Raw genomic sequence first — 71,903 nt, 5'->3', positions numbered from 1 at the left:
TGCACTATTTGTATTCAGTGAATGCGAAGTATTGGCAAACCGATGGCCGATCGGACTTAATCAATTTAGTACTTGCGAACGCTCGTTATTTGGCGTCCTTAGTTCCATCCGAGAAGTTCACGCGGGTTTTGGCTCTCGAGCTCCGCTCGAATATTTATAGCCGATCGGCGCGGCTCTCGATCTTTAACGACGGTGCTCGTCGGCGCGGATATTTATAGCCGATCGGCGCGGCTCTCGATCTTTAACGACGGTGCTCGTCGGCGCGGATATTTATAGCCGATCGGCGCGGCTCTCGATCTTTAACGACGGGGCTCGTCGGCGCGGATATTTATAGCCGATCGGCGCGGCTCTCGATCTTTAACGACGGAGCTCGTCGGTGCGGATATTTATAGCCGATCGGCGCGGCTCTCGATCTTTAACGACGGAGCTCGTCGGCGCGGATATTTATAGCCGATCGGCGCGGCTCTCGATCTTTAACGACGGAGCTCGTCGGCGCGGATATTTATAGCCGATCGGCGCGGCTCTCGATCTTTAACGACGGAGCTCGTCGGCGCGGATATTTATAGCCGATCGGCGCGCGCTCGATCTTTAACGACGGAGCTCGTCGGTAGCGGATATTTATAGCCGATCTCGATCTTTAACGACGGAGCTCGTCGGCGCGAATATTTATAGCCGATCGGTGCGCTCTCGATCTTTAACGATGGAGCTCGTCGGCGCGGATATTTATAGCCAGATCGGCGCGGCTCTCTCTTTAACGACGGAGCTCGTCGGCGTGGATATTTATAGCCGATCGGCGCCGCTCGATCTTTAACGACGGAGCTCGTCGGGCGGATATTTATAGCCGATCGGCGCGACTCTCGATCTTTAACGATGGAGCTCGTCGGGCGGATATTTATAGCCGATCGGTGCGGCTCTCGATCTTTAACGACGGAGCTTGTCGGCGCGGATATTTATAGCCGACCAGCGATGTTCTCGATCTTTAACGACGGAGCTCGTCGGCGCGGATATTTATAGCCGATCGGCGCGGCTCTCGATCTTTAACGACGGAGCTCGTCGGCGCGGATATTTATAGCCGATCGGCGCGGCTCTCGATCTTTAACGACGGAGCTCGTCGGCGCGGATATTTATAGCCGGTCGGCGCGGCTCTCGATCTTTAACGACGGAGCTCGACGGCGCGGATATTTATAGCCGATCGGCGCGGCTCTCGATCTTTAACGTCGGAGCTCGTCGTGCTTTTAAGCCTAATTTGGACAATGTTTACCTGCCGAACGGCACGGTCTTCGGATATTTAGCCATGGCTCTCTCGATCTTTAACGACGGAGCTCGTCGACGCGGATATTTATAGCCGATCGACGCGGCTCCCGATCTTTAACGACGGAGCTCGTCGGCGCGGATATTTATAGCCGATCGGCGTAGCTCTCGATCTTTAACGACGGAGCTCGTCAGCGCGGATATTTATAGCCGGTCGGCGTGGCTCTCGATCTTTAACGACGGGGCTCGTCGGCGAGGATATTTATAGCCGGTCGGCGCTTCTCTCGATCTTTAACGACGGAGCTCGTCGACGCGGATATTTATAGCCGATCGGCGCGGCTCTCGATCTTTAACGACGGAGCTCGTCGGCGCAGATATTTATAGCCGGTCGGCGCGGCTCTCGATCTTTAACGACGGAGCTCGTCGGCGCGGATATTTATAGTCGGTCGGCGCGACTCTCGATTTTTAACGACGGGGCTCTTCGGCCTTTCGCTCGGACGTTTATAGACGCCGGCTCGTCTCTCGATCTTTAACGTCGGAGCTCGACGGCGCGGATATTTATAGCCGGTCGGCGCGACTCTCGATCTTTAACGTCGGAGCTCGACGGCGCGGATATTTATAGCCGGTCGGCGCGACTCTCGATCTTTAACAACGGGGCTCGTCGGCGCGGATATTTATAGTCGGTCGGCGCGGCTCTCGATCTTTAACGACGGAGCTCGTCGGCGCGGATATTTATAGCCGGTCGGCGCGGCTCTCGATCTTTAACGACGGGGCTCGTCGGCCTTTCGAGGCTAACTCCTTACCAGGCCGAGCGGCCTTGGCCTTCGTGTCATATCCCGTGCTCGAACGATATTTATGCCCGGCCGAACAGCACGGGCTATTTGCTTACAAAGTCTTTAAATATATAAACCTCCCGGCCGATCGGCTCGGGGGCCTTCACATAGTAAGCCATTCGGCGGATAATGCTCAATGTGTTTTCATCTGTTTGCTTCCTGCATTACAAGTACATAGACGACTAGCATATACACAAAAACGGATTACATTCGTGCACCTTTCATCCAACTCGATAAGGCTGGAGATGATTTGCATTCCACGGTCGATCCAGCTGCCGCCCGGCCTGCTGAAGCCGAGGTTGTTTGCTGTTGCGCTCGCTCAGCTTGTGCTTTCTCCTTTTGCTGCGCCACTATCTGGGCCGCCTTCGCCTCAACTATAGCGTCAAACTCTTCTTGTGAGAGTGCCACGGTACGTAGTCTTCCAACCTTGTCCATTGCCTCTGCTCGGATGCAGGTGCGTTCCCACAGACGGCGCCAAATTGATCCTGTCCGAATCAGAAGTCAACGGACGCTGGAGACGTGGCGCTCCCTGCTGGACCCTCGAGTGCTCCGGCGAACCTGCAACAAATCGAGCCGGGAGGGGTGTCCCGGCGACGACCCTTCGACGCTCAAGTCAGGCGAGGAATAACAAAGAGGTGGCTTCAGAGATTAAGACCCGCGTACCTCCGATGAAGAAATGGAGGCCTTATATAGACCTCTCGAAGGAGCCTGGGCGTGCTAATCAAAGCAATCACATGCTTTCGACCTTGTTCAGGTATGGGTTTGTCAGAAGGGCATCCATAAGGCCATACCGCTATTGTATCAACCTCTCCATGATGTGACGGCGAGATCCTCCATCGTGCACTCTTGTGTACGACGTAATCATCAAACATGCCTTTGCTGACATCCCATATCCTGAGCCGAACGAATAGGTCGCTCGGCTAATCTTTGTATCCTCGCCCTTATCCTGGCCGAGCGGACCACCCGCTCGGCCCTTCGGTCCCAGCCGGGCGGACACCCGCTCGGCCATTCAGTCTTCCCGCCTTGGCGTCGGAAACCCAAGCCCATGGCTGGGTTATCTTTGGCTCCGCTCGGACCTACTCAACTGCTCGGCGCGGCCATTAACCGCTTAGTCAGCCCTCCATCTGTCCTCAAGCTGGGACCCTTCAGGAAGTGGGTCCCCCATTCTTACCGCCGGATCAACGAGTAATCCCAGTAGTGAGCACTGGAAAGGGATAACAAGAGTACTGAGGTACTTAAGGTACACTCGTGAATATGGACTGCACTATACAAGATATCCTGCTGTGATCGAAGGTTAGAGCGATGCAAGTTGGATATCTGATATACAAGACTCTAAGTCTACAAGTGGCTATGTCTTCACTCTAGCTGGTGTAGCTATTTCCTGGAAAACTTCTAAGCAAACCGTAATAACCAGATCCACGATGGAATCTGAGTTTGTAGCTCTTGACAAATGTAGTGAAGAGGCTGAATGACTACGACAATTCTTAGAAGATATTCAACGTTGGCTAAAACCTATGCCGGCGATTTGCATACATTGCAATAGTCGATTAGCAATCGGTCGAGCACAAAGCCATCTGTATAATGGTAAGTCTAGACATATACGTCGTAGACATAATACCATTAGACAACTACTCTCAACTGGTGTTATCACTGTTGACTATGTGAAGTTAAAGGATAACTTAGCGGATCCGCTAACCAAGGGGTTAAATCGAGAGTTAGTTGCAAGCTCATCACAAGCTTGTTGGCACGCCACGTGGCAAGTTTGCAAGAGCTTGCAAGCCACTTAGCCAACAGCAAGCCACGTAACGTGGCTTGCTGGCAAGTTGAAGCCAACAGCAAGCCACGTTGTGGCTTGCTGGCAAGCATGCAAGCCACAACGTGGCTTGCTGTGCTTGCAAGCCTTGTACCAGGCAAGGTCTATATAAGAGACCTTAAGTGCACTTCAAGAGAGCAGAGCAGAATAAAAAGCTCAGTGAGCTTTGTGAGCGAAGTTGAAGTGAGCTTTGTGTGCTCCTCCATTCCTCCTTGAATCCCCATGTTTCTTTCCCTTCTGTTGTGCACTTCTTTTCCTCAACAGAAATAGTGATAGTTTTCGGATCTAGTTCAGATCGTCACGACAACTAGTGCTCGGTTGTGCTCGTGATCTTGCCGTTTTATCCTGGGAAATAGACGTCCACTTAATCCTCTGAGCACCGCGGAGGGGCCGAATCTGTTTTAAGGAGACAGCGCTCTGCTGGACTCGGCATCCACTCTAAGTTCGTGTTGCAGCTCTCGACATTCTGTCAGCAACGTGGTGCTGCTCGACAACTCACGGTATCCGCGACTCATCTACTCGGCGCGTGGCTCGGCTCGCTATAGTCGACAGTTTGAGATTATCTGCTCAAACCTACTTGATTGTAAGTTCTTGTGATTCTGGTACGCACTCGGAAGCGTGGAAAAGAGCTTCTTGTAGAAATTAACGCCAAAGAAAAAGAGTAGCCATCTTTATTTTGTATGAATCAAAAGATAAAGAGTACAAGGCCTTATATAGTTAATTACAAGAAAAAGTCTAAAGAAAAAATCTAAAGAAAAAATCTAAACAAACCTTAACTGAAAAGGTAAAAGACTAAATTGCCCTCAAGACTATAAACAAATAATTCTAATTAATTATATAATCTAACATCCCCCCTCAAACTCACGATGCTACAGCCAGAAGCATTGAGAGTTTGTCAGATAAAAACCGGAAACGTGAAGCGGAGTGAGCCTTGGTAAACATATCAGCTATCTGTAGTGAGGAAGAAACAAAAGGTAGTGTGATAGTGCCAAGCTGTAGATGATGACGAGTAAAATGACAATCTATCTCAATATACTTCGTTCTCTCATGAAAAACTATATTGCGCGCAATCTGAATGGCGCTCTGATTATCACAATGAAGAGCAGTAGGTTTTTGAAGAAAAACTCCCATATCTGCAAGCAACCAACGTAGCCAAACAATCTCACAAGTGGCGGTAGCCATGGCACGATACTCAGCTTCTGTGGAGGATCTAGAAATAACATCTTGCTTCTTGCTCTTCCAAGAGATAAGAGAATCTCCAAGAAAAATACAGAAGCCGGTGGTCGACTTACGATCCGTAAGATCACCCGCCCAATCAGCATCAGAATATGCACAAAGTTCTAACGAGGAAGTAGAAGGGAATAAAAGACTCTGAAACTGAGTTCCTCGAAGATACCGAAGAATGCGAAGAACAGCAACCCAATGAACTGTGGTCGGTGCAGTGACAAACTGACTAACCACATGTACATCATATGCAATATCAGGACGAGTCACAGTGAGATACACCAAGCTTCCCACAACTGTACGGTAGAGATTAGGATCAGGCAAAGGAGAACCATCTGAAGGAGAGTACCTAGCATTAGTCTCAAGGGGAGTATCAACTACCCTGTTGTCAGTGAGATGTGCACGCTCAAATAGATCAGCTATGTACTTTGACTGAGACAAAAGATAGCCTTTAGGTGAAGAGGCAATCTCGATCCCCAGAAAATAGCGTAATGATCCCAAGTCTTCCATAGCGAAACAATGAGCTAATTCAAACTTCAAGGACTCAATTCCATTAAAATCATCACCGGTAATAATCATGTCATCCACATATAAAGACAAAAGTATACGACCTGTATGCGTACTCTTGACAAATAAAGCTAAATCATGATTACTAGAACGAAAGCCAAGTGAGGTAATCACCATGGAGAACTTCTCAAACCAAGCACGTGGCACCTGTTTGAGTCCATAGAGAGCTTTGCGAAGCCTGCAAACTTCACCAGAACGGTGAGAAACTCCAAGAGGAGGCATCATATACACTTCTTCTTGAAGATCACCATTCAAGAAAGCATTTTTGACATCCATCTGAGATATTTTCCATTGACGAGCAGAGGCAACAGCAATCAACATACGAACAGTGGTCATTTTAGCAACAGGTGCCAAAATTTCCTCATAATCCATGTCATATTCCTGAGAGTAACCTTTAGCAACAAGACGAGCTTTATACCTTTCGATAGAACCATCAGATTTAGTTTTAATCTTATAGACCCAACGAGAACCAATGGCGCATTTTCCTGGTGGTAGAGGTACCAAATCCCAAGTATAAGTATGATGCAGAGCAGTTAATTCCTCGTCCATAGCATTCTGCCAAAGAGGATTACCAACAGCTTCTCTATAGGACAGAGGCTCAGAAAGACGATGAACAGAAGCAACAAAAGAAGCAAAGGAAGTGGAATAACAAGAATAAGCAAAATCGGGTAGTCTAGTAGACTTACGAGGACGTGTAGACCGACGAATAGGATTGTCCGCAATCTCTTGAGGTGATGGAGCAGGCGCAGGAGGGGGAGGTGGAGGTGGAGCTGGAGCTGGAGTTGGTGTCTCGAGAATACCAGATTCACTGAAGCTGTCATGTGGAAGAGTAGTTGTGGGGGAGGCTTCGTCGGTGTCGGTACTGAAGGGATCAATGTGAATAAGATCTGCATGAGTCATGTCATGTGATAGAAGAGGTATAGAGAATAAAGGAATATACTCAAGAAACACAACATGACGAGAGACATATAATTTTTTACTGACTGGATCAAAACAACGATATCCCTTTTGACCAACACCATAACCAAGGAAGACACATAAAGCAGACTTAGAGGACAATTTATCACGCTCGATGTGTGGTCGAAGAACAAAACAGGTACAACCAAAAACACGTAAAGAGGAATAATCAGGAGCATGACCATATAATTTTTGAAAAGGAGACAAACCCGAATTGTGAGAAGTTGGAATCCTATTAATTACATGAGTAGCAGTAAGAACTGCTTCTCCCCAAAAAATACTAGGAACATCTGCAGACAATAAGAAAGAACGGGCTGTCTCAACAAGGTGTCTATGTTTTCTCTCTGCAATCCCATTTTGTTCAGGTGTTTCTCGACATGATGTTTGATGTATAGTACCTTCTGATGCAAGTAAGTGAGAAAAAGTATTGGAAGTATATTCACCTCCCAAATCACAACGAAAACACTTGATAACTGCTGAATGTTGAGTTTTGACAAGAGCTTTAAAGTTATTGAAGATGGTAAGATAATCAGATCTGTGTTTCATAAGATAAACCTAAGTATAGCGAGTGCAATCATCAATAAAAGAAACATAATATCTTGATCCCCCTTTTGTAGTAACAGGAGAAGGCCCCCATACATCAGAATGAATAAGATCAAAAGGATTAGGAGAAAAAGATAGACTTCTATTGAAAGGTAGTGCAGAAAATTTTGCTAGTTTACAACCACTACAATCTGAAATATCATGACTTTTTAAAGTTCCTAATACTCCAGATGAAGCTAAAAATTATAAACGAGAGGCTGAAACATGACCTAGACGAGTATGCCACAAATAAAAATCAGAAGAAGAACGACTCAATCGGAAAGATGACAAATCGATACTAGAAGCTGCAACATCTGGTACTTGAAGCTTATCCAAAACATAGAGTCCCCCTTGCCTACGGTCTATCCCAATCACCTTCTGAGATTGCGGGTCTTGCACATAACAATTGAATGAGGAAAAAGAGATTAAATATCCAGACTCAGACAATTGACTAACAGAAACAAGATTAAGTGTAAGACTAGGAATAAAATAGACATCGAGAAGAGATAAGCAAGTTGTAACAACAGAACCAACACCTAATAATGACATCGGAGTACCATTAGCGGTCATAACTGATACAGATGAATTAGAAGATAAGGAGATAAAAGATGACAAGTTAGGTGACATATGATGAGAGGCTCCAGAATCTAAGATCCATAAAGAAGAAGATATACCTGATGCACTAGAGGATGACAAACCTATATGAGAAGAAGCAGACATGGCAGAGGGCTGTGAAGCAAGGAATTGTTGAAACTGCTCAAGCATATGCGGATCTAAAGAGGGGGCAGTCACTGCATTACCAGACTGTGGTTGATTACTAGATTTCCACGAAGCATTCTGATGTTGCAATGGTGGGGACTGAGATCTTTGCTGCTGATGTTGTTTACCTTTGTTCAATAGTAATGGACATTGAGACTTCCAATGTCCTTTTTCTTTGCAATAGGCACACTCATCAATAGAAACCTTCGAAGTCGACCTACTTTGATTATGTGGCATAGATCGTTGTGGTGTTGCAAAAACTGATGGCGTAGATGACGCAATAGTCTTCTTATCAACCTGGGACTTAAGGCGAATCTCCTCAGCTAGCAATTCATGTACTACTGAATCAACAGAAGGGAGAGGACTACGATGTAAAATTGTTCCACTCAATCCTTCAAAGTCATCGCGAAGAGCCATCAAGAACTGGACAAGACGTCGTTCTTCTCTACGAGTATTGCGAAAACACCAAACAAAACCAAGTATTGCGAAAACAAAAGGAACCCAATCAAAACTGTACGATCCGCGAAAATTGTAGATCGAATTAACAATGATTCAATCAAATTATCAAAAAGATAGAAATAAAGGCTCTGATACCATGTAGAAATTAACGCCAAAGAAAAAGAGTAATTATCTTTATTTTGTATGAATCAAAAGATAAAGAGTACAATGCCTTATATAGTTAATTACAAGAAAAAGTCTAAAGAAAAAATCTAAACAAACCTTAACTGAAAAGGTAAAATACTAAATTGCCCTCAAGGCTATAAACAAATAATTCTAATTAATTATATAATCTAACACTTCTGAGACGATCACACAGATTGTAACGAGTTTACTCCCAACACTAAGTCACTGTATTGAATCACCTAAAACAAACTAAGCCAATTAGCCGATTGTCGGACCGAACTTGAGTGGATTGCAATCATCAAATGGCTGCTCAAGCTCGAGCTGGAGCAATCTGAGTGGACTGCGCTTCCGAGTGCCCGAGGCCGAATGAGAGCAACCAGAGTGCCTAAGTTTGAGTGGGTTGTGAGCGCTGATCTCCTGAGCACATGAGCTGCTTGAATTTTCGAGTACCTGAGTGCTTAATATTGAGTGTCAGAATACCGACTACCGCATGTTGACTATCGAGTACTAGTTGTTGAGTATCGACTGTCGAATGTCAAGTGGGTTGTATTCTTGAGCACTCGACCGTTGATCACTCAAGCACTTGATCACGACCCAACACCCGAGTTCGAATGGATTACCCTCTTTGTATGATGGCTAGTTAGACACGATAGTTATAATGACGTCAATTGCAAGGGGGTACTTTTTTCATAAAAATGAAAAAGGTATATATGTTCTTTGAGAAGAAGCGGTATAATTTTTCATACTATTCTCCCCTGATATACGATAATGATGGCAAATCTATCTTGTATATATGTTATTCTCATTTCTATTTCTAAGATCTGATTTCAACACGGAAGAAGTTGTTGGAATTAAGATGGTGAAAGAGTACCCTTTCTCCTCATTTTTAAGCCCTTTCGTCTTTCTCCATTAATAGAGGTCGGAATATTCTTCTTATAAAAGACGTCCAAGGTAATTGGTGAAAGCAGTGCGATCAAGAGAAGAACATCAAAAGCAAAGAGCTGGTTTTTGTGTATAGAATTTTAAAGAACCTTTTAATTTGTTTCTGACGACAGATTCTTCATCTCTAAACACTGTAAATCCTGTAAATCTTTTCATTTAGTATGAATTTATCTTAGTAACATTGATATCAGTGCAAGTAATGCTAGGATCAAAAGCAACCGATGTCGTCCCTTCGGATGGGTCTAGTGATTAGCGTATAAGTTATTGTCACAATAAAGTTTGGGTTCGAATCTCGGTAAAATCGAGATAAATATCTCCCTTATATGGTAGTCATTATTCCAAAGACTAATAGTCGTCCATAATTTATTTTCTCTGTATTAATCTTGAGATGAATTAACTGAGACGCTAGGGACGAACGTATTATCTTTTGTCACAAAAACAACAAATACCGCAAAAAGCATCCGTATTCGCCTTTTTCCAAAAAAAAAAAAAAAAAAACAACACATGCCGCATAGTTGCGCACAATGTTGTATACTTTCTCCATCGCCAGGATTGACGTGGGCACCAATGACCACGTTAGATGGTTAGAGATCGACGTCCATAGCTAGCGAGCGTCAGGGACCGCAATGGAAGGCCGTTGATCGGCCGACCATCGTATTAATCATGACGGATAAAGCATGTCGTAATTAGAAAAATAATGAAGCACAGAAAAGAAGAAAAATTTTGATTTGATTAAATAACAAACTGTACATGAAATTTAATCGATTAAATTTTTTAATCGATTAAACTTAAAAATTTAATCGATTACACAGAGGGTTTGATTTAAAAATAAAAAAATAAAGGTTTTTGTAATGAACCGATCTGGTTCATTTGGTTTGAATCGGTGTAATTCAATCAGACCTAAGTTTAGTTAAACTATTGGTTAATTTAATCTGATCAATTTAATTCAATAAAACTTATAGTTCAGTTCAAACTATTAATTGGTTTAATCAGATCAGATTAATTCTTTTAAACGGTAAATTAGAGAAAAATCTTCAATCACAATGTTAACTTTGCATGTAATCCCCATATCCAAAAAACTTTATTTCCACTCTCTGTCTGCAAAGTATTACTTGTTTCAACTCCATCATGCAAATATTGTTACCTAAATTGCCCCTCAGATTTTTTAGGTACAAAAAGTCCAAAATTGAATATAAAAGTCCAAAAATTAGTATAATTCTTCTTAAAGTCAGTACTTTATATTAAAATCGAGTATATTTTCTATCAAAATTGTCCCTCTTATTTTTTAGGTATAAAAAGTCTAAAAATAAGTATAATTTCTGTTAAATTCAGCACTTTACACTAGAATCCAGCACTCTATACTAGGATCGAGTATATTTTCTATTGAAATTAACCCTCATATTTTTCGGTACAAATAGTCTAAAAATGAGTATAATTCCTATTAAATTCAGCACATTAAACTAAAATCGAATATATTTTGAGGTAAAAAAAGAATCGTACTCAATTTGATAGAAAATATACTAGATTATAATTTAATATACTAAATTTAAGAAGATTTATACTGATTTTTAGACTTTTTGTACCTAAAAATATCATAGGCAATTAGGTAAATATGTTTGACTGGGGAGTGAAAACAAATATTTTCATGGATGGAGACTGCATGCAAAGATTTGTTTGTCAATAGGGACTGCATGCAAAATTACCCTCTTTTAAACATCGATTTGGTTTAAATCATTGGTTGGTTTAATCAGATCAGTTTGATTCAATCAGATCGAATTGAATCTAATTGAGATGGTTTAATTAAATGGGTCGGACTAATCAAAATTGGCCAAAAATTATAGAATTGGGCCAGTTTGATTTATTAGGTTGGATATTTTCAAATCTGATCAAATGGGCTGAATTTGTTCTACTAGGTCAGATTTAATCAAAATTGGGTCAGATTGTTTAATGAGCTAGAATTGATCAAATGACTTGTTTTAATCAATAGGCATGTGTTTGAATTAAATGAGCTTAGGTTACACAATAACAACAGTACATCCCAATTATATCAGTTATAATGAGGATAAGAGACTAAGCTAATACTTGAGATTTGGTTTCATGATCGACCGGTCCTATGTGTCAATCAACTGGAGCTCCTCAAATAAAAGAATTTATTTTTCTTATTTGTTTGTGGATTTTGTGTGTTTGTTCTATGCATATGTGTGAATTGAATTAATCCGATTTTGTTATTGATTTGTCAGTTTTGTATTGATATATATTATTATTTTCAATTCTAAATGTTGATGATGATATACACAATGACTCGTCACAATGTGCGACGGAATGAGTTAAGGGAGATGATTGAGGAGATAGAATATGACCCGACATACGGACTCTAAGGACATATTGAAAGGCTCGATCGATTGTTCTGGAAATTCTAACAGGAAAAGTTTCTAATATTCTTAGATAACTATAGGATCTAGGCTTTGATTCAATCATTGTCGAGACATCCCAAGGTGCTAGCATACCATATATGGGGGCGCTACGAAGGACACATCTCATATGCAAAATTGTGTGTGGAGCCACTTCATCATAAGGATCCAGAAGAGGATCCTGAAGAGTTTGAGAAGAATCCAGAAGAGGATCCTGAATATTCTGAGGAGGATCTATAAGAGAATCATGAAGATTCTGAGAAGGATCCAGAAGAGGATTCGAATGTGGATCAAATGAAGAATCCTTAAGCTGATCTACTTGAGCTTGCCCTAGTCAAGTCTGGGATGAACAGAATGGTATTGCCCACTGCACAAATGTTTTTTCTAGTAAGAGTGGTGTTAGCTTATCTATTTTGTTAGAGTTTTGTTGTTATTATCGTCGTTATGTACAAACAGTAGTAGTTCATTTAGTCTTTGAAATGTTATGTTATGTATTAACAAACTATAAAAAGAATGCTATGTGTTAACAGTCTTAAAAGAATGATTAGTTTATTTCATGATTTGTTCACTTAATGATTAGTTCATTTGATGGGATATATGTAATATAATTGATCAATATTTGTTAGATTGGATCATACGAATAATGAGAGGAAACACATTTGCCACTTAATTTTGTAAACCAACTCAAATTAACATTAAGTTAATCATAAATTATATACATATGAAATACACTGAATTACTGAATAATGTGTTTATTTATGTTAGATTATGGCTACTAATAATATCATAGCTGAACTTAATAAAAGAGAGAAATTATATGAAGATAACTATAAAATATGGCGCCTAAAGATATAATATGTTCTTGAGGAATAAGAAATTCTAAAAGCTATAAATCAGTTTATGGAAGAACTTACTGAGTTCTACATCACAATATAGATATGATCTTGATGCCTATAAGACAGAGAAGAAAAATAACTCTACTGCTAAGGGGATATGGATTAGTTCAATGGTAGATGATCTAGTATTTGAATATGAATCATTACCATCAACTCACGTCGTCTGGGTTGCCCTGAGAGAAAGTATAGTGGAGTTAGTTTAAGCAAGCTTTGCCAGCTGACAATCAAGCTTGACAACTATAAAATGCGCCTGAATGTTATCATAACCCAACATTTGTGGGAAATAACAAATATGATTCTAGATTTAAAGACTGCAAGCATGAGTTGACTGATGAACAACAGGTTCAAGCTATTGGTCCTGGTGCGGCCGACAAAAGGAGGGTGAATTGCCTATAAAACAAAATTAACTTATTTCTCAATCTTTCAACTTAGTTAGATAGCATAATTATAATAAATTAATTGAACAACTAATAAAATAAAAGAGGTAGAAGAGTTACTTGGTTACAACCTAGGTCATTATTAATCCAAGACAGATTAAAGCACTAGAAAATCTCCTTCCTTGAAAGCGGAGAAGCCTCTTACACTCGTTGATAGCTCAGAAATATGTTAGGAAATGAATACAGGAGTTGTTGTTAATTTCCTAGCTTCGAGGTCTTTTTATAGCCCCTGTAAAACTCTATCCGTAGTTTGAAGACGCCTTCAATAGGCTAAAGTTTATCCGTTGAAGATAAAGTTTTATCTTCAACCAACGGCTAGTGAAGGTGCCTTCCATATGCTTGAAGGTGCCTTATATGAAGCATTGAAGGCTTCTTCCATAGGCCATGGAAGACGCCTTCCACAAGGCAAATCAGCCTCCAGCTGGTCTTCTTCGCATAGGTGATGCTCTGGTCAATTGGAGTTGAGCTCACCCAAACTCAACTCTGACTTTATCCTTGAGCAAGCTTCCTCCCCGACTTCTTATCCCTCGAAGGTCGTGCACATCCTTCTTGTCCACCAAGTGTATTCTTCTGTAGTACCTCGTCCATCGGATGCACCAAGCCCGTCAACTCCCTTCCCGTGCCACCCTTCTTGCTAGTTGCATCTTCCGCTCGACCTCTTGTGCTCCTAAGCTCTTACACACTTAGACACAAGGCTCAAATACAATAGAATCTAAATTGACTTGGTTGATCACCCCAAAATTACTATGGTATATTTACAATATCTCCCTTTTCGATGTAAGCAACCCAAGTTTAGTTAGGGATAACCAAAATGTAATAACATGATTATGTAAAGTAAATTTCAATTATAAAAAAAAAGCTGCAATACAATGAATGAATTTACCGAGTTAAGTACAAGGATAAAAATTATAAATTTTAAAAATATTATCCTAACTCCCCCCTAACTTATACCTATTTCTCCCCCTTTGATCACATAAAAAAATTAGAAAAAATAAAATAAACAGTAAGAAAATTTTGAAATATCTTTCAAGTAGTACATGACAAGAAATACCTGTAGGCTAAAATTTTTCAGAAATAATTTTTAAAATACTATATTTTTATTAATTAGTCTTCTATTTTGATAAAAAAAAATAATTTAAAAATTACTTTTCGATTATGAAAAAACCTAAAATTTTTTGTCAAACTTAAACAAAATAATTTATATCAGTAGAAAATTTTTTACAGTAAAACATTATTTTAATCGAACAAAATTGATTTATTTCATCAAAATAACCTAATTTTTTAAAATAAATCTTAAAAATATATATTTTTAACTCTGAAAATTCTGATAATTTTTTTATATATGGAAAAAAGACTATTTAATAAAAAAAATAAAGTTTCTGAATTTCTATATTCCTAAATTTTTAATATTAAAAATTAACTTATTAGAAAATAATTCATAATAATTCAAATAATATTCTAAAAATGTCAAAATATTTTATTAAGATAAAGAACATCTTTTTTATGAAAAATAAAAGTTTTTAAAAATAAGTCTAAAAATAATTTTAATTTTTAAAATACCATTTTTGTTAATAAATTCATAGAAAATAACTTAATGATAAAATTTTTTTAAAAATATTTCTTTTGATAGAGAATATTATATTTTATCAAAGAAAAATAAAATTTTCACAAAAAAACTCTGCAAAATAATTTTAATTTTGAAGATATAATTTTTGTTAAAAATTCATAAGAAAATGATATAGCAAAATTTTTTAAAAAAATTTCCTACAGATAAGTAATAAAATTCTTTTTCATGGAAAAATTACGATCTAATTAATTTTGAATAGAAAGGATTCAGTAAAAAATTATTTATAACAGTTAGACAATTTTAAGCATGCAACTAAAATATTAAAATAAATAAAAATTAGAACATGCATAAAAATTTTAACCTAAGCCTGATTTTGGTATCCAATATAGGTTCCTATCTACTGAATTAATAAAAAAAAATTTGTGGTTTTATGATTTCTAGGGATTTTTCTAATTTGACCCTTGTGAAATAGTAAATACCAGTTTTGTCCTTTAAATTTTGAATTTTGAATTTTGAGGAATATTTGAACATGCATAATCATTTTTCAATTTGTTTATTTGAGCTTTCAAATTTTCATTTTCAACTTTTAAGCTATCATACATATCTAAGGGGCATGAATTTGCTAACTTTAATTTAACCTAACATTATCTTTTTCTAATTTTAATATATTCTTAGATAGCATCTTAATGAATTGAAACAATTGTTCAGGAGGTAAAGGGCGTACCTCACTTACCTCGTAGCCTGATCCTCCCCCTTCATCACTACTTTCTTTTGGAGATTCTCTCCCTTCGTTGATGCTTATTTGGACGAGCTTTCTGTTGGAGTAATATAGGTGCCCTAGATTTTGATGTTTAGACAAAGGTTTAAGTTAGGTTTATTATTGTATTTGATATGCATTATGAGTGTGCAGGATACAGGTACAATAAGGAATGTCCAAGTGTAATCTTGGCAGAGGAGAAAAGTCCAAGGATGAGTCTTGGCGGTGTAAGTCCAAGTATGTAGTCTTGGCAACGTAAGTCCAAGTGTGACTTGGCAATGGATGAAGTCCCGGAGGTGAGGAGCCTCTTGGCAAAGGAAGACCCGACAATAAGGACAAGGCCGAAGGAAGCTCCAAAAGGCAAGACATGAAGGATGGGGAGACATCCGAGGGATGCGAGGCTGATGGAGGAGGCTAGAAGGCTAGGTTGGTCAGGCGAGGGCGAGTGCTGAGTGATTGTACTCGGGGAGAAATCTTATGGTTTTAGGTTTCACTGCAGCAGCACTGCTGTAACACTATAGCAGCACAGTAGCAGTCAACCGGTTACTGTAGCAGTTGACTGATACATTGTAGCAGTCAACTGATACACTGTAGCAGTCAATTGGTACACTGTAACAGTCGACTGGTAGTCAACCGTTGGGTAACGGTCAGCTTCACTTAAAGGACCAGTCGACTGGTGCATACACCAGTCGACTGGTAGCGGGAAAACAACTTAGTGTTTTCCTCTCGAACTCTATTTAATAGAGCTTGGGGTTCTTGGGCATGGTTGACGAAATAGACTTGGTTAAAGCCTATTAGAGTCTCCCAAGCCTTCGTGTGATCGGTGTACTTGTATTCAAGTGTTTGTGGCGAGGTTTCTCCACCGACAAGGAGCTTGAGCTAGCCGGAGGTTTTTCGAGGAGTCATCCACCGACGGATCGGGATCGTTCACCTTACGGACAACCGTGGAGTAGGAGCTTTATCTCCGAACCACGTTAAATCAACGTGTTAGGTTTGCTTTCTCTTGTTAGTATTTGTTTTTGTATTTCCGCTGTGAACTAACATTATATGAAGTGATCGATTTGGGTGAGATGCTATTCACCCCCCCTCTAGCGGACGTCAAGGTCTCAACACTTTCTTCATTGTCTTTAAGTAGGTATTCAGCTATTAGTGTTGCTTCAGCAATCTCTTCGGTCTCGATGTCTTCTGAAGACAAGTTAGTATCCATAGAAGAGTTGAATTCAACTTCTTTTGGTTCTTCGTGGTGTTCCAGAAGCTTATCCCAGAGAGCTTTGGCAGATGTGTACATGCCAATTCTGTCGAGTTCTTCAACCAGTAGTACGCTTATAAGGTGAATTCAGCCTTACCATTTGTCATAAACTCGTAGCGCTGCTTTTTGGTCCAGAAGTGTTCTTTAAGTTCTTCTCCGTTCTTGTTCTTTGGTGCTTCAAAATCATATTTCATTATTAATACAATATTAAAATCTATCTTAAAGAATACCTCCATTCGTCACTTCTAAAATGAGAACTCCCCCTTAAATATTGGTGGGTAAATGCTAGCTCTGGCCATCTCTTATGTGATTTGATTGGTGGTTAGTCCTTCTAAAGCAGTTGGGCTCTGATACCACTTATTGGTCTTGGTGCGACTGACAAAAAAGGGTAAATTACCTACAAAACAAAATTAACCCCATTCTCAATCTTTCAACTTAGTTAGATAGCATAGTTATACTAAATTAATTGAACAACTAATAAAATAAAAGAGGCGGAAGAATTACTTGGTTACAACATATATGGTTATTAATCCAAGGCAGATGAAAGCACTAGAAAATCTCCTTCCTTAAAAGCGGAGAAGCCTCTTATACTCGTTGATAACTCAGAAATATGTTAGGAAATGAATACAAAAATTGTTGTTAATTTCCTAGCTTCAGGGATCTTTTTATAGCCCCTGGAAAATTCTATCCGTAGCTTGAAGGCACCTTCAAGAGAGTCTAAGGCGCCTTCAATAGGCTAAAGTTTATCCATTGAAGATAAAGTTTTATCTTTAGTTAATGGCTAGTGAAGGTGCCTTCCATGAAGCATTGAAGATGCCTTCCATAGGCCATGGAAGGCGCCTTCCACAAGGGATCTGTTGGTGCTGGGAGCACCAGATGATCGAACATGTGTTTTGATAATGGCAGAAGGTTCAAAGCTAATGTTACTTGTTGTCTAGCAAGTGTGAATGAACTTGCAGGAAAGTCCTAAGTGTTCTTAGGCAAAAGTCCTAGTGGATTCTAGGCAGGTGGAAAACCCTATGGAGAGGTAACCCTAGATCCTAGGGGGTGGTAACTCTAGGTGATGGAAAGTCCTAGATGTGGTTAGGCAACAAAGTCTTGGTCCGGGGGACTGAGCGAAGTCTTGGCGGGTCGAGCACTTCGAGTGAAATCCTAAAGTCAGGGACTCTAGGTGAAAATCCTAGTGGTCACGAACCAAGTGAAAGTCTAGATGGGTCGTGGAGCGGACGGTCAGCATGAAGACCTAAAGTCTTGGATGATGAGCAAAAGTCTAGGTGGTCTGAAGGACCGGTCTAGCAAAAAGTAAACTCTCTTGAGAGGAGTAGGTGAGGATGAGTTCCTCGAAGAGGGAACAGTGGGCGTCGGTTCGACCTAGAGTTTTAATGAAACTCAAAGTTAAAATCGGACAATCGGAGGCTGTCAAATTCATATTATATATATTGTTTATTATATAGACTAACTTTATTTTCAAGAGAATAAGGTGGCTGTAGAAAGTTGGTCTAGGCGCCCGGAGGGGGTTCGGGCGCTCGGAGCTGGTCCGGGCACCCGGGACACCTTACCGGGAAGTTTTCGCCTATGCAAGGCGCCTGGGCAAGTGCCTACACGGTTCGAGTGCTTGGAATGCCAAACTTCATCTCTTCGCCACACTAGAGCACGCTGATTGGATGGCTCTACGTCATGGTCCAAGTGCCCGGAAGAGATCTAAGCTCCCGAAATAGCCTATAAAAGCAGCATTCGACCATCACCTAAAATACAACATTCCAAATGACTTCTGCTCTTGCGCGTTGCTCTGATAAAGCCTCTACTACGTCCAAAAGCTCCTATGACGACTCTATTGAAGATTTCATCCTACAAAGTTATCGGTATTCTTTACTTTTCTAATTACTTGTAATCATTTCAAATTGTACTTGTACTCTTTACGATTGATTAGTGATTGTCCATCGAAAGCACTCCCACGTGCAGGCCTTGGAGTAAGAGTCACCACAGGCTCCAAACCAAGTAAATCTTGGCGTGTTAGCATTGCTCTTTCTTTCTATCTTTATTCTGCCGCTTTCTCTTAATTGTTTTTAAATGAACGTGAAAGCCACAAGTGCTATTCAACCCCCTCTAGTGCAACGATCCTACAAGATCAACCCCTAGCTAGTTTTCTTCATGTGGGTGATGCTCCGGTCAACCAGAGTTGAGCTCACCTGAACCCAATTTTGACTTTCTCCTCGAGCATGCTTCCTCTCCATTTTCTCATCTCTCAGATGCCGCGCACGTCCTTCTCATCCACCAGGTATACTTTTTCACAACACCTCGTCCCTTGGATGCACCGAGCCTGTCAGTTCCCTTCCCATGCCACCCTTCTCTCTAGCTGCATCTTCTGCTTGACTTCTTGTGTTTCTAAGCTTCTGCACACCTAGACACAAGGCTCAAACACAACAAGACCTAATTTGACTTGGTTGATCATACCAAAACTACTACGGGTAACTTATATAAGCAGTTATCAACAAATCAGGTGAGAGATGCCTAAATCTAGTCAACATAGTGGGAGTGATTTATCAATAAATTAGTCAGTTTCTCAATAGTCTAACATATGAAAAAGTAGTCATCAAATTATTCATGGATAAGGTATGACATTGAGAATGAGATATTAATGATTCATCCAGTTGACAATTAGGAACCTTGAACGATTTAGGAAACATTAAGATGCTTAGTAAAAAAAATAAAAAATTACAATGGATAAAGAAATGGAGTCTATGAAAAATAATTGAGTTTGGGATATAGTCAATCTTCCTCCGGTCCAAAGGGTTATTAGGAATAAATAGATTCTCGAAGTTAAGAGAAAATCAGATGGATTGATTAATCGATACAATGCTTGACTAGTTGCAAAAGGATATATCCAAATAGAAGGTGTTGATTTTGAAGAGATATTTTCCCAATTGTGAATTTTATGTGAATATGTATCATCCTAGCTATAGTAACATATTTTGACATGGAATTAAATCAGATGGATGTAAAATTGGCTTTCATTAATGGTAATCTTGACTAGGAAATCTATATGATATGCCAAAAGGTTACATTACTGAAAGTCAAGAGAATAGAGTATGTAGACTTAAAAAATCTATATATGAGTTAAAGCAAGTGTTAAGACAATGGAATATAAGATTTAATAAAGTTATTTTATCTTATGATTTTGAAATGATCAATGAGGATTATTGTGTTTACCTAAAAAGGAAAAGGAAAGTTTATCATCTTATCATTATATGTTAAATATACTAATAGCTGGAAGTGATATAAAATATGTGATAGAAGTTAAATCATGGCTTTAATCACAAATTTGACATAATAGATATTAGAGAAACTGAGTGTTGGACCGGGTAGGCTGGCTGGAGAGGGTTGAGTTACTTGAAATAGAAAAACAAAACACATTTCTCGTCTTTCAACTTAGATTAGTAGCAATAGCATAAAAATAAACAATATGAAACTAAAAGGAAGAGACTCAGAATTTACTTGGTTACAACCGGGGTGGTTGTTAATCCAAGGCAGATAAAAGCTCACTAAGAATCTCCTTTGGTGAAGATGGAGAAGCCTCTTACACACACTAACAGCTCAGACTATTGCTAGAAGATAAATACTCAAGTTGTTACATCGTTCTAGGCCCAAGGTCTTTTTATAGCCCTTGAAAAAACTTATATGCAAGCTGAAGGCACCTTCCATAGGGCTGGAAGGTGCCTCCAGAGAGGCGCTGGTGGATAATGTTTTATCCATTGCAATGGCTCAAACCAGCCTGGTCGATCGAAGGAGCCTTCCATAGCCATGGAAGGCGCCTTCCATGATAGTTGAAGGCACCTTCTATGTGTAAGGAAGGCGCCTTCAAGCCTTCATGGAAGGCGCCTTCCATGCACATTGAAGGCGCCTTCCAGCAGAAGGCTTCAGCTTCTTTTTCTCTTCCTCTCGCTCTTCCGCTTGGTGATTTTGGCCAACCGAAATAAGACTCACCTAAACCCAATTTTGACCTTCTCCTCGAGCAGCCTTCCTCCCTGACTTCTCGTCCTTCGGATCACCGTGCGCGTCTTTTTGTCTACTGGTGTACTCTTCCAAAGCACCTTGTCCCTCAGACGCACCGAGCCTGTCGGCTCTCTCCCATGTCGTCCTTCTCGCTAGCTGCATCTTCAGTTTGACTTCCTGTGCTCCTAAGCTCCTGTACACTTAGACATAGGGATCAAAACATAACATGACCTAACCTAACTTATTTGATTACACCAAAAATAACCTTGGGGTTCCAACACGGAGTACATCTTAGGAGATCGATCAAAAAGGCTTTTGGCTTTGTCTTAAGAGACCTATATTACTAAAATGCTACAACATTTTAATATGTTAAATTGCAACATTGAACAAGTACCTACGGTGAGAGGTATTGTTCTGAGGAAAAGTATAAAGTGTGTATTCCAAAACTCTTGAAAAATAGTCGAAATGAAGAAAATAATTATATGTTAGTGTCATTGGTAGTTTAATGTAAACTATATTGTGTACTCGTCCTGATATAAGCTATGTTGTTGCTTAGTTAGCCATTTCCAGTCAAACCTAGGATTGAGATGCTGTAAAGTGATGAAGAGAATATTTAGATATCTCAAAGGGACAACAAATTATTGTTTCTGTTTTTAAGGGTCAAATATGAGCATGAAAGGCTACACAAATACAGATTGGGTAGGAGACCTTGATGACAGAAAATCCTAGCTATACCTTCTTGCTGAATGGTGACGCAATCTCATGGAACAACAAGAAACATGTCTGTGTAGCACTATCGACAATGGAAGTTGAATATGTGACTTGCCCAGCGGCTATGCAAGAACCTATCTGGTTAAAGAGATTCTTGAAACATCTAACGATTGTTGAGAATAGTGAGAGTCTTATTACAATGTACTGTGATAATCTGCAATAAATTTTTCTAAGGATCTCAAATATCATAGAAAAGACAAGCATACAAAAATTAAGTACAATTTTGTAAAATATATTGTTGATAAGAAAAACATAATTTTTGAGTATATCTCTACACATGCTATGCTTGTAGATCTTCTTACTAATCCATTGATTAAAGAGTCATTTCAATGACATGTGAAGTCTTTAGGACTTCATAAAATATAACACTTCGTAAATATATGAAAATATCATGATTTATTCAATGTATATGTTACATTTTGGATAAAAGTCTCGGTAAGCATATTGATAGATTGAGATTGATCCACTTGCACGGACAATCATCTCTATTTGTTAAGTATAAATAAAGGCAAGGCAGTTATTTATGGGTAAACTTATATAGTTGTGAATAGAGACATACTCATAAGTTAAGGTCACTTTGAAAATTATGTCAAGATGAGGTTATTTGTGCATTAATAATGATCAAAGTAAATATTGGTTGCTACTCGGAATATCATACTGATTCCCTTGTACAAAAATTTTGTACAAGTCCCGAACATTTCCTAACAACCTATTGTGTTCTTTAGAAATTAAACTTGGAATCGTAAACAGAACTTAACATTATTGATTCCAAGTTCAACTTATCTGTTCTTAGAGGTTTAGATTTGGATCGCAAACGATACTTAACATTATTAAACCAAAGCCAACTATATTACAAAGTTGATTAAATATTTATTTCAAAGATCGGTTTCCAGGTTAAACATGGCGAGACACTAGGCCTTCTTGGGTATGGGATCATCCACCACTTCCTAGACAAAGCCTTTTAACGAAATTCAATATTTAATCTCCTTATAGTAACCCTAGGTTTAACCACTAAGAACAATTGAATCACAAGATCGAAAAACAAAAAGAAACATAAAATTGATTGCCTAAAACTGATAGCCTCTTGTGTTTGGTATTTCAAAATCTATACAAAGAAAACTAGTATGATGCAGAATAAGACAACTAGTTATACATTTCTTTGTAGCTAAAGACCTCTTGATCTTCTGTTATATTCCTCACCTCCTCTTGGACGTCGTGTGGGTGACGATCTACCAAGATGAATTCCACCGGGACTGCTTCTTCTTCTCCAAGACTCTTGAGCCATCAAGGGATGACAAAATAGGAAATTTCCTTCTTCCTCTTCTCCTTCAAGCAACCGGCCACCAAGAGCTTCTCCTCTTCTTCTTCTTCCTCTCCAAGCAACCGGCCACAAGGATATAGCAACCCTTGATGCCGCCGGCCCTAAGGAAGCAAAAGAGGTGACAAGATGAAGGTGGTGCCGCCGGCTACAAGAAAGAAGAAAGGAAGGGAGCATGGCCGACCACCAAGGAAATAGAGAGGGAATAAGAATAGGTTGTCTATTTCATGAGGCACCCTCTCCCTCTCTTTTATAATCCTTGGTCTTGGTAAAAAGGAAAGTTTAATTAAAACTTCCTTTTAATTTTCTTATGGCCGACCACATCATGGTATACTAAAAAGGAAAAAATTTTACAACAAAAATTAAAGCTTCCTTTTAAACCATGATGTTTACAAAAGAGAAAGTTTTAAACATAATTAAAACTTCCTTATTTGTGGCCTCCCTCTAAAAGAGGAAATTTTAATAGCAATTAAAATCTCTCTTTTTAAATTTCTTATTGTACATGGTGTTGGATCGAGACGCGCTAGATGGGGGGTGAATAGCGCTCGTGGCTATTTGTTCGATTATCGGAATCGTAAAGCGTTCGTAGAGTAATTAAAGCAGCGGAATAAAGGAAACAAACACAAGAACACAGTTGTTTACTTCGTTCGGAGCCTAGGTCGACTCCTACTCGAAGGCCCGCGATCCTTGATCGCTTTCCGTGGGCAACAACTATAATTTCGTATGAATATTACAGATTAATTACAAAATGTAACTGCAATTAAAATTATACCGACAACAGTAGTAGAAAATAAATCTGAGCTCCTGGTCGTCGGAATGTTGCAACAGCACTTCGGAAGCAGCACTTGAGCAGAACACAGCAGAATGGAAGCTTGGAAGTTGTTTACTTGAAGCTGCTGGTCGAGACCCCTTATAAAGGGGGTTCAAGGCGCCTTATACTGTTCACCAAGGCGCCTTGAACGAGCCGAGTCACCCGCGTGGATCAGCACGGACCTGGTCGAACTCTATCTGGTTCAAGGCGCCTTCAGCCTATCCAAGGCGCCTTCAACCTCCGGTCCAAGGCGCCTTGAACTCCATTCAAGGCGCCTCCAGTCTGCTGCGCTGGCCTTTTCCTGGCTCGCACCCGAGGCGCCTCCAAGCTCCATGGAGGCGCCTCGGCACTGTTCATCCGAGGTCTTTTTTTCCACTTTGGTCCCTGCAAGATATGTTAATCCCAAAAATATCCTGCAGCACAAAGTTAGCACAAAATAGTGATATAAGTATTGAAATATTTGACAGTCTCTGGACTGTCCGAGTCTGACTTCAGGTTTCCTACCGGAAACCCTAGGTCGACCCGACGCCTACTGTTCCCTCTACGGGGAACGCGTCCTCACCTACTCCACTTAGGAGATTTACCTGTTGCCAGTACGATCCTCCAGATCGACTGGACTTTTGCTCGGCACTCGATGCTTCCGGACTTTCTGCTGAACATCCGCTTCACCGGCCAGTTCAGACTTTCACCTGGTTCGCGACACCAGGACTTTCCACCTAGGGTTAGCACCCTCTAGGACTTTTGCCTGAAGCCATCGACCTGCCAAGACTTTCCGCATAGGGTTACCACCCCCTAGGGTTTTACCTTGCCTAACCGCAGTTAGAACTTTCCTGAAACACTCAGCAAAAGCTGTCAGATAACAAAGCACCTTAACTTTGAATCCTTTGCCATTATCAAAACTTAGGTTCGATCATCGGATGCTTCCCGCACCAACAATCTCCCCCTTTTTGATTATGACAACACGTAATTCAAAGTTAAGAAAAACAACATATGTAATAACTGCATAAAGTTAACCAAGCTTAAGTAAATAAACTTCAAATGCAATAACAGTTAAGCTGGAAACTTTGTACTTTGTAATATTAGACTCCCCCTTAATGAAAGCCCTCCTTTTATTAAATACTTGAATTTAACTTTAATTTACCTACTCTCTGCTTTGAATTTTCCTTTAACTTTAATTTACCTACTCTCCCCCTTTGCCATATATCAAAAATAAACCAGTTTGAAAGTAGATTTGTATTTTTCTGAAGGAAAATTTTCAAAGAGGGAAAAAGATAAATTTTCTTCTTAGCAAAAACAACTTAGCTTTTTGAGTTTTGGAATTTGCCAAATTTGAAAATACTTAGCTTTTCGAAATGATTTGTATTGAGAAAATATTTTGCCAAATAGCTAAGTTTAGAGTACAATCTAACTAAGTCTAGTTAAAATAGTCTTAAAATTGACTAAGTTTGAAAATATGAGTATTTGAATTTTTAATAAAAGGATTTGCTTAGAAGTTATAAAATATAAGGTCACTTAAAAAAATAACTTTAAAACGTTATAAAAAGATGACTAGATTTGAATACTCAATTACATGGACAAGTTTTTTTGAAAAACTGTAATTGAGTTTTGAATACTCATTTTGAAGAAACTTTGATATTAAAGAAAAATATTTAGTTTTAGGACAGAGGGAGTAGCAGTAGTTTGTTTTCTAGTCCAAGCATGAGTCAAATTAAATTATTGAGTTTAATTTGATTAAGTATCAGAGCCTTAAAATAATCAGGTAAGGTAATTTGATTAGAACCTTAAAGTACAATCATGCTTAAAAAAATTGAAACACACTTTTCCCAATTGTCTAACCTTTAGCTACTTGCTTATTGCCTAGAGGGCAGTAGCTTTCACATGGTTAGTCAAATTAAGTCCATTTGGTCCAGTTAGAGTTGGCTAGAGCTGGAAGACTTGACTTGATTATTATTTATGATGTGTTTAACGCCCAGACTCATATCGATGCACAAATATAAGCATTCCTGAGTCCAGGCTGTACCCTATGCATCTCACGCCATTCTAAGTTTGTCAAACACAAGCAAGGTATACCTAGGTGATTGTGAGATGCTCTGGCTTTAATCTAGGGGTACATGATATCTAGGGGAAAACCTAAGCTAAATCCAAATTTTAAAAATCTAACAAAATTGGAGTTTTGAAAACTATTTTTTCTAGAATTTGAATGAGTGATAAGTAAACTCAGATTTTGTGAAACTGAATAAGCATGCAAATAAGTATATATTACTTCAAGGAAGTCTAAACAAGGGAGACAACAATCCACAGAACAATGCATAACAGAGTCATATCAAATAGCAGGGTCATCTGCTCGAGGAGAAATAGCTGGAGGATCATGGGGCTGCTCCGGTGCTGGCTGACCTAGCCGTCGTATCTCGTCACGAAGGGACGTAAATCCGGCAGCCATCTCGGATCGAATAGATATAACTATCCGTCGTGTCTGGATGGACTCGACCTCGAGTCGAGCAAGTCTGTCCTCGACGGAGAGTGAGGAAGAGGTCGAAGGTCCAGCTGAGGTGGATGGTCTGGCAGACGGGGAGGGATCTGCGAAAAGATCCTCAGCTAAGAAATCAGCCCACTCATCTCCCTCGCCTGGTAAATCCTCGGCTGCTGGAGCGATAGGGGCAGCTGCCTGCCGTGGTCGGCCTATCCACGCTAGAACTCCATCAGCTGTGATATCGGCACTGGCTAGTCTACAACTACGGGATCCTAGCTCATCATATATAGTAAGAGGAATGACTGTTCCTCTGGTCACATCTATACCCTCTATGGTCGAAAAGAAGCGTGTCAGAATATGACAATAGGGCATGTGGACTATCTTGGAGGTGACTGTCCCAGATGCACAGATAATGTTCTGGAACATATGCAGGGCAATATCGATATCAAATCGATGACACAGGGCGTACAAGAAGAATGAGTGTGAAGATCTCATCTTCGGGACATCCCGAGATGAGATCGGCAGAATACATGCTGTCAGGACCCTATACATCACGTAGTCCTGAACCCGAAGAGTAACTGACCTGACCTCAGTCAAGTCAGCAGGTCTCGCTTCCCCGAGGAAATACGTATAGATAGTATCTAACGTAATGTGGGAGTAAGGATCGCCAAATGGCAGATCCCTACCGGGGTAGCATAGAAAGGTAGACTCAGAAGCCCTAAGTCCTAGGGTGGTGCGTAGCAGAGTGGGAGTAAGCTCAATGTCCACGTCAGAAACTCTAGTGCTGTACCTATTATCATCAACCCTCTCAAGGTTGTGATAAAACTGTGCACATAACTCCTGGTTTACCGTATCTAGGTTTGATAGGTTCAAAGATGTAATTAGCAAAGGTATCCCTAAGATGTATAGTCGGGAATCTGATATCTGCTGATGGAATTCTAGCTGGATTAAGGTCAACATGTCGGCGTTTCCTATTTTTAACGATTTTGCCAAAAATTGACAGAAATAAGCAAAAATTCTAAATAAAACTTGATCGAAAGGGATTAGTATTATACCTAGGAGGCATTGTCACGTAGAAAGGGAAAAAAAACGGTTGAGGGCGCCTTAGTTGGGAAGAAAATGCACGAGTATCGCGTGCTCGGCATCGGCAGAAAACGAACAGAAAGGCTTCTGTTCGTTTTGATATAAAGTGTTGAAGGCGCCTTAAAACAAGGTTTAAGGCGCCTTATATACGTTGGAGGCGCCTTGGATTGATCCGAGGCGCCTTAAGACGAAGCGGCGGGAATTTTCCCGCCGCTTGCTAGGGCGCCTCCTTTTGATGGGAGGCGCCTCTGATAAGTTCCACGCGATTTTTTTTTTTTTAAATTTAATTTAATTAATAAATTTTGAAGAGGTTTTAAAGATAATTTTAAAATTGAGAAAAATTTTAAGGAATTTTGAAATTGAATTTTAAAAATAATTTTGAAATTGAGTTGTAAAAATAATTTTGAAATTGAGTTTTAAAATAATTTTGAAATTGAGTTTTGAAATTGAGTTTTAAAATAATTTTGAAATTGAGTTTTAAAATAATTTTGAAATTGAGTTTTAAAATAATTTTGAAATTGAGTTTTGAAATAATTTTGAAATTGAGTTTTAAAATAATTTTGAAATTGAGTTTTGAAATAATTTTGAAATTGAGTTTTGAAAATAATTTTGAAATGATTTTGAAAGGATTTTTTTTTTCTTAAATAATTTTCAAATGAATTTTATTACTTAGTCATCTCACCCGATCTAAATTTTCAATCAGGGAATCCTATGATTGATGTGAGATGATTTATTGTTGAATTCAGGAGTTTGGTTTAACTTTGTGTTAGATTCAGATTTGGCTTTGGGTTCAACAAGTAAACATTCTTTGGATAAACTTCTGGGCTATGGTGAGTCACAAGGAGCTCATTAAAGTAACCATGCCTTCGAGGTTTTCCAAATAGTCCTACCCATTGAACTTAATACCAATCTTTGGTCTAACTAGTCAGGATCCATTTAAGGGTAGCTTCGGTCAGTTCCACTTGGCCAAATGCACCAGGTCGAAGTCATATCTTCCTAGACATGCGATGCCCAAGCTTCCCTAACGTACTATCATCCAAAAACTTCACCAGTACTGTGGTTCAAGTTAACCTTAGTCCGTTTTAATCTAACCTTAATTACCCTGCCGGGTAATCTACTCTTGTTTTACCCATTTCGGGTAGATTAGGTTCAGTTACCCTGCCGGGTAGTTTAGTTGGGGGTGCCAGCGAGTCTGGATCCTCCATCTTTATTTTGAGTTTTGAATTTATAATTTAATTTTGAATTTCAATTTCGAATTTTGAATTTAACTTTAATTTTTAATTTCAATTTCGAATTTTGAATTTAACTTTAATTTCAATTTAGAATTTAGAATTTTAAATTTTTAGGATTGTTTTTCTTTTTGCTCCCCCTGGATCATGGCCTCGATATGGTCTATCGAGGTAGTATATTTGATCCTTCGGAACCCAGTATTGGCCAAGTCCAACTTGATTGACCAAGTTAGACTTGGAGACCCATGCTTGGACTGATTTAATACTTTGTTTGTTTATTAGTGATAAATAAGATCTATATTTACTTTTGTATCCCAACCCAGTTCTGTTGTAGACGGCTCTTTGTGTCCCAAGAATCAAGTCCAAATTCTTGGAGCCCAAAGTAAACCTTTCTAAGGTATTTTCTAAATCTTTAACCTGATTTGTTAAACTTGAATTTTCTTCCTCAAGTTTTTGAACTTGAGTTGAAATTCGACTCTGATCAGATAAGGGTTTAGTGTTAGCCACTTCTTTAAGGACACTTACTTCCTTTAGAAGTGACTTAACTTTCAGGTTTGACTTAGCTAATTTGCGCAATAAATAGCTAACTAAAATGTTCAACCGGGAGATACTTACAGCGGGGTCTGGTCCTTCGGAAACGGATACGGATCCGTGGCTTTGCTCGGACTCTGCCTCAGACTCGCTCTCGCATCCATATTCGACGACTTGGTCCTGGGCCATTAATGCGAGTAGACTCGTTTGTTCGAGCTCGTCGTCGTCGTCCTCCGATGAAGATTCGTCCCATGTTGCCTTAAGGACCTTTTTCCTTCTTTGCTTTTTGACCTCCTTCAGGTTAGGGCAGTTGGATTTGATGTGCCCTCTTTGGTTACACCCGTAGCATGTAACTTCAAACTTCATCTTTGTATTTTGTGGGCCTTCCTTTGATTTTACTGCCTTCTTTAGATCCCTTTTGTCGAATCCTTTCGTCTTGTAGAGCTTCTTCACGAGGTTTACCAGCTCGGTTGTAATGTCACCTTCTTCATCGTCAGAGTCTGGTTCAGCTTCCGATGCTGGTTCGGTTCTCCGTCGTGGTCTCGGTTCCCGGGTTCGGCTTGTACCTGCAACCAACGCAATACCTTTCTCGGTTGGCTGTGCATTAGTCTGCTCATGAAGTTCAAATTCACTAAAAAGTTCATCTAGTTTTAAAGAAGATAAATCCTTGGAAACTTTGTAGGCATCTACCATTGATGCCCACAATGTATTCCTTGGAAACGAGTTTAGCGCATACCTTATTACGTCCCGATTTTCTATCTTCTGGCCAATTCCGTGAAGAGAGTTAAGGATGTCTTGTATTCTCGCGTGAAGAGAACTCGCCGTTTCGCCTTCCTGCATTTTTAGATTATATAATTTATTAAGTAAAAGATCTCTTTTACTTACCTTGGTGTCGTCAATGCCTTCGTGGAGTTCGATTAGCTTTTCCCAGAGCTCCTTTGCAGAGGAGAACGGGCCAACTCTGTTGAGTTCTTCCTTGGTAAGACCACACTGGAGGGTGCAGGTAGCTTTAGCGTCGGCTTCCACCTTTTTTATTAGAGAAGCGTCCCACTTCTCGCAGGGTGTAGTTTTGCCGTCGTCATCGACTGGCAGTTTCAGTCCCGTCTTTATGATCATCCACGTTTCGAATTGTATCTTTAGATACGTTTCCATTCTTCCCTTCCAGTAGCCAAAATCCTCTCCGGAGAATAGCGGGGGGCGTACAGTGCTGAAACCCTCTTGTTGGGCCATTTATAATATGTAACAAAAGAAAACAACAGAATATGTTCCAAGACTAAGTCTTGGATTAGTAGTGCTGGAATAAAGAATAATAAAAACGAACTCGAGTGGTGTTGCACCTACTTCGAGTAAAAGTCGATTCGAGGGAAACAAAAATTAGAATATAGCTATAAGGCTAAATTCTAATTCGACTCCGAAAACGAAAAAAAACTGCGAAAAATTTATTTTGAAAGGTGGTTGCACCAATTCAAAACGACCCCGCTCTGATACCAATTGTTGGATCGAGACGCGCTAGAGGGGGGTGAATAGCGCTCGTGGCTATTTGTTCGATTATCGGAATCGTAAAGCGTTCGTAGAGTAATTAAAGCAGCGGAATAAAGGAAACAAACACAAGAACACAGTTGTTTACTTCGTTCGGAGCCTAGGTCGACTCCTACTCGAAGGCCCGCGATCCTTGATCGTTTTCCGTGGGCAACAACTATAATTTCGTATGAATATTACAGATTAATTACAAAATGTAACTGCAATTAAAATTATACCGACAACAGTAGTAGAAAAGAAATCTGAGCTCCTGGTCGTCGGAATGTTGCAACAGCACTTCGGAAGCAGCACTTGAGCAGAACACAGCAGAATGGAAGCTTGGAAGTTGTTTACTGGTGCTGCTGGTCGAGACCCTTATAAAGGGGTTCAAGGCGCCTTAACTGTTTCAACCTCTGGTTCAAGGCGCCTTGAACTCCATTCAAGGCGCCTCCCGGTCCAAGGCGCCTTGAACTCCATTCAAGGCGCCTCCATCTGCTGCTGGCCTTTTCCTGGCTCGCACCCGAGGCGCCTCCAAGGGCTCCTCGGCCTCATCCGAGGTCTTTTTCCACTTTGGTTCCTGCAAGATATGTTAATCCCAAAATATCCTGCAGCACAAAGTTAGCACAAAATAGTGATATAAGTATTGAAATATTTGACAGTCTCTGACTTCGAATTTCCTGGAAACCCTAGGTCGACCCGACGCCTCCTGTTCCCTCTACGGGAAGCGTCCTCACCTACTCCACTCGGAGATTTACTTGTGCCAGTCGATCCTCCATCGTTGGACTTTTGCTCGGCACTCGATGCTTCCGGACTTTCTGCTGAACATCCGCTTCACCGGCCAGTTCAGACTTTCACCTGGTTCGCGACACCAGGACTTTCCACCTAGGATTACCACCCTCTAGGACTTTTTCCTGAAGCCATCGACCTGCCAAGACTTTCCGCATAGGGTTACCACCCCCTATGACCTAGGGTTACCACCCCCTAGGGTTTTACCTTGCCTAACCGCAGTTAGGACTTTCCTGAAACACTCAGCAAAAGCTGTCAGATAACAAAGCACCTTAACTTTGAATCCTTTGCCATTATCAAAACTTAGGTTCGATCGTCGGATGCTTCCCGCACCAACACATGGCAATAAAAGAAAGTTTTAAAAATTAATCTTTCTCTTTTAAAACATGTAGACAACTACAAAAAAGAAAAGATTAATTAAAATTTCTCTTTTTAAATCATGGTTACATAAAAGGAAAGTTTTATAAAAAATTAAAATCTTTCTTTTAAACATTATAGACAACTACAAATAAGGAAAGATTTTAACAAATTAAAATATCTCTTTAATCTTTTGTAGATAGCTATAAAAGGAAAGATTTTAAAATCTAAAACTCTCTTTTAAAACCATGAGGATGACTATAAAAGGAAATTTTAAAAATAAAATTTCTCTTTTAAATCCCTTTCATGAATGACTATAAAAGGAAATTTTTTAACAAAAATTAAAATATCCTTTAATCCAATGTGGTCGGCCCCATGCTTGGACACCAAGCATGATTTGGCCAGCCACTACTTGTGCTCCAAGCCTATACTTTGCCGACCCCCTTGCTCTAAGCATGGTTGTGTCTGACCCATTACTTAGATAAGAAGTGAACTTAGTGGATACAAGGTTTTATAGAAGCTACAACAGGGACCAAGAGGAGAAATTGGTTTTGGTCTCCCGATGAGCTTGAGCTTCCTGTGTTCACCCTGAACACCCAACTCAAGTTCATCAATAATAACTCATACCACTAAAGAGTTATTATTGAATTACCGCATCAATCCCAAATTACATTATGGGCTCTTTCTTATTATGAGTGCATTAATCTCCCTGTGTTTAAGATATTGAATGTCCACTAATTAAATGAGTTACTGACAACTCACTTAATTAATATCTAGCTCCAAGAGTAGTACCACTCAACTTCATTATCATGCCGGACTAGGTCCACTTGCAGGGTTTATATGACAATTCTTATGAGCTCCTCAAGGGGACATCATCAACCTAGATTACTAGGATACAGTTTCATTCTATAATCAACAACATACCATATAAATAATATCATTTCCCAACTTATCGAGCCTATTGATTTAACGAACTAAATCGCACCCTTTGATAAATTAAAGAAATAAATATTAAGTATGCGTGCTTGTTATTATATCATGATTAAGAGTACGCACTTCCATAATAACAGAGATTTTTGTTCGTTTATATAGTCAGTATAAAAGAAATTACCTCAAATGGTCATGCTCAATACACTCATAGTGTACTAGTGTAATTTTATAGTCAAGATAAACTAATGCCAAATTATACTACAACCACTCCAATGATTTGTCCCATTTCATCTTGGTTGTGAGCTACTATTTATAATTTATAAGGAACTGATAACATGATCTTCTGTGTGTCTCCTCACACCATGTTATCTTCAATATAAATTAAATGAACAACTACACTTAGTAAAAATATAGATATTTGATCAATATGATTCTTATAAATGTTTATACAAAAGCTAGGCTTTTAGTATACATCCTAACAGTAAATGCATTCATCGCTTTTTCAGAAATCATGAGAAGACACAATAGAAATAATCAAAGTAAAAGAAAAGCGAATGCTAACACAGATGATTTTACTTGGTTCGGAACCTTTGATGATTCCTACTCTAAGGCCCGCACTCGCTGAGTGCTTTCGTTGGGCAATCACTATGATCACGAAGTAATTACAAAAGTTTAAGTATAATTGTAGGAATTAAATTATACCGACAATACAATCTTTGAAAACTTGAGCGCAGGTTGTCCGTGTAGCTTTTAGGTATTCCGGAGACCTTTTCGGAGTAGCGCGTGAGTACGAAAGTCGTAGAAATTGATAATTCGAAGTTGTTGGTTGAAGCCTCCTTTTATAGCCCCGTCCGGGCGCCTAAACTGTGTTGATGTGGTGAACTCTCGTCGAAACTTCATCCCGAAAGTTTTATCCACCTTCGGCGCCTGGACTGTTAACGTGAGTACAGCCAGTCATTGCGCTTCAACTCAGCTTCTGGATGAGTTTTGCTAGTCCGAGCATCTGGAGCACCTTCGGGCGCTTGGACCACCCAGGTGCCTTGCCAGGCACCCATCTGGGCAAAACTGGTCTGGGTGCTCAGACCAACTCTAGGCGCCCAAAGTCTGGGCGCTTGGACCACTCTTTTTCACTTTTGTCTTCCAGGAAAAAAAGAGTTAGTCCAGGCAATCATAATATGTTTATCCTGCAAAATAAAGTTAGCATAATAAGATAGTAGTATTAATTAGATTATGTCTCCCTAATACCATGATCTAGTCACGATCTCAGCTTAGGTTTCCTAAATTGACCTAAGCTGGACCGACGCCTACTGTTTCCTCAACCGAAAATACGTCCTCACTGGATCTCTCCTCCAGTTGCTTGCCTTACTTACTATTTGCAAATTTTCTTAATATTAGGTCCCTTGACCCACTAAGACTTCCTGCCAGATCTCAATCGATCTGGACTTCGTGCCAGCTATCAAATTAGCTGGATTTCCTTCTACTAGATCTCAATTAATCTGGACTTTATGCCAGCTATCAACCTAACCAGACTTTAGCCTGGCGTTTTGGTCATTTAGGCCTAGGGATGTAAATGAACCAAATAGTTCACAAGCTATTCGAAGCTCGATTCGATAAAAAGCTCATTCGAGTTCGTTCGTTTAGCTTATCGAGTCGAGCTCGAGCTTAAGGATATTCGGCTCATGAGCTCACGAACATGTTTGTTTATAGGCTCACGAGCTTGGCTCGAGCTTGACTCGTTTAAAGGGCTTGAGCTCGACTCATTTAAAGGGCTCGAGAACATGTTCGTTTATAGGCTTGTGAACTCGGGCTCGAGCTCGACTTGTTTAAAGGGCTCGAGAACTTGTTCGTTTATAAGCTCATAAACTCAAGCTCGAGCTCGGCTCGATTAAAGGGCTCATAAACATGTTGAATGGTGTGTTGAGTTTGGAAGTTTAATGTAGTAGTTTGAGATGTTCAATGATGTGCTGAGTTTATATTATTATAGTTGTTAGGTTTGTTGAATATTTATTCAAATGAGTTTTCGATCTCTCTTAACAAGCCTACAAAATGAGCTTTAAAATGAGCCCAAAAACGAGCTCTAAAACGAGCCCGAAAACGAGCTCGAGCTCGCTTAACGAGTTAGGCTCGTTAACTATGATAATCGAGCTAATAACGAGCCGATTCATAAGCTTAGGAATTCCAAAACGAGTCAAGCTCGAGCCTTGTGATAAAAGTTTGATTCGAGCTCGAGCCTGAATATAACTTAAATGAGCCGAGCTCAAGCTTAATACTATTCGGCTCAGTTCGGCTCGTTTACATCCCTATCTAGGCTCATCAAGTCCTGCACATTTGGCAAAAATATTAGACAAACAACACATCTAATTTTAACCTATTTGTCATACATCAAAACTTGATTATCAATGCAACCTACAGTAATAGAATGGATTCCTTCTTCTTTACTATGTGAGACCCTTGAGATTATAAGTTAATCTCAATTTTACCCGAAGTGACTATTTAGCTTTCTACTTAAAGTTTTAATCAGCGTTTGCTGCTTTAGCGTGTTTCCTATTGGTTGTAGATGATTCGGTCTATGGAGCATAACTAGAAAAGCGACTGATTAAAATGAATATATTCTAACTAAAAAGAAAGATTAATTTTGATTTACATCTTTGGCATTTATTCACTACTCTACTAATTACATTTTTTATTGAGTATTTAAAATGCGATTGTGAATAATTGTATTGATTGGAGATGGTAACATACTCTCGACATAATAGTCATTATGAAAGATTAAAGATATTCATATTGATGTAAATAATATAATCTGAAGTAAAGACAAGTTATTAATGTCTCTAATTCAGTTGATAGAGTTAAGTATAACAACTTTACTATGTTCAATAAGAATCATTTTCCTTGAAGTATGAATTGAATGCTCTTATATAATTTTTGTGACTAAATAATTTTTATGAATTATCTTATACGGTTGAAAATATTAAAATTTAGAAAATGAAAAGACACCTCTTCTCCTTATCTTTTAGTCCTTTCATCTTCCTTCATTATTAATGTAGAGAAAAAATCATCTTCCTCTCGTAAAAAAACATCAATAGCCATTAGTGAAAAAAGTTTGCTCAAGAGAAAATCAAACGTAAACAGAGAGCTAGCTTTTCGATTCGTCGTAATCATTTGTTTTATAACAGATTCTTCTTCCAATCTTCTTCTCCGAGTACGTAAGTCTTTTCATTCTATACGAATTTATTTTACGGTCAACACATAAGTCTTATGCAGATCCACCTCAGCTCCTTCTAATCTTCCTCTGATAAGCACGTAACATTAATCGTCTGGAGGTCATTCTTATCCTGACGTAATAACCAACCTCCTCACCATTTTTGCAAATGCTGCCGAACTGTCTGAGCTCTCTGTCTGTCGTCAATCCATCCAGATGGCAGTCATATTAGCAGTGTAAATTATTATTTATAGGTGAAAGATTACATTAAATTGAATAAAAAATAATTGATATTTGGTAGATAATTAATGATAATTATAGAAGTATAAGTCATATCTCAAATTGATTCTTTTTTTTTTCTAATTCCTAAATTTTAAAATAAAATAATTTCATCGCACATATCAAAATTCACACACGTGAGAGAATATTGTAGTATTTTCTTGATGGTTTCTTAAGGAATTATTCTCCACAAATAAATTCTTATTTGACCTTTTGAATTAAACACTTATTTATGACATTAAACAAATATAAACAATAAACCTTTATGATCTTTTCTTTTATTGCGATGCGTTCAAAACATGGATGACTTACGTGAGATGAGATGATAAAAGAGAAAATATAAATTATAATATCCAAATTATTAAAATTATAATAGTAAAATACTTTTAAATTTTCAATGTCTCATCACTAATTATAATGGGTGGGTCTTCTCCGAGTCCCTCCTCGCCTTCTTTTTTCGCTGGCATAGCATGGAGGCCGGAGCTTATCTGAGTCGGCTAAAAAAAACATTTAGGCTTTAGTATTAGTTAAAAAAAATTTCCTTTTCTCTGTTAACTTGTGACCAACAGATATTTGAACTCGGAGTAAAATAGTATTTTTTTTAAAAAAATAAATTAATTAAAATATGAAATTTTAAAAATAATTTTTTATATAAAATTTAATTTTTTAACTATATAAAATTATTAATTAAAATTTTATATTAAAATTTGATAACTTAATTCAGAAAAACCTAAATTTTACGATATTAAATAATGTATTATTATTTGATGTAATAATACATCTAAAAAATATATAATTGTACAATTCGGAAAATAAATATATTTATAATTGTTTAAAAATAAAAAAAAGGGATAAAAGTGCCTATAATTACTTAAATGAAAGACTGACAAAATCATCTTTTAAAAAAAAAATAAAATTGAGAAAATAAGAATAATAAAATGGGATAATAATAGAAAAAATTATGTTCTCGTGCTCAACTCATCATCATCCACGAAATACAAAAAAATATATAGACCCTAATAAAAATAATGACCTCAATTTTTAGAGAATAAGATTGTGCAAATATTTTATCATGTGGACCATATTCTTTTCTATTTTTTTTTAATATATATATATATATATTGGAAATAATATACCCGAATAAAATTAGGACCCTTAAGGTCTATGCCTAAAGCCGACCCCAGGTAAATGCCTATGTCTAAAGCTGACCCTAGATAAAGGTCTATGCGTAAAGTTGATCCTCTCAAAGTGCATCAATTGGGGGTTGACATTATCAACGTGAGCCCTCCAACAATCAAGTTAGTTCTAGGCTGAAAGAAGAAAGATTCACGTGCGCGAGAGATGGTTTAAGTGCTCGAAAGGTAAAGACAATGAAAATTGGTTTTCGTGTGTGAAAAACAGACCTTATTTTTACTTATCTTTATGGAACCTTATACAGCCGCATAAGTGGATGATCAACGTAGACCACCATGCAAGCCCTTAGTGGGCTGCATGGATGACCACACGAGCAAGGCATCGCCTACCGACCAACCACACAAGCGGCCGTTGCGCCATGGGTGACAACCATTTGTCCATCCTATTGGTGTTGCTCGGTTGTTAGCTCGATGTCGCTTTCCAAGTGGACAGCCTCGCCGGGCTTGATTTTGACATCGTGAATTGTGGAAGTCTAGTATCTGACAGAGCCTCTCGAGCAAGATCTTTCATCGTTCTTGAAGTAGAAGTAGAGAAGGTCGGGCCACAATGAACCTCTGTTATTACGAGGGCAGTCCGAGCATATAAGAAAAAACATACAAAATTCTGATAGAAGGATGACTCGATCGGATTCTTCCGCGTCAATAATCTGATGTTAAAATTTTACAGATTATTATCATTGTTTTAAAATTGAAATTAAAAATAACGAACCTTTTAGGGAATAATCCTGATTAATTTTGCGCTTAAAAAATGAAAAAAAAAACACACACTGACACGTGGCCGCATCGCTTGATTGGTTTGTGGCCCGTCTCACCCGCGCATCGCTTGGCTCGCTGCCTCGTCGCTTCCTCGCTGAGCGAGGGGCCTTCACTCTGTGTCTGAGAGGCAAAAGGGCCGAAGGCGGCGGAGACCCATGGCGGCCGTCGCCACTCAACTCCTCTGCTCGTCCTCTTTCACTGCGGCACCCAGGATGACCTCGATTCACAGAGGAGATCTTTCTTCTTTCTGGGTTCGTTGTTTCATTTCCTCTTTCGTTTCTTTACCTCACTCTTGGTCTTATGGGAATGAAATCATTACCACCAGCTCGGGAGTAGCAGCAAAATTGGTCTCTTTCCACCCCCTCGTGATCGAAGTGTCCGTCTCCTTCTGCCTCCTCCCAACGCCTCGGCCCCCGCCCGAGGAGCAGGTAGGTTTCGTCTTTTCCTAAACATTTTGCGTTTTTATCTTTTCCGGCGTGCAATTGATCTTGCACGGACTTATACTTTTGCATTTTTGAATTCGGCAGAGATGTTTGACCCGGAACTGAGATTGGTGTTTGAACTCGCTACGGATGCTGAACTAGTTGAGCTGGAACATATTCTATTTGGTCCGAGGTTAGGTTCTTGCTACTTATTTCTCCCGCTAGCTTTTAAATGTATATTGGAGTTTATTCATGCACTTCCTATTGCACTAAATTTTACGTGTGAAAATTTACAAATTTGTCTGAGATCCTAGCCATGTGTTTAGTGTTTAACTTGACAGGAAAGAAATAGGATCTATTTGATCTCACGTACTGTTTCAGTTTTTTAATTTTAATGCAAACATCGTAATTAAACTATAGCAATGCTTCTCAAGTTAGTGATTTATTTTCTTGATTTGCTGTCTGAAGTGAGATAGTTCATTGAGTTGTCCTAAGTACATCCTTCCCAGTTCCTGCTCTCTTGTTTCTTTTGCCAAACTAGTAATCAGTAGTATAATGTTATCACATACTTATGATTTGAGAAACAGGACATTTGTTTATACTATTTCTAGTTAAATTCCATAAGTCTTAGATTTTTTTAAATATTTAATTCACTCTGAACTTTGGTATTCTTAGATATAATTTTTTGCTTAGAGAATCACTAACTAGCTTGTGAGATCCTTGATACAGATTCTGCCGGCGTAGAATGTCTCTACGAGTCTCGATGGAACCAGCGATGCTCTGTGCAGTTAACATAAAAAATATCACAGCACTAAAATAGAAATAAATGCATAAATGCTAAAAGAAAATTGTTTGCAAAATCCCTCGAAGAGGACAGAATATCACAGAACTGACAAAAACCCTGAAAAAAATATCCATATTGTTCACCTTGCTACAATTTTTCAGTTAAAGATCCTCTACAAAAAACCCTAGTCTTTTCTGCGTCTTCTACCTCCAATAGCAACCCCAATATGCAATTTTGTACTGCTCGCAAAAAGCATGAATGGTTATATGTGGAGCACACATGATTGAGCATCCCCTCCCTGTCCGGCTAAGGAAGACAGGGTTGTCATCCCATCAGTATCTCCTTGCCATCCTGATGAGATCCCATATCTCTTTGAGCGGCTTCATCAACATATCAACACTGCTCTCATCAACTTTTGTTCTCTAATCACTTGTCTGGTCTAGTAGTACCTCATATCAATATGCATTGTCCTCAAATGATATATGGAATTTCTACTGAAATCAATAGCACTCTGACTATCCTAGGTGGACAAACCAAATAGTAGGTGGTCAAATTCCATGAGGGAGAGGAAACAAGACTTAAGTGATCCAGCAATTGATCTGACTTGCTCTCTTCACCCTTACTAGACTGTGACCGAAGTAGGAAAATGAGTATTTGTTGCATTTGATCCTCAAATAGTTGAAGACAGAGAATATGACAAGGAAGATGCTGAAATAAATAACCACTTCAGGCTCAACCTTGGAAAAAGTATAGTCTCATCAACGTGTACCATTCACAAGCTACCCATTAATCCAGCCCACTAGCTGACTAGTCCCATAAATGCACATAAAGCACACATAAACAATCAACAACCCACAAAATCAAGAATGAAGCCTAAGGGCCAACAGATGTTAGTTTACCCAGCAACTATTTGAGGGCGATTGGCTGAAAAATCCCTTGGTTTGGTGCTCCGTCAAGCTTTGGAATCAAAGAAATGAGGAAGTAATGTTGATTGATTCTCTCTCTTTTATCTTATGCTGCTCATTGTATCATGTATTGATGTATTAGAGTTACATTTAATTGTTACTAAATACATAGTATTTATTTTTATTTTTTCTCTAAATTTTATTCTTCTAGTAATTCCACACATCTTAGCATTCTACGAAGGGTTACAATGTGTACTGTACTGATCTTCACTTCAGATGTTTTAGTTACATTTTTTTAATCTATCTCTGATTAAGCATTATACATTGACTGAGAAACATGATTTATTTGTTGCAGCTTCTTTAGTCCCCTATTAAAATCTATAACAAGAAAACAAGAATTTAGTTTTACAATGGATGATGAATATATCGAAGAACGTGAAGATTTTATAGAGCACCTAGAGTCACGGTTCTTGTACCTTGCAGCAGATGCACGCTCAACTTTAAGGTTAGAAAGGTGTAAGAATCTATGTCATACTCTTGTTATTTTGCATGTTGAAACAGTTTACGGTATGGGTATATTTTCTATGATGAATCTGATCTAGTCTAATTAGTAGAAGCCTGGATTTGTTACTGTCTGCAACATAGAAATTTTGTTCATTCATTATTGTTTGTGTTGCTATCTTGCAAGAGGTTGGAGACCTTCCTACAAGAATATCTTGCTTAATGTGAAAAGAAAACTTGGAGTTCGTTGCTCAAGTAAATTGTCAACAGAAGACCTTGAAGTAGAAATTTTTCTCCATTTACTAAGTGAATACTCAAGGTACTTCTTATAATTTCTTCTTGGAGTCTCATAACAACTTAAATTTGTATGCTTATTTTTGTAAAATGAACCGCTCCTATGAAACCATTTACGTCATATATCTAGATTAGTTGCTAAGAGCTTTATTTAGCTCAAAAGTGCCATGGGCTTCTTAAGATGTTACAGATAAATGTCTCCAAGCTTTGACCCTAGATTGGAGTGCTTGAGGTATAAAAGCTGTGTTAGGTGGTTATTGATTCAAACAGTTGACTATCATGTCAAATATGCCTATGGTGGATCAAAGTAAGACCAATTGAACTATTTTATATAGCTGTTTGACCAAAAGTTTTCACTGTTATCTTGCCTATTCTCATTTTAACTGCTTGCTACTTTTGTGACTAACAGAGATTTGTGTTGCCAACTTAAACCTTATCGTTCAACATATTTTAATTCTCTCCTATTCTTATATTAAATGTTTAAACTTGACTCATGTCAGGATATTTACAATTAGTTTTAAGTCTATCATATCCTATCTGGAATTAAATTCCTTGTGAATTGTGATATGAAAGTGTCTATTTTACAGTGCCTTTCGTAGTGTTCTGCATATTGGTTATATGCAAAAGCTAGTTGTAACATGGACCTTCTCTTGGTATTCTTGCCAATTTCAGTGAAGAGATCGATCCTGTTTCATTTCCATCACTTGACAGAAAACTCCCAAGTAATCATGGAAGTCTTGAAGTTGGAATAAGTAAATGGAAGGTTCTTGCTCTTGGAGCATTAAAAGGTGGAGCAAAAGAGCTTCAAAATGTTTTTGTGAAGGTTAATTTTTGTCAAAAACTTTCTTTTTTACTACATGATTTATGTTGTTATGTCCTGACATGGTTGGATCTTTCATATTCTGTTAGGGATGTGGAATGCTAACTATGGCAAGGATATTTCAGTTGGTATGCTTTCATTTTTTATGATGATTTCCATTTCTCTCTCAATTTGTGAGTCTCTTTTTTTCGATTTTGGCATAGTTGGCTAGGAAATTTTCTGGTAAGCTGCTATTGGAAGTTGCTAACTACGAGATAAAGCATGAAATAGTTAAGAAGGTGCACACTTCTAGGAGCTTGTAGTTGTCTTTACATTCTTTAGTCATTCCTTCATACTGAATATTTGATGATTGATAAATTTTCATTATGCTTGCATTTCTTCTATTGGATTACTGCATGGAAGGTGGTACATGTTGGTCTGTGTGGTACATCAGTTGTGGATTCCATTTTTTTAAAGTGAGTGCAAATGCAGATCATGTCATTAGATAGTTCAGTTTCGGTTTGAGCCTCACCTGTGCAGATTGAGTTCATTTTCTCGTCCAAGTGCACCTGAATCCTGAACTATTCAAACTCAGTTTTATTCAAGTCTGGAGAGAAAATTCTTTTTATGCATGAATGCAAAGAAGAGAGATTCTTACAGTCACACCTGTACCTTTGCTCTACATGAATGGAGAAAAGAACTTTTGGTTTATAAAATGGCACATATAAAAAGGAAAGTGCATAAAAATAATAACCTTGCTGATGACCTGGTAGAGAAGAAGTGGTTTCATACATGAGAAGAAGAAGGTGAGCTGGAAGACACTTGAAAAAATTACATTGTTTGCACCCAATGTCACTGTAAAAGGTATAGGTGGTAGGAAAGTGTTGTGGAAGAATTTTGAAACATTCAAACATGTATATTTATTTGTCAGAAAATTAAATGTTGAGTAAAGAAAGAGCTTGTTCATGCCAGTCTGCTAGACAATCTAATGTTAAAGATGGTAAAACAATATAGAAATTTATCAATAACATCTAAGCTGTTGTTATCAAGGAATGAAGGAAAACAAAAACACATTTGTTAGTGTGCAGTTGACCATTCCCGATGAAACACGGAATCTCAAATGCATAATCGTCAAAAAATGGTTGACAGTTTGTGCATATATCTTTTAGCATATAGAAGTCTGGAATATGTATGACAAGAGGGTCTTGAACTATTATTTATTATAACTAACATATACCTTTTTAGTTGTATTATTGCTAATTCTTCTATCCTCCAAGACATATTTTCTCTTTGAGATTGTCAGGGCGGACAATTGGCAGCTATCAAGCTGGAGGCAAAAACAGCTGAGCTAATTGCAAGACAGGTCAAGCTCATATTTTCTTGTCAAGCTACTTGAAAGCTAGAATATATCAATCCTTTAGTTAATTAGAAGTCATCAAAAAAATGAGTTGCTCTACCCCTATTTGGCAGGGTTTGGCTCGAGCTGCAACTAGATATGCTGGAATTAGAAGTGCAATGATGCTCCTAGGACCAATGTAAGTTTTTTGTTTTAATTTTTTGCAAATACAAACTCAAAGATCAATGCTTTTCTTTGCAGAGACACCCTAATTTTTCAACTAACACGTTTGCTAGGTGTCAAATTCCATTGAGCTTTAGGAACACTAAATACATGAACTCATTCTCAATGTAATAATTTTAATTAAAACTTTCTTCATGTGTCATGCTCAGTAGGCATTGGATTTTAGGATTAGGTGACTCACTACTCTCAGTAGGTTTAGATCATAAAAGCAATTGCTTCAGTAGGGTGCGTTGTACATATAGTCAATGGTAAAACTCCTATCTATCCTGCCTATGTAGTTGTTGAGATGTATGTCTTATTGTTATTGTATGTTTCTTCATTTAGTTTGCTAACACAATGCTTATTGTGTCTAGATTGCAGCAAAGTTCTGAATTAGCTTGATAGCGTTATTATCCCAAAAAAAAAGTGTGTTTCTTGTTGCAGCCTCAAGTACTAGATGGTGCAACTTAAAGAATTGAACTAAGCTTGTGAACATGGTCTTTTTTTTTTTTGGTGCCTTGAACATGATTTCTATGAACCAATGTTTTACTAAATTTACATTAGGTTGGAGCTGATAGCTGAGGCCGTTATTTAGGATGAAATGACACTTCTCTATGCAGTTCATAACTATCTGAGTGGCTAAATATATGACCTAACTTAAAGCTTAATGCTTTTAGAATGATCTAAGTGACCAACTCAATGAAGTTGAATTTGCAGGTTCTTCCTCTCCTTAGACACACGGAACTTTTCAACATAGTGAGACGTTTCAGAATGAATTTTGCGTATAATTTGTTAATTAGCTTGCTTGCCATTATGTATCCAAGTAATTTTGAAGTTGCTAATTGTACATAACTTTGTCTGAAGGTTGATGCTATAGCCAGTGCTATAACTTCTGTACAACCAGAATGTAAAAAGTAAATCATGTCAACTTTGAATTCAGGACTTTCAAGCATTTGGTACATGAGGAGATACCATACCATAGAGAAACAGTCTTTGACAATTATCCAGACAGTTATGTGGTGAAAAGTGTTTGATATTGCACCCTTATCCATCTTGAGCGGAAGAGGAAATTAACCAGACAAAAGAATCACTCTCTGAGAGGGAGGGAGTCTTAGATATTAGTGAGCTATCTCAGTTTTTTGGTGCCTGCTAAAGATTGGATCTCATTGGACCAAACAGCATTTCAGAATTAAGTTCCATCTTTATATGCATTTGTAGTAGTTAACTGTAACCCAAATTTATCATGATTCATGTTCTTCATACATTACCAAAAACATGAAAAATAAAGTAGCCACCTGCTATTAACTCATTGTCATCAACTGTCTGTACCATTCTATAGCTGGCAACATAAATATGAAGAGACTCAGGGCCAGATAGTAGATACTTTTGATCTAACAGTGATGAGATGTGGACAAAAAGAAGAATATTTTTCTTCATTCTAGAGAGATGAGGATAACCCGAAGGAACACTGCAGTATGGAAGGATGAAACAGTCTAAGTGGAGCAATTGAGATAATAGTGAAGCTTGCAGTAAGATTAAGAGGCAAGTGGCAGAACCTGGATTGTGCTGGGTGCTGTAATCATTGTGAACTAGGCAAGCACAAACACTTTGCAAAGTGTTCATTTGTGTTCATGAGCAACCAAATCTCTTTCAATCTAGTTGCTTGCAGATTGATTTTCTGATTGCTTTATTTTTAGTTCTTGACAATATTTTTCCTAGCTGAGAACTATGGATCAAAGATGCTGCCGCTTTCATCATTTTCGAGTATTTATTTCAGTACTAACTTTTACAGGCACATTTTCTCCCTTCCTGTGTTTATTGTCCTGATCACATAATTGAAATACTAGATTCCTTCTGCAGCATGTGGGGGACATTTCTGGCAGACGTTGCCATCCAAATGCTGGGTACCGATTATGCTCGAATTCTTCGAGCAATCTATGCATTTGCACAGGTAATGAAAAGTTGTTCTTATGTTGTGCATGAAAATCGCTTTTGCAATTATCTTCTTTCTCCGGGCAGATCCGGCTCACTCGAACAAATGGCTAGAGCTCGAACGAGTAATTGCAAACTTAATTTCTGGTAATTGTTCATGGATTTGTGGGACAACAAAGTCAGCAATGGATGGAATCATATTGTATTAGGGAATTTGGAGCAGCATTCACGATTGGACAATTCATATCTATTACAATTGTTATTAGCTGCAGTCTCAGGAATCTATATGCCACTCTTGTACATTATCTATTTTGTCAATTTCATTTTTTTTGATAATTTAGGTGGTCTAGGCGTGTTGTAACTGAGATTTGAATCATGCGTACTTGGAGTTGGGAGTCTACTGAATGCTTTTGCCGTTGTATTTTGTCAACTTCAGCGAGTTCCCCAGTGCATAGCTGATTTGATGATCAAATAGAAATGGAAATGTTTACGTTTTTTCTTGCCAAAAATCATATTTTTATGTAAAATTTAAAATGTTTATGTTTCTAATTATTTAAAAGTTATTAAGATTCAATTAAAAAATAATAGTTATTTTAGACATGACTATAATAAACGTGTTTTCACACTTTCTTATTAGCGAAATTACCATTGCTATTTAATTTAGTATCGTCGCTAATCACCTACTAAATCATTTGCTAACTCAAAAAAAAAAAGAAGACGATCTTATCCACCAAGATGTGGGGACCACCCCCAAGTTAGATGTCTTCACGGGACGAAGTGATTGGCCGTCGAACGGACCCAAAGGAAATATTTTAGTTCTATTTTTTTTTTAAAAAATATTTTCTGTTTTAATAATGTTTAAATTCGAAAAAGTAAATAAACAAAATTATCAACAAGCCTTGTTTTTGTCCTTTTGCTCCTCCGCGCGCCACGTAGTCTGTCGTTTGAGGGGGCCACATTTGACCATCGGGCGATGTGACTGCGGCTACCGGCTGGTGCAGGTCCTCACCGGGTCTTCTCGCGATCAGTCGGATACGGAAGCGACACGTGTCCTCTGGATAATACGGTCGTACACTTCCATGCGAATAGTTCCATAATAATTCCTATGCATCGACGTCGCATTTCCACGTCCGGACCGGTCTGCCGGTCTGCTCCGGCTCAATATGGCCGGTCAATTTATCGCAGGGAGAACGCTATGCGGCGATTGCACGCACATATAAATAATATATATATAATAGCAACAAGTTGAGTTCTTTCCCATCTTTTTTCCCCCTCTCCGCCATCTCAATCTATATACTGTTTTCGAGATCGAGCTTGTCCCGTTGAAGATTTCGATCGCGTTGACACTCTACTCCCCTCCGCCATTTTCTCATGAGCTGGTGATTTGATTGACGGTTCTTTATTATTATTTTATTTTATTTTTATTTTGGCAGCTTGGTTCGAAGCCGTGGGATGATGGGAGTTTGATTTCTTCTATTTAATTCGTTTGCAAAAAAGTAAATGCGAGACAAAATTTCTCCCTTCCTTTCTCCACCCGCAGTCATCTGATTCGATTCGTTGCTGAAATTCGCAAATGTTATCCATTCGCGAATCTTTTTTTTCCCCTTTACTTTTGATCCTTTACCTTCTTATTCTGAGTTTTCGAACCGTCTTCAGTTTGATTTCTGTTCGTTGTTTGGTTGTTAGCGAGCTGTAAAGGTAGCGAAGGAATCGATCATGGACATTATAATCCTTCCCTGATTTCTTGTACTAGTGCTTAAGTATAAAGAGAGGAAAAGAAAAATCCAATCTTGGAGCTGCTTTTTTGCCATAATGGCGTCGAAATCTTACTCTAATCTGCTGGAGTTAGCCTCCGGCGAGTCCTCTTCCCTTGGGCGGATCAGCCGCGGCATCCCCCGGGTGGTGACGGCACCCGGCATAGTTCCAGACCTTGATGATTCCGACGACGACGACAATGCATCTTCCGAGCGATCGTCCCTGTCGCTGCCGCGTGACCGCACCATCATCGTCGCCAACCAGCTTCCTATCCGCGCCCAACGTCACCCGGAGAACCACAGCTGGAGCTTCTCCTTGGACCAAGACTCCCTCCTCCTCCAGCTGAACGATAGCATGAGCGGGCATGCGGATATGGAGTTTGTATACGTGGGCTGCCTTCGCGAGGAAATCCCAGTTCCCGAGCAAGACGAGGTTTCTCAGACACTGCTCGAATCCTTCAGATGCGTGCCTGTCTTCCTCCCGGGGGATCTACGCTCTCGGTTCTACCATGGCTTCTGCAAGCAGCAGCTATGGCCTCTCTTCCACTACATGCTCCCGCTGTCGCCCGACCTCGGCGGCCGATTCGACCGCAGCTTATGGCAGGCCTACGTATCAGTCAACAAGATCTTCGCCGACATGATCCTTGAGGTGATCAATCCGGACGACGATTTCGTCTGGGTTCACGACTACCATCTCATGGTCCTTCCGACTTTCCTAAGGAAGCGGTTCAACAAGGTGAAGCTTGGATTTTTCTTGCACAGCCCTTTCCCTTCCTCCGAAATCTACAGAACGTTGCCGGTAAGGGAGGAGCTTCTACGAGCTCTGCTGAATGCCGACCTAATCGGATTCCACACGTTTGACTACGCACGCCATTTCTTATCCTGTTGCAGTCGAATGCTCGGCCTCAGTTACGAATCCAAGCGAGGGTACATCGGATTGGAGTATTATGGCCGCACAATTAGCATCAAGATACTGCCTGTCGGGATTCATATGGGTCAGCTTGGCTCTGTGTTAAGCCGTCCAGAGACAGAGGCCAAGGTTGCAGAGCTCACCGAGCAGTTCAATGGTAGAGGCCAAGTAATGCTGCTAGGAGTCGACGACATGGATATATTCAAGGGAATCAGCTTAAAGCTTTTGGCTTTCGAGCAGCTCCTCGTGCAACACCGAGAGTGGCAGGGAAGAGTGGTTCTTGTTCAGATTGCGAATCCAGCGAGGGGACGAGGGAAGGATGTGCGAGAAGTACAGGCCGAGAGCTATGCAATGGCGAAGCAAATCAATGGAGCTTTTGGATTGCCTGGCTACAAGCCTGTCATACTGATCGATAAGCCACTCCAATTTTATGAGAGGATGGCTTACTATGTGGCTGCCGAGTGCTGTCTGGTGACAGCAGTTAGGGATGGAATGAATCTCATACCTTATGAGTACATTGTAGCTCGGCAGGGGAACGATAACCTGGATAAGGTTTTAGGCTCGAGCCGTGCCAGTGTCGTCCCGAAGAAGAGCATGCTTGTTGTATCAGAATTCATCGGCTGTTCTCCTTCGCTTAGTGGGGCAATTCGGGTGAATCCTTGGAACATTGATGCAGTGGCTGATGCCATGGACTCTGCCTTAGAAATGGGTGAAGCCGAGAAACACTTACGGCACGAGAAACACTACAGATATGTGAGCTCGCACGATGTCGGGTATTGGGCCAAGAGCTTTTTGCAAGATCTTGAGAGAACTTGCAAGGAGCATAGCCGAAAGAGGTCTTGGGGAATTGGGTTTGGTTTGAAGTTCAGAGTTGTGGCTCTGGACCTCAACTTCCGAAAGCTTTCTATGGAGCATATTGTCTCCGCATACAGGAGAACCAGTTCTAGAGCCATCCTTTTTGATTACGACGGTACTCTGATGCCGCAGACATCCATCTACAAGTGCCCGAACGCCAAGTCTATCGAAATTTTGAACACATTGTGTCGCGACAAGAACAATCTGGTCTTTCTAGTGAGTGCACAGAGCCGAAGCACCTTGAGCAGCTGGTTTTCTCCTTGTGAGAATCTTGGAATTGCAGCAGAGAATGGCTATTTCTTTAGGTGAGTTATCAAAGCACCTATTTGCATTGTCCATGGATTCGTTCTATTTCGATCATCCATCTATTTTCAGGCTAAGGAGAAATGCGGAATGGGAAGCATGTATTCCAGTGGCAGATCATAGCTGGAAGCAAATTGCCGAACCTGTGATGAAGTTGTATACTGAAACAACCGACGGTTCGACCATCGACAACAAGGAAACTGCACTTGTTTGGAATTATGAGGATGCAGATCCGGATTTCGGGTCTTGCCAAGCTAAGGAACTCCTGGATCATCTCGAGAGTGTGCTTGTCAACGAACCTGTGTCTGTGAAGAGTGGGACAAACATTGTCGAAGTTAAACCACAGGTAAGCAATATGTAGATTTTGGTCGTAACTCGAACTGTAGATATACTCACTGTCATTCTCTGTTCTTGTAGGGTGTGAATAAGGGTTTAGTGGCTCGACGACTACTCTCTGCGATGAGGGAGAGGGACCTGTTACCGGACTTCATTCTCTGCATAGGTGATGATCGGTCCGACGAGGACATGTTTGAAGTGATTGCCAGTGCCGTGCCTAGTTCCTCATTGTCGCCGGCTGCTGAAGTATTTGCTTGCACAGTCGGTCGGAAACCAAGCAAAGCCAAGTACTACCTCGACGACACAGCAGAGATTGTTAGGCTGATGCAGGGTCTGGCTTCTGTTTCGGATCAAACTCCAGGGAGCCAAATTCCATTGGGACACTGATATTTTTTCTTGTTTCGCGGTTTGATTTCGTAATGTAACCGCATTGCATCGATGAGGTTCTCTCTGATGAGTGCCTATTGCCGATCTGTTACTTGTTTTACTCTCTAATTTGTGACCATTTTGTTGTTCTTGGTGCTGATTTATCCAATTCTGAGAGACTGTTATTTGTCTGAATAAGTTGCGCCAAATTTGAATAAACACTCATCGAGAGGACCGGGAAACGAATGTTTAAATTTTAAATTTTGGGGGTGTTATTACAATTCTTAAATTTGTAAGGGGCATGTCAAAAAAGTTGGAAACCTGATCTTATCATGCGCTTGCTTCCAACGTGCTCCCATCTGAGAATCGAAATGGCGACCTTGGCGGCTGCCAAGGTCCTTACCGCGGTCTTCGATCTTGCCGTCTCCTCCTCCGCCACTTCTTTCGCTCAGCGCCGCCGACTAATGTGCCGCGCCGCCGCTTCCCGCCTCGTTCCCCATCCGCCTGATCTCGTCCGTTGGGTCCGCCGCGAGGGTGGCTTCGTCCATCCCAACATCACGGTTTCCGATCGCGGGCCATACGGTTTAGGAGTCGTAGCAACCGGAGATATTCAGCCAGGGTCGGAACTCATTGCCCTACCCAGTCATCTTCCCCTTTTCTTCGAGCGGTGCCCGCATAACGATGATGGTGGCTGTCATTCCACTCTGATGCAACTGGCTCTACGGATTCCAGGTACCAGCACTTTTACCTACTGTTCTTTCCCAACACTGTTCTAGATGAGTTACTGAATTTTACCATAGTTCTACTAGCATGCTACCAGTTAATGTCTAGAGATGTATGTCAAGTATGAGAAGTTCGCTTTCATGTATCCAGTGAATTGCACAATCCATTGATCTGATTTCTTCAGTAAAGTTGCCGAACGAACAAATATGTATTACCCTCAGATGCCAGAAATTCAAATTGGCCTAGCATTGATAAAAAAGGATTTTTTGTTAATCTGTCACTAATACTAATAAAAATATGTTCCTTCATTTAAATTTTCTTCAGAAAGCGAGCTTATACTAATTCTCTACACAAAAAAAGTATATTTGTAAGAAAAAAATGACTGGATACAAAAAATGACATATAGAATTGTACACCGTGTCAAAAAATTTCCTTTAGACTCTTAGAAGTTTTGCATACTTGTGGACCGTCTTTTAAAATTTGAAGAAACATATTTAGTGTTGGAGGGTTAATTTTATTCTGGTAGAACTTTTAGTGACACATGCATTGTTTGAGTTTCAAATAAACAAAAGGATTGCTTTTTTGTTTTCTGGAATCCAGTCGGCATTTTCCTCCCTCTATTCATATTATTGTGCACTAGAAATGATCTGCATATAAATTGTGCTTTAGATTTATCCGGTAGACAAACTAGGGGAAAGACCTTCGTCTCCACGATTAGTCAGGCGAAGCTAAGGCAACTAGATTATATTAAAAAAAACTAGAAGTGATCTGTGCAACTGGTCTAGGACTTGAGTTTCTTTGTGCTGCACTTTGGATATGCTTTGATCCACACAGTTTGCACATAAATGAGGTAAAGAAGCATCTTAACAAGTTGATCCAAAGTCTAGAACATTTATACAACTTGATAGGACAGAGTCACAAACTTTGTGATTTAGACCTAGTTCCTATAAGGGAAGGAAACAAATAAGAAAAGGAAATTCATAGAAAGTGGATACAGCAATATTTCTTTAGTTGGTATTTCCTTACACAGAGAAGGAAAGAGGTAGAGTTTGACTTTTTACCATTTCGTTTAAAGGAAGGAAAGATAGAGGGAAACTTAAATTTTACAAAGTTATCTGTTCAAAACATAAAAGAAAAAAAAATAGAATTGAGAAAAATAATTTTAATGTTTTGGGTCAGATTTAATTGACAAAGCACATGAATAGTGCCGCCTTCCAAATCAGGCATAAGCAGTTTTAGTCCTTTTTGATTGAAAATTGTCTTTTTTTCCCCTAAGCGCTGGGAAATCTTTTTTCCACCTTGTTTCCTTCAGTGTTTCTTTCCCTCATAAGAAACACATCCTAGAAAAAGTGCCCCAAAGTTATTTTTTCTTATTTTTGATGGTTCTTAAACTTTCATTTTTTAATATATGAGGTGCTCGGTATTTTGAAAATTAGGCAATACTGATATTTATATTGAGGAGTAAATCGGACCATGTGGGAGTATTTAACAGACGAACTATGGTCAATGAGGTTGGGCTTGAGACTTCTCCAGGAAAGGGCAGCTGTTGATTCCTTCTGGTGGCCATACATCAGTAACTTGCCAGAAACTTATAGCGTACCTATTTTCTTCAGTGGGGATGACATAAAAAATCTACAGTATGCTCCACTAACTCATCAGGTCTGGCATCCTTTTGCTTATTAGATAGTTGTTTTCTGTTCTTTCAGATTTCATACATATCTCAATGTATTTTGTGAACATACTGCCATTATTTCAGGTAAATAAGAGATGCCGTTTTCTTCTGGAATTTGAGAAAGAGATAAAACTTATGCTTGACAATGTTTCTCCAAGAGATCACCCCTTTGCAGGCCAAGATGTAAATTCATCATCTCTTGGCTGGGCAATGTCAGCAGTATCTTCTCGAGCCTTCAGGTTGCATGGTGAAGTTCTTAGCAATGACAAGAAAGACATTCCAATGCTGCTTCCGCTCATTGATATGTGCAACCACAGCTTTATACCTAATGCTCGAATTTTTCAGGAACAAAACACAAACTCTCAAAATATGTCTATAAAGGCAAGTGCATTTTGTATCCTCACCATCAGTGGGGTTCTTTTGTTGGTTGTTCATCCTTCTACAAGCGAATTGGTTTAACTAGATTCTTTTTCCCAATACATTAGTAAGCGATTAATATGGTGTGACTGGTCTTTTTCATGTTTCAAAAAATCTTTGCTCTGATGATTACATTTCTTTTCCTTTGCATATAGATACTTAAATATTATGTTTTCTCTGTTTATTCTCTTATTTCCTCTTAAGTGTTTGTAAAATGAATGCCCATGTATATATTAAGGATTTGGAGCATTTTATTCATCGAATATTTTGTTATGGAATATTTTAGCAGATATTTACTTTGATTAGCTGTAATTTGGTATATATTAGAAGTTTAGAATGTTTCTAATATATGTTTTTGTACGTAATTTTTTTTTTTTTTTGTGATTTCTACTCAATCATAAAGCCATCTCACTTTACTTGAGAAGAACTAGATAATACAAGTGAGTAAAAGTTGAACTGTCCTTACAGCTGTGTAATGCCATTTTATGTTTTAGGCCAATGAGGAGATGTTCCATCTAGCGATTTTAGCTACTATTTTCTTCTTGTTTTTTTTTTAATTACTGTTACCCGTAGGATTCAAGAATAGCTGTACTTAATCCTCTTTAGTGATGTATATGTGTTTGCTTTCTTTTCATGTTTTTTTAGTGGTATCAAATATTTATTGAACTGGTAAATATTGTGACAAATCACAAATTAGTTGATTTGAGCTTGCTCTTTCATGTATATATATATATATATATATATATATATATATGCTAAGCGACGCTTTGTGCGCGACCGTGAGTGAAATCCGACATGGGCTATCTGACGCGACCAAAACCCAATTTTTTAATCTCTCTCTCATATGCATGCAACAACTATAAAATTCTCGTTTCTCTGCCATCTAATTGCATGCAATAATTACCGTGTTGCTAATTTTTAAAGGTGATGTAGCTGCTATAACGTTGTAGCAGCTACTACACAATAGCTGCTACACGTTGTAGCAGATTCGGTATGGTAGCTGCTATAACGTGTAGCAGTGTTATTGTGTAGCTACTATTTTGTAGCAGCTAATCTATCGTTGTAACAGCTACTGCACCGTTGTAGTAACTTCTATACCGTTGTAGCAGCTTCTGCACCGTTGTAGCAGTTACTGCACCGTTGTAGTAGCTTTTGCACCATTGTAGCAGCTTTTGCACAGTTGTAGCAGCTTCTGCACCGTTGTAGCAGCTACTGCAGTTGCAGCAGCTTTTGCACCGTTATAGCAGCTATTGCATCGTTGTAGCAGCTATTGTACCGTTGTAGCAGTTACTGCATATTAACTGCTACAAGTTATAGCAACTACTGCATAGTAGCTGCTACAACATTGTATCATCACTACCATAATAATTTTTGCATGTAATAATAGGAGAGAGAAGATAAAATTTTATTTTAATTTAAAAGAAAGAGAGAAAAGTTGTTGCATGCAGATGAGAGAGAGATTAAAAAATTGGATTTTGGCCGTGTCAGATAGCCCATGTCGAATTTCGCTCACAGTCGTGTACAAATTTCTCGCTCTCTCTCTCTCTCTCTCTCTCTCTCTCTATATATATATATATATATATATATATATATATATACACGTTCTGCTTGCTAGCTGTGTTGTATTTGGATGGTATATTAATTAACAAATTGTTGCTTTTCTAGATTATCATATTTTAATTACTGAGGCTATTGTTGGTTGGTGGTCTAAAATCAGGTTGTAGCTGACATGCAAATAAAGCAGGATATGCCAGTATTGCTCAACTATGGATGTTTAAGCAATGATATTTTCCTTCTGGATTATGGTTTTGTGATACCGTCGAACCCACATGATCATGTAGAACTGAAATATGATGAGAGTCTTCTTGATGCTACTAGTTTAGCGGCTGGAATTTCCTGTTCAAGCTTTGTATCTCCGGCTGATTGGCAACAGGAGATGTTATCCCGTTTAAATTTATGGGGAGATCAAGCTTTCCGCAAGGTATTACTCTCAACTCCTTGCTGTATACCTCAGTTTAAAAGCCAAAGTTCGAACATCTTTCTTTTGATCTCATCATCTCACTATCTCCAAGTATTACCTAATAACATCTGGATACTAAGAAGATTGTGAAAGAGAAGAGAATCTTCATAGAAATGCTCTCTGTTGCAGAAAGTTACAAGCAATGATTGTAATATTAGTTATATTCAAGTCTGGAGGACTATCAAGTTCTTAAGGAGGGAGTCATGTGAAGTCCACCATTTCCCTGCTAAGCTACATGTTGTGAATATTCTTCAATTATATGGATACATCTTCGGGTTGCTTCTCTTGTAGTGAAACCCTTTCAAGTATGAACAGTTTGTTTGATCCTCTCAAGGTGCATTAGAGAAGTCATTGATGCATTGTTTGAATTGTCTAGCTGCTTATGACATAATTGAATGCCTACATTGGGTAATTTTCAAAACAAGGATACAATCCTGCATAAAAATGCGCTTTCTTTAGCTTTGCACTCATCATCTTATTCAGCACTAAATACTTAATTGCCCATGAAAGCCATGCCAATCCTATGAATGACAAGTGACATAAAAAAAAATCATTCTCAGCGCTTGGAACCCTCACCCTACAAGGCGGGTAAGACATGTTTAAATCATGTGGAGCTATCACCTCTCACACTTGATTGTGGTGACAACACACAAACTCAAAGTTCCCTATTCTGATAAAGCAGGGAGGAACAACAATTGAACATCCCATGCCCTTTTTTTTTTAATGAATTCACATTAGTTATTTATGGAAACAACTATTGTTTGTTGTAAATTATTATTGTATTCTAATGAAAATTTATTTTGATATATTAACAACAATTTTTTTGAATTTATAAATATAGTTTCATATATTAGGTTTAGTTAGTTAAAATCTAGCTATCTACTTAAGTATGCCTAAGCTTTTAAAGACATTTATAGTCTAGTTAAATTTGTTTAGTCATAATGGATATCTTAATCTTTTGCTAAATAAAAGATTCACACTGAGGTACTACGGTGGCATCCAAATGTATTTTTTCTCTCTGTAAAATTAATCTGGCGAACATTTAGAATAATTTTCCCATTACTGTGAAATATGGGCACCAAGTAGTATTTGACATGAGCACTTTTCTGAATCATATCAGATCAGGCTGTCTGGGACCACTCGTCGCTGAGCACAGGCAGAGAATATTGCTGAAAACAACCAAGAACTCAAGTTGTACAAGGAACCTTTAAGGATCAAACAACTTTTCAGTGTTCATTGAAAGAGTTTTGATGAAAGTTTGGGAGATTGCATGAGGTTGACCTTTTGTTGTTTTCTCTTCTTAGTGTAATATAATTGTGTACATTCGATGGAAGTTCCCATCATTGAAGTTAATTTAGTTGAATACTTGTGGTGCCAGCCTCACAAGTATTCAAATTTAAAACCTCTTTAGGACTGAGTGGGGAGTATCCAATAGATCAGGTGCTTGGTAAGGCTAGTGTATGCTTAGTGATGCTGTGTAGGCAAGGTTTCTATATATGAAGTAAGCAGTACTTCTTATTAACTATATCTCAAAATACGGAAACTTGATCCAATAATTTAGTAAACAGGATGTGCTAGATTTGACGTGCAAATGAAATCTTTGTATCTCCCTGGATCACTAGTTCTCCTATTGCTCTTTTTGAACTTCCTGACCATTAGAAACTGACAAATATTCATAAATTTCAGTAATTCCTTGAACATTTTCTTCTTTTTACTAATCTTTTGATAATCCTAGTTTTCTAAAGTAAGGTGCTCTTTTGAAATTCTCTCTCTCAAATATGCTTCCTTTTGATTTTTATTAAATTTTTTTGGTGAAATCCTGTACTACCAGAGCCCACTGTCAATGTTTTTTTATAATTTCACTCCAGGTGCATTTGGGCGGGCCTGGACTGATTGACGGCCGTTTGTTAGCTGCCCTAAGAACACTCCTCTCGGATGACAAAGAAACTGCAGAAAAACACAAGTTTGAAACTCTCATGACACTCTCAGATGATTTTCCTTTGGGAGTCTCGACCGAGATTTCCGCTCTTCGAATGGTAATTGCTCTCTGCGTAGTCGCACTGGAATCTTTCCCCACGAAGATAATGGAGGACGAAGCCATTCTGAAAAAGGAAATATCCAATTCAACCAAGTTGGCTGTCCAGTTTAGGATGCAAAAGAAGTTGATGATTATAGATGTTATGCGTAAACTCACTCAGAAGGTTAAGGTGTTGGCCAAGCTAGGATCGAGTGCTCAAGGGTAGGCCTCTATCACATTTATTTCTTGAGATCCAGAACTCATGCTATGTTTTTTTTTCTTTTCAAGAGGCAAAGCGTTTGCACATTTCATTTATTCAGTCAAGTCTTATGTTACCTGAAGAATTAGAAACGTACTTATCAACTCTTGCACTGATAGAACATCCAATATTCCCAGTCAAACTGGTATTATAATTGTCTTTCATATCCTACCTATGGATTGGTTCAAATTGAATTCTAGGTCCAGTCTGTAATACGATAGTTCGGATCATGACATCGAAAACGAGTTGAATATACTTAGCTCTAGTTGTAGTGTACCAAGTCTAGAAAAGAGGATGCAGCTTTTATAGTTCTCCCACGACAAGTAATATGTGAACGAGTTGAATATATATATTTTTAAAACATATATTTTAAACATGAAACCAATTACCACATATATATATATAAAGAAACATTAAATCAAACAAACAATGCCAAGCACATTCACTAACTAGATTTGTAGATTCTCGTGGGGGGAATCGGAAGCGCCCGATCGAGCATGCAGCTTCTCATGCTCCACCTCCACGGAGATATCCTTTTTAATTGATCTCTTCATTTAATTCATTTTACAAGCACCCTAACCACCTAATCATTCTCCGCTAATTGAAGTGTAATAATCTTCAGAGCAATTCATTATCATGCGATGATCTCATCCGGCAACGCCACGAACCTCGTTCTCTTCTGCAAAACACATCAAAAAAAAAAATAAATTAATCACTAATTAATAATTATTGTATTTAACACGGAACGTTAACTCGATCACATGCGTCTTGTTTGACTTTTGGACAAAGTTGTAAATCGAGTTTATGACTTTTCCTATGATCACGGGCAGATTCTCCTTTTTCCACATTCGGTTCATTTAATTATAGCGCGATTGTCGAGGAAGTTTCTAGTTCTAGAAACTAGAGTTGTCAGACGGATCAATATGTGGCGGGGTGAGTCGACCTGTGACGGATTAATCATTTGGCGGGACGGGACGGACCAATCCGTCAACGTGACGGGTTGGGAAATTTCCAACCCAACCCATTCTAAGATGGGTTGCGGGTTTGGCGGGCCAACCCACGGGCCCATCAAAAATTTTTAAAAAAATTAAAAAATATTTCATATCTTCACCATTTTACTTTGAAAAAGTTTTCTACAATTAAATATATACATAAACATGTATTTTAAATATAAATGAACACAAACGAGTATTTATGTTGGATGAAAAGTACTATTTTTATTTTAAAATTATAACAAAGAAAGATAATAAATTGGCCTAAAACTTAGTTTACATGTATTTTTCAACCCACGGGCCAACCCAAGCCCGAACGGGCCGACCCGTGCGAGTCGCGGGCCTAGGCGGGTCGGCCCACGACGGACTTGGGTTGATAAAATTCTAACTCAACCCGCTTAAATTATTTAGCGGGACAGACCAACTCGACAGGTCTAACCCAAATTGACGGCTCTACTAAAAACTAATGAGAATTCACCTTTTAATTGCTACGTGTTTGCAAGTATTCTTGTGTATTCAAACTCTAAAACAATGAAAACTTTTTTTTTCATTTAAATGAATATTTACTCCGGTTTCCATTGAATTGATATTGATAAAAAAAATATGGAAATTATCGCCATTAAAGATTTCTTACCTCCGTGCGTGGAGTGCTCGGGGTGCGCGAGGTGCGCAGCGTCGGGGTCGCCGGCTCCGGGGAGGACATGGCTGACGAGGGCGTCGTGGCAGCGCTTTCTCTGGCGGCGCAGAGCTCCATGATCCTCCGGGCGGCCTCCGCGGGGTCTTTGCTCTCCTGCATCAGCCTCTCCACCTGCGCCTTCGGAAGCTTCATCTTCAACCGGAGCCCGCCGTCCTTGGTCTCCTCCGCCGCGGCGATCGGCGACTGGAGGCCGGAGCCGGCGACGGGAACGGAGAGGTCCGACATGGTGCGGCGGGAGAGACGGAGGCTCTCGAGCCGCTCCTTGGCGCCGACATGGAGCGCGCCCGACCAGGCGCGCCGCGCCGAGCGGTGGCTCGGCGCCCGGGGGAGCTCCGCGAGGAAGTAGAGGCTCCCGGGCAGTAGCTGCGCCTCCGGTTCAAGCGCCGGCGCGTGGACGCCGAGGCGCTTGACCTCCTCGGCGTCGAGCAGGGTGTAGCCCGGGTGGTCGCGCAGCACGGAGGCGGCCTGCGCCGGCGGCTTCAGCCGCAGGGTGGTGCCGTCCACCTTCATCACCTTGGCTATCTTCTTTCTCTTCCCGCCCAAACTGTTCCCCATCCGATCGATCTTTCCTCTCGATTAATCGCTTTGGAAGAACAAAAGAAGCTGGTTAAGTTTGTGGCATGGCGTTGAAGAAGTTTGAGTGGAGGAGGAAGGAGGGTGGGGAGGGCTACAAGGGACGATCGGGAGGAGAGAGGTGGCAGGGATATAAGGAACGATAGGGAGGAAAAGGTCAAAAAAGGAGAGCAAATTTGGATTTTCAATTGTCATTTTATTTAGGTTTGATAGGGATTGGAAGATGTGTTGTGCCGTGTTCTTATCTTTGATCTTATTTAATTTAATATTTTTTCATTCACACATAAATATTTTTATTATTATTATTATTATTATTATTATTATTATTATTATTATTATTATTATTTATAACATTTGGATGAGAACGATGTAGACGCCTAGCATTACTAATTGAGTATATTCATCGTGTTAAATGGGGAATATATAATTTCAGTGATTACTAATGTTTTACATGATTTTAGGGTTAATAAAAAACTCTTAATTTTTTTATAATATTAATTATATTTTATTCCTCCTAATCTCGGTTCTATGATACCTAATAATTATATAATCAAAATGATAACTTAAATTAAACATATCTTTAATGTATTCATGTAAATTTATTCCAGCCCCATGCTATGTAGCAATAGTAATCAGTATTCAAGTAGTTTCTTAAGTATTCACAGTTTGAATTTAAGTTATGATGCTATGTAAATATTTTTTCTAATATGATAAAAAATCTAACACATTGGTTAAGTTGCTCGTGCTTTTGAATTTACTTGGTGGTCAATTTGTAGGACAAATTAGATCGAAGACTTAGACATTTTTATATAATAATAATAATAATAATAATAATAATAATAAATTTATGCCAACTTTATAGGTACATTAGTTTGGAAGGTTAAACATTTTATTCATTTTATCTTAAAATGATTTATTTGTTTTTTCATTTGAACGTTTAAGTTTTTTTTTTGTTTTATCTCCTATGCATTTTAACTATATACTAGCTATTGTGCACATGCATTACGTGAGCTAAGCCCTTATACCAAGTTAATTAATGCAAGAAAAGATTTAAGAGAAGAAGAATTGACCTATAGAAAATAGTTTTAATTTTTAAGTATTGTCTCTACTATAGGGCATAACTCTAATATTTTTATAATTTTATACAACTCTAGAGTATTTATAAAAAAAAAAGAGAGGGGGGGAGGGGGGCAACTGGCCCACCAAAGCTATACTTGGCTTCGCCCTTGGTTGCATGTGTAATATAATACATGAACGCATGTGGGTAACAGACCCTCCTTTATAAAAAATTAATAACTGATAAGAACAAATACTACACTTAATCTTAGCCAAAAAATTATCCATAAATTGGGTAAGATGCGCTAGACCCATGTAATAGTGCAATGCTAGGATGACGCTTGAGAATTTCAGCAGCAAGCTGTTGTAATGGACTACACCTTATAAAAATTAATTTAATATCATACTTGATCTTAGCAAAAAAATCGAGAAAAATATGCTTTCTAATATCGCCGTCCCAAGTTATTTATTAAAATTTCTCTGCTCGCAGTGTTGCCAATTCTAAAATAGGAGACTAAAAAGAAATTTAAATTTCTAATTGATTAATGAGAAAAATTTTCAATAATACGAAGTCTTGGATTCTAGATCCTCGATTGATGCATTTGTGGAAATTATTAATAAATTTTGAAATTATTTTTGGTGTGAAAAGAAAAAAAAAGGATATTAATATAATTTCATTTTAGGTTTTACCAAAATTAGTTAGTAAAAAAGACATATTCATAATAAAATAGTAGGATATAATATAGATAAGAAAATGTATACATTTTCAAAGAACTTATTTTTATTTATATTTAAATAATGTTAAACACTAAGTAAAATTTTAATATTTGTGAATAGAATTTGTATATTATAAATTGTTTGTAGCATAAGACGGTTCAACAATAAAATAAGATAAAATTTATTTAAATATAAATAATGATATAGTAGGAGATAGAGTTTCATAACGTAAAAGGATTCATACAGCCGACTCCACCTAGTGAGAAAATATTTAGTTGTTGTATGATTATTTTAATTTGCAATATAAGATATAAAGAACTCATAATACTAATAATAAATAATGTGACTAATGGTAGATTCTCTTAATTTCAATATAATTTTGGATTAAATTATCTACAATTATTAGGGAGGCACTCCAATTATAAAGAAAAAAGTAAAAAATTTCTCTATAATTAATAAAATATTTTTTGATATATAGTTGTGACAAAAGATGAAAAGAAAGATGGACCTGAGTCATCACAGTTAAAAATGATGATAGGAAGTCATTAAATAACTCATTATGCTTTGAATTCTTGAAAGCGTTTATTGTATCTTCATTCCACTTGGATTATGATTCAGTTAGTGAGTAAATAAAGTGATTCGTGAACGGTAGATGATGATGCACTCTTCAATTCTAATGCTATGTCACGTAGTTTCAAGAAGAAAATATACAAATTGGTTAGATTATATATTTATTTATTTATAATTTTTAAGTTAATTTAGATTTTAAAATTGGTTAGATTATATATTTATTTATTTATAATTTTTAAGTTAATTTAAATTTTTTTAATAGAGTTTAGGTTTCTTAACTTAACTTAATTATATAAGACTTTATATTTTATATTTCTATGTATCAATTTTAGATTCAATAATATGATTAGTTTTTTCTTCTCTTAATTTCTACATGGTATCAGAATGAGGTTCTCTTTCTCTGACCTAATTTTTTCTATCATCCTCTATTATTGCTTTTTATTGCCGCTGTCGTCTCCTATTGTTGCTATTGATTTCGGTGCCAACATCTATTTTCTATCCTGCTACTGTTGATTTCGGTGCCGACATCTATTTTCTATCGATTTCGGCACCGACATCCTGTCCTGCCGATTTTGGCGCTGACGTTATTTTCTACAAATTTTCGCGCCGATGCTATTTTCTACCGATTTCGCACCGACGTCCTGCTGCCAATTTCGGCGCCGACACTCTTTTCTGCCGATTTCTGTGCCGAAGCCCTATGTTGCCGATTTCGGCATTGACGTCCTTTTCTACTAATTTTGACACCGACGTCTTGTGCTACTAATTTCTACATTTGACATCTTTTTTTGTCTCTGATTCTTTGTGTGACCACAGATCGTCTTGACATCAGTTTTTGCGGATCATACAAAAGTGTATCCTTACAGTTTGGTTATTCTGAGAATTATTCGTTCTATCATCATGTCTGGTCGTGTAGATGTTTCATGAAAATCTGATTCATATACGTTTGAGTAGTTTCAACAGTTCTTTCCTTCACAACCCTTAGCTTCCTCTCATATAGGTTTGTCATCATCTGGTATTTCAGTTATATCTTCATCCTTGTGGATTTTGGACTCTGGTGCCTCCCATCATATGTCATCCAATTTTTCATCTTTTGTTTCTTTTTCTTTCAGTTCATCTATATCTCTTGTGACTGCTGATAGTACTCCTATGCCATTAGTAGGTGTTGGTTCAATTTTTACATCTTCTTTATCTCTTACTAGTGTTTATTATATTCCGAACCTCACACAATGCATGCTTGTCACCTTTTGAAAAATTGTATGGGCATGCTCCTCTCTACTCCTCTTTGCGTGTTTTTAGTTATACTTGCTTAGTCCTTCACCCACATGTCGAGCGTAATAAATTAGCCTCTCAGTCTGCTGTTTGTGTCTTTCTGGGTTATGGTGTTAGTCAAAAAGGATATCGTTGCTTTGATCCCATTAGTCAAAAATTGTATATCTCTCGTCATGTTGTGTTTCTTGAACATATTCTATTCTTTTCTATTCCTACTAGTTCGCATAATATGACAAAGTTAGATCTACTTTACATTGATCCTTTCAATACCGACACTGAGGAAGCTTCACCCACAGCTCCTACTGGTAGGTCAACTGAATATGGTACTTTGGTTCCCGAGATATCTGTTCCACATGCTCCCCCTTCTACCACTACCCAATCATCTCCTGAGGTTGCAGATGATCCTTCTCTCCACCGTCGTCAATCTAATCGTGTTCGTAAGTCTACTAAACTACCAGATTTTACTTACTCATGTTATTCTCAATCTTTTGCTTCAGTTGCTGCATCTATTCATTGTCTTTCTGAGCCCGTATCCTATAGAGAAGCTATTTGTAACCCACTTTGGCAGAGTACTATGGCTGAGGAACTAACTGCTTTGTATCAGAGTCATATATGGGATTTGGTTCCAATGCCACCAGGAAAACATACTATTGGCTCTCGTTGGGTATATAAGATCAAAACTAAATCTGATGGATCTATCAAACGATACAAAACTCGTCTTGTTGCTAAAGGTTATTCTCAGGAGTATGACATGGATTATGAGGAAACATTTGCTCCTGTTGTAAAAATGACAACTGTTCGTACTCTGATTGTTGTTGCTTCTGTTTGTCGATGGAGAATATCTCAGATAGATATCAACAATGCATTTCTAAATGGTGATCTTCATGAAGAAGTTTATATGATACCTCCTCTTGGTATTTCACACCAACCTGATGAAGTTTGAAGGCTTCGTAAAGCGCTTTATGGTCTCAAACAAGCACCTCATGCTTGGTTTGAGAAGTTCTCTACAGTGATTACTTCATTTGGTTTTCATCCTAGTAATCATGATTCAATATTGTTTGTCAGATGTACGAGTGTAGATCATATTCTTTTATCATTATATATTGATGACATGATTATTGGTGATGATTCTGATGGAATTGCTTCCTTGAAGTCTGAGTTGACTCATTATTTTGCTATGAAAGATTTAGGTATACTACGCTACTTTCTGGACATTAAGGTTGTTTATTCTCTAAAAAGTTATCTTTTATTTCAGTTAAAGTATATATCTGATCTGTTTGAACGTGCTCGTCTTACTCATAATAGAGTTGTTGATACTCCTATTGAGACTAATACTCGATATTCTCCATCTGATGGCTTACTTTTGTCGGATCCTAGTTTGTACAGAACTATTGTTGGAAGCTTGGTTTATCTCACTGTGACTGGTCCATATATTGCGTATGTTGTTCATGTGGTTAGTCAATTTATCGCTGCACCAACTACAGTTTCTTGGGTTGTTGTTCTTCGTATTCTCAGGTATTTTTGGGGCACTCAATTTCAAAGTTTTTTATTTTCTTCTACTTCATCTCTTGAGCTGCGTGCATACTCTGATGTGGATTGGGCTGGTGATCCTACGGATCACAAATCTACCACTAGCTTCTGCATTTTTTTTTTGGTGATTCTCTCATTTCTTGGAAGAGTAAAAAGCAAGATGTTATTTCTAGATCTTCCACAGAAGCTAAGTATCGTGCAATGACCTCAACTACTTATGAGATTGTTTGGTTGCATTGGTTGCTTACAGATATGGGTGTCTCTCTTCATTAACCTACTCCATTATATTGTGATAATCAGAGTGCTATTCAAATTACACGCAATTCAATTTTTCATGAGCCAACGAAACATATTGAAATTGATTGTCATATTACTCGACACCATCTTCAGATTGACACCATCACATTGTCTTTTGTTCCTTCAAAGCTACAGATTGCTCATATGTTTACCAAGACACATTCTGCTTCACATTTTCGTTTCTTATCTGACAAATTCTCAATATTTCTAACTGTAGCATCGTGAGTTTGAGGGGGGATGTTAGATTATATATTTATTTATTTATAGTTTTTAGGGAAATTTAGACTTTTTCTTTTTTTTATAGAGTTTAGGATTTCTTAACTTAACTATATAGGACATTATACTTTATTTTTCTAAGTATCAATTTTAGATTCAATAATATGATTAGTTTTTTTTCCTTCTCTTAATTTCTATAAAATTGACTTTAAAACAAGATATAAATATATACAATTTCTTTAGTTAAATAAAAGGAATAAGTCGATAAGAATCAAGGGTGAAGTATGATGGGTGGTGGATGAAAAATTTTCATGAGGTCGGATCAATCATCCTTAAGATTTGTCGGTATAAATTGGATATCTAATATCAACTAAAAAAAAAAAGAGGAGTATGAATGCCTTGAGATAGGACGAGCTCCCTAGACAATGAGGTTAAATCTCACACATGATATAATATATCTAAGGAGTTTGTGATGCTGGACTGTTCAGTAAGACCCATATATGATTCCTGATTTATCCTGATAACTGATAGAAAATTTTCATAGGGTCCGAATCGATCACCTTCAGGATTAGTCACCTCTAAGGGAGGAGTATAAATTGTTCATGAGGCTACATGTGATGGTAAGCGGTGGGACATGGTCCTAGGCAATAAGGGTTAAATCTCACTCATAACACTTGTTAGGACATGTAGAGAGCTAGAGGGTGGGTAAATAGTTTCGTTTGCTTCTTTGAACTTGATTGGCAGCAGAAAACTTGAAATAATGCTAGCACATCTCATTTTACTTGGTATCTACCTCTTTAAGGTGACTAATCTAAGAGTTTACTCCTCATTTTCACAAATGCACTATGAAAATCTCCTTTCCGAGGGTGAAGAAGTCTTGTACAAGTTCAAGCATGATAATACAAAAAGAGAACATAAGAACAGAATAAGAACGAGGAAGTAATACAAATATAATGAACACCTTGCTCTCATTTCTTATTGTTTGAAAATACCTCTTGTTAACTCAAAAATGTAATAGTACTTCGATTTAGAATTACCAAGAACTGTCAGCTCGAATATCTCGTAAAACCTCCTTTTCTAGGGGTTCTCTTGGGTTGGAAAAGCCTCCTAATCAATTAGGTTTTCTCCTAATCGACTGCCACCTTATCTGACCATTCAAAACCTATAGAACAACTCTTTTTCGTCTATCTAATCGATTGGTGAGTCATACCAATCAATTCGATAATTTCTAATCGATTGATCTAATCGATTTCAAAGCTTTTATTCTTGCGATAAAACACTCCTAATTGATTAACCCAATCGATTAACCCATGTGGAATTGATTAGCCCAATCAATTTAGCAACCTTCTATTTGCCCGTGAAAACCTCCCCAATCGATTACGATTGGCATGCTGAATCAATTGGTCAATCGATTCCGACAATTTTTATTCTCTCGCGAAAATATTGCCTAATCAATTGACCCAATTGATTAGCCTTAGGGTAATCGATTACCTAATCGTTTTTGAACCCTACTATGCTTCGCGAAGACCTCCCAATCGATTGCCCAACCATAACACCCAAAATTAGAGTTTAGGATTTCTTTGCCTAACATCCAGTAAATCGTAACTCGTTGGGACTGTTGGGTATACAATCAAAGTCATATATTAGGAAGATATGGAAAAGATTATGGATTTAAAAGGATGTAAGATATTTTCATTGGCATGAGATCTTTTGGGTAGATCCCAAAAGTAAAATTATGAGGGTTTAGACCCAAAGTGAATAATATCATGTCATTGTGGAGATATGTGAATTCCTTTTGGACATAAAAAATGGTATCAAAGATGGTCTAGACAAGATGACATGTGGGGTGACCTTGAACGAAGTTGCAGAGAGGCCCAAAGCAGGTTAGGAGTGACCAGATGCTTGTGGGAAGGCCTGAAGAAGGTCAAGAGTGACCGAATATAGATGCCTACGGGGAGGCTCAGAGTAGGTTAGGGTGACCGGATGTTTGCGGGAAAGCCCGAAACTGGTTAGGAAGATCAGATGCTTACAAGAAGGCCTAAAGTAGGTCAAGAGGGACCGAATACTCGTAAGGAGGTCCGGAGTAAGTTAGAATGACCCGATATTCGTGGGGAGGCCTGAACATGGTCAACGTGATCATACACTATAGGAAGGCTTGAATTAGGTCAAGAGTGGTCGGATACTCACGGGAAGGCCCAGAGCAGGTCAAGAGTGATGGGATGCTTGCGGGGAGGCCCAAAACAGGTCAAAAGTGGCTGGATGCTCCCGAAAAGACCCGGTCTATGAGAGTAATAGTGGTTCTTCATTTGAGGGGAGGATTATTGGGGATACAATCAAAGTTTCACATTGGAAAGATATGGAAAAGAACATGGATTTAAAAAGTTGTAAGATATCTCCATTGATATGAGGCTTTTTGAGTAGAGCTCGAAAGTAAAATCATGAGGGGTTAGGCCTAAAGTGGACAATATTATGTCATTGTGGAGATATGTAAATTCCTTTTGGACACAATAGGGACTTCCTATTATCTAACATCCGATCAACCTTGATGTATTAGGACTTCTTTACTAAGTGTCTGATCAACCCTTGACCTATTTGGATTTTCCATCTTGTGTCAACTTTTCGTTGGACTTTCAATCACCAAGTGTCTAGTCAGGTCAACCTTTGACCGGCTTGGACTTTTTCCTTGTCTAGCTCTGTTAGGACTTCTATTGTCTAGTTGTTAATTAAGTCTTAATTGCCTAGCCCCGCTATAACTTTCCGTTGCCTAGTTCCCAACTAAGTCTTTTCCGTTACCTAACATCTAATTAGGACTTTCTGTTGTCTAACATCCAGTTAGGACTTTCTATTGTCTAACCTTCAATTAGGATTTTTCATTGACTTTTCTGGAGAAGTAACAGGTCCTCCCTTGACTTACTTAATTTCTCTCACACTTATTGTCAAACATCGAAACTAAAGCTTGAGCCAACTCGAGCTTAGTCAAACTAGTCAACCTTGAACTGAGGATGAGCGCACAAACAACACATTATACTTGAGGGGTTTGAATTACTTGTGATGTTAGGCCATCCGCTCACTACAAAAAGAATCAAGATTACCGATGAAATTACCAATGGAATTTTATTTACCGAAAATATTAGAATTACCGACAGAATATAGATTCCGTTGGTAATATATAGACTACCGACGAAATAAGGATTCTGTCAGTAAGTTCGATTAGAATTAGGACACATCGATTTTCCTTTTCCTCAAGTGTAGCTTTAGATACTTCTCTCCCAATCTCCAACACTTTGGTGATTCTCTAGTAAGTCTCTCCTCGCCCCTCTCTCCCTCTTCCTACCATTAGCAACGACTAGTGGTTGTGCTGGCTACCAGCATGAGGCTGATGGCCGTGCCATCGGCTAGTACACGGCTAACGGCTATACTGACCTCCAGTATGTAGCTGGTGGTTGTGCCTACCGCAAGCATGCGGCTATCCATAGTGCTAGCCACTAGCACCCGATTAGCGCTTGTGCCGATCGCCAACACCCAGTTGGCTTCTTTGCTAGCCGCCCAACCTGGCGATCGGTAGCTATTGGCCGTGGCTGGCAGTGTGGCAGCCCACCACCTATTGGCTGGGCTAGCGGCTTGGTCACAACTGGCACTTGGTCGACCGATAGCTTATCCGATTGCTAGCTTTGTCGGCCATGAGCCTGCAATTGCTAGCTTGGACCTGCCTTGAATTTGTCCTAGTTTGTCATTATTTATGATTAATTTTTGCTAAATTTTATTTATTTTGTAGTATACTGTATTTGCTACTCTTCTCTAGTTAGACTACACAGTTTCATGTATAGTTTATTAAACAGTATGTATATGCTATTTTACATGGATGAATTTAGATGTATACCAAGATACATAACATGATATAGTCATTTTGTTATTTTAGTGTTGGTATATTTACATCTAAAATAATTTTTAATTCTCAATTTAATAGTTTTAACAACTCATATACTTTGTAATAAATTGTATGAAATTGTATTCTCATTAGGTAACAATGTATATGAACAAAGCTTGGATATATAATTGATTAGAAAATAAATTTATTATAGATGGGTTTATTTCTAAAATTAAACAGTTTGTGAATTTTGCTAAGAGTCATCCAGAATTTATGAATGGTGTCAAGTTACGGTGCCCAAGTAATCATTTCAAATGTAGAAATAGACTCTTCCATGATAAGAATACCGTGAAAGTGCATATATATAGAAATGGTTTTGTGCCAAATTACTATAATTGGTACCATCACGGAGAACCTTATTTGTATAAACCAATGGAGCCTTCCGATGGTTCATCATCTGGCACAATTGTTGTTGTAAAATTATCAACTAATGATATTGTAATGCAATTAATGGTTCATGATGCGATGAATGTAATTGTTTATTCCAATATAGATGAACTACCAATACCTGAATATCAGCAACTATATAAAATGTTAAAGGCTAGTGAAAGAGAAGTGTGAAAATATATTCCTTCTGATCATTTCCAACTATCAGCTATTGCAAGGTTATTAAATATGAAAGCATAACATCATTTTTTAAAAAGATGTTACGATGACATATGTCAATTGATGTCAGAGTTGCTCCATACTGATAATATAATGACTGATAGCTTCTACAGTATAAAGAAATTGGTTAGAGATTTAGATTTGCTTGTAGAAAAGATTGATTATTCTACAAACAACTATATGATATTTTGGAATGAAGACAAAAAAACTGAATGCAAAATCTGCACTTACCCTTGTTATAAGCATTGCACTCGCATACCAAGGAAAAAGAAGAAAAATATTATTTGGAAAGTGATGTATTACTTTTCTTTAACTGTTAGACTTCAATGCTTGTATGCATCTGTTGCTACAATTTGCCATATGATGTGGCATCATGAACATGAGCATGAAGGAGGTATTATGTGTTATTATGTGTTATCCTTTGTGATTCCCCTGCATGGAAATATCTTGATACTGTATTTCCCTCCTTTGCAATGGAACTACGTAATTTGAGATTAAGACTTTCTGCAGATAGATTTTAGCCATTTGGTCAATCAAGATAGCAATATTCATCTTGACCAGTTATATTAACATTATACAATTTTCTACCATGAATGTGTATTAAAGATGAATTTATGTTCCTCACTATGTTTATTCTTGGTTCAACCAAACCCAAAGAAAAGATAGATGTTTTCTTACAATCTATGATTGCTGAGTTGAATGAATTATAGACTGTAGCTCTGGTCACTTATGATTTTACAAGTAAAATTAACTTTAGATAGCATGCTGCATTATTATGGATGATCAATAATTTTTCAACATACTCAATGTTGTCGGGATGGAGCATGACTAATAAATTAACATGCCTACTACATTGCATGAAAATTTTTGATATATTTTCATTAATTTGCAGTGGGAAGGTATCTTAATTTGAGAATCACTATAAATTTTTACCTATTGATCACTATTTCAGGCGAAATAAATAAATTTTCTAAAGAATGTTTTAGTATGAAAATTTCCTCCAACTGTCCATGCTTCAGGTGAAGAAATTATTGAGCAAATAAATAATTATGGATTTCTACTAGTATCTCAATCTAGTTCTGATAAGATAAATAAATACATTGTTAGATGTACAAGTGCAGTTGGAAGAAAAGGAGTATTTTTTGAGAGATTCCCTATTAGAAGTGTCTACTCATTCGACATAATTTAGATGTCATGCATGTTGAGAAAAATTTCTTCGATAATATCTTCAACACTTTGATAAACGTGCTGGAAGAACTAAAGACACTGTAAAATCACATAAGGAATTAAAAAACTAGTAAACAGATCAGAGTTGCATCAGAATGAAACAACCAATAGATTTCTAAAAGTTTGTTATACATTGGACAAGGGTGCTAAGCAAACTTTATATAGTTGGTTGAAAGAAATAAAATTCTCAGATGAGTATGCCTCAAATATGGCTCGATGCATGTATATGAATATGTTAAAGATGTTTGGAATGAAGAGTCATGACTGCCATGTATTTATGCAAAGACTTATTCCAGTAACTTTCAATGATTTACTTCTTCATAATGTTTGATAAGCACTTACATAATTGAGTCTATTTTTTTAGAGATTTGACAAAGAAGTGTATTATGATCGATGATCGATGATATACTTTGGCTAAAAACATACATTCCTCTCATACTATGTAAGCTGGAGCACATATTTTCGCTCAGTTTTTTTATTCAATGGAATATATACCAATATATTTACCATACAAGGTACAAATAGCTGGTCTTGTACAGTACATATAGATATATCCATTCATATGGTTTTTGAGAAAATTAAAGAATAATATTAGTAACAAAGTAAGAGTTAAGGAGTCAATATGTAATGCTTATTTGGTTGAAGAAGCATCTTCTTTTTACTCATATTATTTTGCTGATAATGTAAAAACTAGACATCGCTAGTACCCTAGAAATTATGATGATGCTCAGCTAATAAACCCATCAATGCTTTCTATTTTTAAGTTTCTCGGTAAGCCAATGGGTGTATCTATTTCTAGATTCTTAACTCAAGAAGAATACCCTGCTGTAAGAACATATATACTCTTAAACTATGATGAGGTCAAACTATACATAAAGTAAGTTGACTTCTCTAATTAAATATTTATTCCTCATATAATTTGTTTGCTTGATATCCCAATTATATTAAAATTACCTTCTTTCATAACTTGTACGGATAACAACTATATCTAAATCCATCAATGGGTGAAAGTGAGGTAGCTGAAAAATTAGAGGTTGAATTTACATTGTGAGTTCAAATATATGTAAGTTAGAGAATCTATCAAATTTTTTAGTTCATGTTTATTAAGAAGTGTCCTAATTTATATTATTTTTATAGGTAAGGCTGTAGAATATCAAATAAGCAAGATGATAGGATAATAAATCTTATATCAGGACCCCCTCCATAAAATAAAGGTCTACTCTGGTTACTATGTTAATGACCTCAAATTCTAAGTGGCATAATGAGATTCACAGAGATTAACTTATAATTTTGATATTTACA

The 71,903-nt window shown here is 38.3% G+C and overlaps 4 protein-coding genes and 1 pseudogene across 8 annotated transcripts; 3 read left to right on the top strand and 2 right to left on the bottom strand.

Annotated features, from left to right (window-relative positions):
* Positions 1–38,148: 38,148 nt before the first annotated feature.
* On the top strand, positions 38,149–45,721 carry LOC122056325. Of its 5 annotated transcripts, none has more exons than XM_042618233.1 (12): positions 38,149–38,347; positions 38,422–38,524; positions 38,624–38,711; positions 40,563–40,712; positions 40,896–41,027; positions 41,675–41,825; positions 41,912–41,950; positions 42,026–42,100; positions 43,105–43,164; positions 43,272–43,336; positions 45,207–45,310; positions 45,379–45,721. In XM_042618233.1, exons 1-12 carry the CDS (start codon positions 38,252–38,254, stop codon positions 45,498–45,500), a joined length of 1,185 nt encoding a protein of 394 aa, XP_042474167.1. In that variant the 5' UTR covers positions 38,149–38,251; the 3' UTR covers positions 45,501–45,721. The 5 variants fall into 5 exon arrangements, with proteins under 5 accessions (XP_042474167.1, XP_042474168.1, XP_042474169.1 ...); XM_042618235.1 differs by having other exon boundaries at positions 38,150–38,347; positions 45,220–45,310; XM_042618234.1 differs by lacking the exon at positions 42,026–42,100.
* Positions 45,722–46,552: 831 nt separating this feature from the next.
* Positions 46,553–50,010, top strand: LOC122056322 (alpha,alpha-trehalose-phosphate synthase [UDP-forming] 6-like). The gene is made up of 3 exons (XM_042618231.1): positions 46,553–49,115; positions 49,186–49,459; positions 49,531–50,010. Exons 1-3 carry the CDS (start codon positions 47,104–47,106, stop codon positions 49,834–49,836), a joined length of 2,592 nt encoding a protein of 863 aa, XP_042474165.1. The 5' UTR covers positions 46,553–47,103; the 3' UTR covers positions 49,837–50,010.
* A 165-nt stretch (positions 50,011–50,175) lies between these two features.
* On the top strand, positions 50,176–57,077 carry LOC122056323 (actin-histidine N-methyltransferase-like). The gene is made up of 5 exons (XM_042618232.1): positions 50,176–50,547; positions 52,031–52,197; positions 52,295–52,591; positions 54,345–54,608; positions 56,516–57,077. Exons 1-5 carry the CDS (start codon positions 50,187–50,189, stop codon positions 56,888–56,890), a joined length of 1,464 nt encoding a protein of 487 aa, XP_042474166.1. The 5' UTR covers positions 50,176–50,186; the 3' UTR covers positions 56,891–57,077.
* A 175-nt stretch (positions 57,078–57,252) lies between these two features.
* On the bottom strand, positions 57,253–59,299 carry LOC121968184 (uncharacterized protein At1g66480-like). Its single transcript, XM_042518658.1, has 2 exons — positions 58,550–59,299; positions 57,253–57,602 (listed from the first exon to the last, which is right to left on the bottom strand). The coding sequence occupies exons 1-2, from the start codon at positions 59,165–59,167 to the stop codon at positions 57,558–57,560; spliced, it is 663 nt and encodes a 220-aa protein (XP_042374592.1). The 5' UTR covers positions 59,168–59,299; the 3' UTR covers positions 57,253–57,557.
* A 1,237-nt stretch (positions 59,300–60,536) lies between these two features.
* On the bottom strand, positions 60,537–60,679 carry LOC121968719 (annotated as a pseudogene).
* Between the last annotated feature and the right edge of the window lie 11,224 nt (positions 60,680–71,903).

This window comes from Zingiber officinale, chromosome 3B (assembly GCF_018446385.1).
Source record: "Zingiber officinale cultivar Zhangliang chromosome 3B, Zo_v1.1, whole genome shotgun sequence".
NCBI classification, from domain to species: domain Eukaryota; kingdom Viridiplantae; phylum Streptophyta; class Magnoliopsida; order Zingiberales; family Zingiberaceae; genus Zingiber; species Zingiber officinale.
Note: the sequence above shows the minus strand (reverse complement) of the source record. Positions and strands in the feature narration are given on the sequence as shown.

Excerpts from the sequence above, each read along its gene's own strand:
- LOC122056325 (XM_042618233.1), top strand. The coding sequence starts at position 38,252 with ATGGCGGCCGTCGCCACTCAACTCCTCTGCTCGTCCTCTTTCACTGCG. Across the intron at positions 43,337-45,206 it reads ATGATGCTCCTAGGACCAAT|ATTCCTTCTGCAGCATGTGG; the intron begins GTAAGTTTTTTG and ends TTGAAATACTAG. Across the intron at positions 45,311-45,378 it reads CAATCTATGCATTTGCACAG|ATCCGGCTCACTCGAACAAA; the intron begins GTAATGAAAAGT and ends TTCTCCGGGCAG.
- LOC122056322 (XM_042618231.1), top strand. The coding sequence starts at position 47,104 with ATGGCGTCGAAATCTTACTCTAATCTGCTGGAGTTAGCCTCCGGCGAG. Across the intron at positions 49,116-49,185 it reads GAGAATGGCTATTTCTTTAG|GCTAAGGAGAAATGCGGAAT; the intron begins GTGAGTTATCAA and ends ATCTATTTTCAG. Across the intron at positions 49,460-49,530 it reads TTGTCGAAGTTAAACCACAG|GGTGTGAATAAGGGTTTAGT; the intron begins GTAAGCAATATG and ends CTGTTCTTGTAG.
- LOC122056323 (XM_042618232.1), top strand. The coding sequence starts at position 50,187 with ATGGCGACCTTGGCGGCTGCCAAGGTCCTTACCGCGGTCTTCGATCTT. Across the intron at positions 52,198-52,294 it reads ATGCTCCACTAACTCATCAG|GTAAATAAGAGATGCCGTTT; the intron begins GTCTGGCATCCT and ends CCATTATTTCAG. Across the intron at positions 52,592-54,344 it reads CTCAAAATATGTCTATAAAG|GTTGTAGCTGACATGCAAAT; the intron begins GCAAGTGCATTT and ends GTCTAAAATCAG.
- LOC121968184 (XM_042518658.1), bottom strand. The coding sequence starts at position 59,167 with ATGGGGAACAGTTTGGGCGGGAAGAGAAAGAAGATAGCCAAGGTGATG. Across the intron at positions 57,603-58,549 it reads CGAGCACTCCACGCACGGAG|AAGAGAACGAGGTTCGTGGC; the intron begins GTAAGAAATCTT and ends TGTGTTTTGCAG.